The sequence below is a fragment of the Phaseolus vulgaris genome, chromosome 3 (genome assembly GCF_051622355.1).
Source record: "Phaseolus vulgaris cultivar YP4 chromosome 3, ASM5162235v1, whole genome shotgun sequence".
Taxonomy (NCBI): Eukaryota; Viridiplantae; Streptophyta; class Magnoliopsida; order Fabales; family Fabaceae; genus Phaseolus; species Phaseolus vulgaris.
This window is the reverse complement of record NC_143500.1, coordinates 26,423,302-26,495,390: the sequence shown is the minus strand read 5'-3', so window position 1 is coordinate 26,495,390 and position 72,089 is coordinate 26,423,302. Positions and strand designations below refer to the sequence as shown.

At 35.9% G+C, this 72,089-nt stretch overlaps 3 protein-coding genes, 1 long non-coding RNA gene and 1 pseudogene across 4 annotated transcripts; 2 read left to right on the top strand and 3 right to left on the bottom strand.

Annotated features, from left to right (window-relative positions):
* The first annotated feature begins 18,757 nt into the window (after positions 1-18,757).
* On the top strand, positions 18,758-19,759 carry LOC137839388 (uncharacterized). Its single transcript, XM_090300098.1, has 3 exons — positions 18,758-19,249; positions 19,593-19,642; positions 19,747-19,759. Exons 1-3 carry the CDS (start codon positions 18,758-18,760, stop codon positions 19,757-19,759), a joined length of 555 nt encoding a protein of 184 aa, XP_090156224.1.
* Positions 19,760-27,811: 8,052 nt separating this feature from the next.
* On the top strand, positions 27,812-29,410 carry LOC150028754 (uncharacterized). The gene is made up of 3 exons (XR_016519589.1): positions 27,812-27,914; positions 28,004-28,721; positions 28,804-29,410. It is a non-coding gene; the product is annotated as an uncharacterized LOC150028754 (long non-coding RNA).
* Positions 29,411-36,408: 6,998 nt separating this feature from the next.
* On the bottom strand, positions 36,409-37,923 carry LOC137806899 (uncharacterized). Its single transcript, XM_068607266.1, has one exon. It carries the CDS (start codon positions 37,784-37,786, stop codon positions 36,611-36,613), a length of 1,176 nt encoding a protein of 391 aa, XP_068463367.1. The 5' UTR covers positions 37,787-37,923; the 3' UTR covers positions 36,409-36,610.
* A 20,504-nt stretch (positions 37,924-58,427) lies between these two features.
* Positions 58,428-59,948, bottom strand: LOC137806898 (transcription termination factor MTERF8, chloroplastic). Its single transcript, XM_068607265.2, has one exon. The coding sequence runs from the start codon at positions 59,778-59,780 to the stop codon at positions 58,665-58,667; it is 1,116 nt and encodes a 371-aa protein (XP_068463366.1). The 5' UTR covers positions 59,781-59,948; the 3' UTR covers positions 58,428-58,664.
* A 7,967-nt stretch (positions 59,949-67,915) lies between these two features.
* LOC137839385 (putative inositol transporter 2 pseudogene) lies at positions 67,916-69,164 on the bottom strand (annotated as a pseudogene).
* Positions 69,165-72,089: the final 2,925 nt, after the last annotated feature.

The window sequence follows — 72,089 nt, the reverse complement described above, 5'->3', positions numbered from 1 at the left end:
GTTTTTCAGACTCTGACTTTGCAGGTTGCAAGGTTGATAGAAAAAGCACAAGTGGGACTTGTCACATGCTTGGATCAAGCCTAATCTCTTAGCATTGCAAGAAACAAGCTTGTGTTGCTCTCTCTACAGCAGAGGCAGAATACATATTGGCCCCACGTTGGGCGTCAAATGTTCCCGCGGGTTGACCTGGGTCGTCTTTATGCGTGGCTTGTCCTCACGAGCTAGGGCACCTTCGTTCTGCTCCGTCTGTGAGTACCTGAAAAGAAGTGAACAAAGGGATGCCCTCGCGGCCGTTTGCACTCCGACGATCAAGTCAGCTAGCGAGAAACATCAAAGGTGACGCACCTCCGTATCGGAACACCGTAAACGAATGCTCTGAAGGTGGTCAGAAGTAACTGAGTGACTAAAACTGATGGAGGAGGGCCAAGCTCACCACCCTATGGAAGACAAGAGCCAAGTCTAGACCGTCTAGAGCCATGTGAGGAGCGTCTATCACAAGATGAAGGGCGACTACAATAGGAGCGTCTAAGAGGAAGCCTAGACCGTCTAGGACCTATCACTAGGTCCATGGCCAAGCATCTCCACGCACATTTGGGGCAAGCAACGGATGGAAGGGAAAGGAACTTGTACATGCTCCATGAAGGCCCATTAGGGGTGGCTTAGTAGTTAGTGTAGTGTTAGAAAGCATAAACTTGTCTCCTTTTGATTTAACCTAGTTTGCTCACATTTTCTAGAAGATTCTCCACTAGGAACGGCCATGTGCTCCATGTGCCATGTGCCTCACATTTCCATTTCATTTGGCTAGCATTTCATCTTCTATTAGCTTAACATTTACGGCCTCCTTAGCCTATAAAAGGAGAAGCCCATCACTTGTATTTGCAAGATTGAATAGAGTAATGTTATGCTGCCCATTTTGTGCCATACTTGCTCCTTACTTAGTTTCTAGGTTTTAATCTTCCTTCACCATCTATCAAGGGGCTGGCCGAACCTCCCCTCTTTCCATACTCTTCATGCACCTTCAAGGTCACCACAACTCCTAGGAGGACCTTGCCCATTTCATCCATAAGCTTCCGCACCATATTACCAAACATCCAAGAAGAGCTCCTTGAGAATGCCATCATTTGGTATCATGAGCAAAGGTTCTTCAAAGATGAGTATTTCTAGGTCATTTTCTTTTTTATTTCTTCTTTAAAACGTTTTGTTCTTCACATTCCATATTTGTCTTGCAGTTTTTTTAATTTTGATTTGAATTGGTGTGCTGTTTGGAAATTCCAATCGGTGCATCTTGTTCAATTGTTCTTGAGCAATCTTTGTGCAATTTTTGGTAGGATTCCATATACTTTGTTGTGCTATTTTTTATTTTAGGTATTTGAGTCCTTATTGCAATTTTATTTGGTTCATTTTATGTTCATTTGAGTCTTTCATTTCTGAATCTATAAGTGTTTTGTCTAGTCATGTTCTTCCAAAATGTCATCAAATCATAGTAGTACTGTGTTTGGCTTATTTGTTTCTTGATTTTGGTCTAAATGTTTGATTTGAATCTGCTGTGTTTTTTATCCTTTGGTTCTTTTTATTTTTAGCTTGAGTTCATATTTGTGTTTAGATCTACACAAATTCCTTTTCACCAATTCCATTATGTTTTTCTTTTGGTATATCTTGCTGTTTTTTTTTCAAATTTACAGAATCCCCTGTTTTGCATAACTCTGTGCTAGCTGTTTTGCTTAAGAAAATTATTTTCCCACATAGGAAATTTCTGATCCTCTGGATTATGCAAGATTGAGGTGTTACAAAAAAGACAAAAAAAATAATTAGTTCAAAAAAGTCAATAGAAAAAAAATGATAAATATTATAAAAACAGTGTGCAAATCTAGCGCTACAACTGGCGTAACTGAACATTGATTTTAGAAAATTTATTAAAAAAAATGGTGCATGCGTTTGGAGTGAAACCAACGCCAGAATTTAGTTGAGATCTTGAATTATTGGCATATAAATTTTCAGAAGCAAATCTTAAAAGGACAGCTCAGCATAAATCGGGGAAAATCACGCTCTCTGGCCCACAACAATTTTTTCAGTGGTGCTGTTTTTTATTTTGAAATCAATTCTAGTGCTATTCTTAGGATCCATTTTGTGTGCCTACCTTTCTTTGAGTACCTTTATTTGCTTGTCTAATATTTCTTTGGAACTCTTTCTAGTTGTCACAATTTAATTCCATTTGTGTGGTACTGTTTTTCCAATTAATTTGTTTCTTGCTTTAATTCTTTGGCCTCTAAATTTGGTGGTGGATTGATTCTCAATTGGTGCTTATTTGAGTGGAAATTTGACTTGAGTGAGGTCTAGTTTGCTTGATAAGTGCTGGATTGGAGAATTAATTCCCTAATTCTAAGAGAAACAAATGCAAGGGCAGAAACAAATACCTACCAAAAACACCACAAACATTGGAAGGCCCAACAAAGAAAAGACAACCAAGGAAGTGCCAATAGCAAAAAAAGATCAACAAAGGGAGTTTCCTTTATTTTCTTGCAACTTAACTTTTTTTAATTACTTCTTTAATTACGTGATTAGACGGTGAGTGTGTCTTCAAGGGCTCCAAGTGTTTAAGAAGCCTCACCTAGGGCCGACTAGTGTAGAACTATCTAGTTTAGCAATTGTTAATTGTTTTAATTGCATCTCTTTGCTTTAGATAGTTACGTTTTTAATTGTCTTGTATTGCTTAAAGCTTTGTTAATTTTTGCTTGGTTAATTAGTTAGTTTGCATTGTTTTCTTGCATTAAAATTTTGATTTCTCCAACTTAGTTGTGTTTTAAGTGGTTTACCAAGAGAAAACTTTGTGTGAAGGCATTAAGGGATAGTCTTTGGCTAAGGCAAGGCTTGGTATTTAAGTAGTCCACTGTGACTCACCTCCCTTACCTGGAAGACTACCTTCTTTTACTTCCCTAAATTTTCTCAAAGTAAAATACTTCTACACACAAAGCTCTAGTCATGTCTGCTTCTTCTCATTCTGCAAAGTCTATTGAAAGTGAAGTAAAATCTTTAAAAACTCTTTTGAAAGAAGTTTCACAAGCTGTGCAAATGATTTCATTTAGACAATTGGAGAATGAGACTAAAATCAATGAGTTGACTAAAGCCAAGGAAGAGAAGTCTCAAAAATAAATAAAAAAACTCATACTCATACATCCCATTCTAAAAGTAATGAGTCTCTAGGGGAGGGAAGCCTTAGAATCAATGACTATTACCAACCACCCCCTAGAAGAAATAGACCAAGGGAGCAAGAGGCCCCAAGGGAGGTTAGGGTAGACCTACCTCATTTCCATGGTAAGGAGAATGTAGAAATCTACCTAGATTGGGAAATGAAAGTAGAGCAACTCTTTGCTTGCCATAGGGTGAGTGAAGAACGCAAGGTACCCTTAGCCACCCTTAGCTTCCAAGGGAACGCCATGTATTGGTGGACCTCTCTCGAAAGAGAAAGACGTCTTCATAGGGAACCTCCCATTACGTATTGGAATGACCTTAGGGGAGCCCTAAGACGTCGACATATACCCTCATACTACCATAGGGAGTTAATGGACAAGCTCCAAAGACTCCAACAAAAAAATACATTAGGGAAGAGGAGGACACCACCATAGCTAGATTCCTTAGTGGCCTTTCTCTTGAGATAAGAGATAGGGTAGAACTCCTTCCCTACCAAGACTTTAATGACTTGGTTCAACTTTGCATTAAAGTTGAACAACAAATTTTGCGCAAAACTTCAAGTCAAAGGGTGAGTTCATACTCTAGCTTCTATCCCAAGAAAGAATATAGAAGGGAGGGTAGCACATCTAGAGAAAAACCAAAGGAAGCTACCAAACCCTTAGCAAAAGATACCTCCACCCCACCCATCCGAGCTAGAGATGTTAAGTGCTTCAAGTGCTATGGAAGAGGGCATGTGCAAGCACAATGCCCAAACCAAAGGACTTTGTTTTTAAAGGGTGTAGATGAATACACTAGTGGCGAGGATGAGCCTAGTGAGAGAGAGGAAGGGGGAGAGGATGAGAGGGTAGCTCCATTAGAGGGAGAATTGCTAATGATTAGGAGAACCCTCAACAATCACCCTAGCACATCCATGGAAACACAAAGGGAGAACATCTTTCATACAAGATGCAATGTTTTAGAAAATATATGTTCCCTCATTGTGTATAGTGGATCTAGTTGTAATTGTTGTAGTGCTAGAATGGTTGATAAGCTTAAACTACAAGTAGTTCCTCACCCAAAACCTTACAAATTACAATGGATTAATGAAAATGGAGAACTAAGTGTAGATAAGCAAGTGGAAGTCAAGTTTTCCATAGGGAACTACAAAGACAAAGTTTTATGTGATGTAGTACCCATGGAAGCTTGCCACATCTTATTAGGGAGACCATGGCAATTTGACAAAAAAACCTTACATGATGGTCTCACTAACGAGATTTCCCTCACCCATAAGCATAGGAAGTTTGTACTTAGTCCTTTATCACATTCTCAAGTGGTAAAAGACCAAATACAAATGAAACATAAGAGGGATGAGGAAAACAAAAAAAAAAGAGTGCTAGAAAAAGAGAAAATCCTTAAGGATAGGAAGGCGTGGGAGAAGAGTGTTCCTTCCCACAAGGTTGCTCAACAAGACAAACCTTTTGAAAACGTCTTGGAAAATTTGCTTCTTGTTGAACAACCAAGCCTAGTCTTTTGTAAAGGAACACTTGCATGCACTGTCACAAGTGATGAACTCATGAGTCTACCTCCTCAAGTAGAAAAACTTTTAAGTGAATTTGAAGATATATTCTCTAATGAGGGACCTATTGGACTCCCTCCCATTAGAGGTATAAAACATCAAATTGACTTCATTCCGGGGGCAAGCCTACCAAATAGGCCCACTTATAGAACTAACCCCGAGGAAACCAAGGAGATAGAGTCACAAGTTCAAGACTTGTTGGAGAAGGGTTGGGTTCAAAAGAGCCTAAGCCCTTGTGTTGTACCTGTCTTGTTGGTGCCCAAAAAAGATGGAAAATGGCGCATGTGTTGTGATTGTAGAGCAATTAACAACATCACCATCAAGTATAGGCATCCAATCCCAAGGCTTGATGGCATGCTTGATGGCATGCTTGATGAACTACATGGGTTAACCATATTCTCTAAAATTGACCTTAAAAGTGGATATCACCAAATTAGAATCAAAGAGGGTGATGAATGGAAAACCGCTTTTAAGACCAAGTTTGGATTATATGAGTGGTTGGTGATGCCCTTTGGGCTCACTAATGCCCCTAGTACATTCATGAGGCTCATGAATCATACCTTGAGAGATTGTATAGGTAAATATGTAGTAGTTTATTTTGATGATATCTTAGATAGCAAATCCCTAAAAGACCATCTAAGTCACCTTAGGGAAGTTCTTCTAGTGCTTAGGAACAATAGTCTTTTTGCCAATAGGGATAAGTGCACCTTTTGTGTAGATAGTGTAGTTTTCTTAGGTTTCATAGTTAACCAAAGGGGGGTGCATGTTGACCCCGAGAAAATCAAAGCCATCCGAGAGTGGCCCACTCCACAAAATGTAAGTGTTGTAAGGAGTTTTCATGGGTTAGCTAGCTTATATAGAAGGTTTGTGACTAATTTTTCAAGCCTAGCTTCTCCTTTGAATGAACTTGTAAAAAAAGATGTTGCATTTTGTTGGAATGATAAGCATGAGCCAGCCTTCCAAAGGCTAAAAGCTCAACTCACCAATGCACCAATTTTATCTCTTCCAAATTTTTCCAAAACTTTTGAGATAGAATGTGATGCATCGGGAGTAGGCATAGGAGCGGTATTGTTGCAAGGTGGACACCCCATTTCCTATTTTAGTGAAAAACTCCATGGTGCCACCCTCAACTATCCCACCTATGACAAAGAGCTCTATGCTCTTGTGCGAGCCCTAAAGACTTGGGAACACTACCTTTTGTCCAAAGAATTTGTCATCCATAGTGATCACGAGTCTTTAAAATATTTAAAGGGCCAACACAAGCTCAACAAGAGACATGCTAAATGGATGGAGTTTTTTGAACAATTTCCTTATGTAATCAAATACACTCTTTTCAAAATTAGGTGCCCAAATTCTTGGATTTGATCACATAAGAGAGCTTTACCAAGAGGATCAAGAACTTTCATCCATCTATGCCCAATGTCAACATAGGGCGCAAGGAGGTTACTATGTGGCCGAGGGATATATTTTTAAAGAAGGAAAACTTTGCATTCCCCAAGGCACACATAGGAAGCTCCTTGTCAAGGAATCACATGAAGGAGGACTCATGGGCCATTTTGGAGTTGATAAGACTCTAGACATTTTGAAAGAAAAATTTTGTTGGCCACACATGAGAAAAGATGTCCAAAGACATTGTTCTAGATGCATATCATGTTTAAAAGCAAAGTCTAGAACAATGCCTCATGGACTCTACACTCCCTTGCCGATTGCAAATGCTCCTTGGGAAGACATTAGCATGGACTTCATTTTAGGACTCCCTAGGACTGCAAGAGGCCATGATTCTATCTTTGTGGTAGTGGACCGTTTTAGCAAAATGTCCCATTTTATTCCTTGCCACAAGGTAGATGATGCTCAAAATATTTCTAGACTCTTCTTTAGAGAAGTGGTGAGACTTCATGGTCTACCTAGAAGTATAGTATCCGATAGAGATCCCAAGTTCATAAGCCACTTTTGGAAAACTCTTTGGGGCAAACTTGGAACAAGACTACAATTTTCAACTTCTTGTCATCCTCAAACGGATGGCCAAACCGAAGTAGTCAATAGATCTCTTGGGACTATGCTTAGGGCTATCATGAAGGGAAACCATAAATCTTGGGATGAGTACCTTCCCCACATTGAGTTTGCTTACAATCGAGTAGTCCACAAGACTACTAATGCTTCTCCTTTTGAAGTAGTATATGGATTTAATCCTCTCACACCTATGGATTTTTTACCTCTTCCTAATCCACAAGAATTTGTGCATAAGGAAGGAGTAATCAAAGCCGATTTTGTGAAGAAAATGCATGAGAAGATTAAAATCCAAATACAACAACAAAATGAAAAGTATACCAAATATAACAATAAAGGGAAGAAAGAAATAATTTTTGAGGAAGGAGACTTAGTTTGGCTTCACCTTCGCAAAGACCGATTTCCAACTCAAAGGAAGTCCAAACTAAGTCCCCGAGGTGATGGACCCTTTCAAATCCACAAGAGAGTCAATAACAATGCATACAAATTGGACCTACCTCTTGAATATGGAGTGCATGATACTTTTAATGTAATTGATCTTTCTCCATTTGTAGGTACCAATGACGACGAGGACGAACTGGATTTTAGGACAAATCCTTTCCAAGGGGGAGGGGATGATGGAGGAGGGCCAAGCTCACCACCCTATGGAAGACAAGAGCCAAGTCTAGACCGTCTAGAGCCATGTGGGGAGCGTCTAGAGCCAAGTGGGGAGCGTCTAGCACAAGATGAAGGGCGACTACAAAAGGAGCGTCTAAGAGGAAGCCTAGACCGTTTAGGACCTATCACTAGGTCCATGGCCAAGCATCTCCACGCACATTTGGGGCAAGCAACGGATGGAAGGGAAAGGAACTTGTACATGCTCCATGAAGGCCCATTAGGGGTGGCTTAGTAGTTAGTGTAGTGTTAGAAAGCATAAACTTGTCTCCTTTTGATTTAACCTAGTTTGCTCACGTTTTCTAGAAGATTCTCCACTAGGAACGGCCATGTGCTCCATGTGCCATGTGCCTCACATTTCCATTTCATTTGGCTAGCTTTTCATCTTCTATTAGCTTAACATTTACGGCCTCCTTAGCCTATAAAAGGAGAAGCCCATCACTTGTATTTGCAAGATTAAATTGAGTAATGTTATGCTGCCCATTTTGTGTCATATTTGCTCCTTACCTAGTTTCTAGGTTTTAATCTTCCTTCACCATCTATCAAGGGGCTGGCCGAACCTCCCCTCTTTCCATACTCTTCATGCACCTTCAAGGTCACCACAACTCCTAGGAGGACCTTGCCCATTTCATCCATAAGCTTCCGCACCATATTACCAAACATCCAAGAAGAGCTCCTTGAGAATGCCATCAAAAACTGTGTTGCCCTAATCGTCTTGTGCACACAGTGGGTGCACAACGAAAAAAACTAGGGTTTGTGCTCTGTGTAAAACTGCGAGAATTAGGTCAAAACTCGGATCCCCCTTCAAACGTCCCAAGGTCCCTTTTTATACACCTCTCGCATTTAAAACGCGTTAAAGCGCATTGAAAGCGTATAAAAATATTCCTTGGAACGTTCGAAACTTAACTGAATTAACGCGTACCTTAGCGAACTTTTAGGAAAGCCTTGATGTTTTCAGTGCTTATTGCCACGTGTTCTTCTGACTTGATCGCGACTCTTTGTGGAGGGCCCTACAACGCCGTAACCCAACTTAGGGTTAATCCATCGTGCAAACCCTCCTTTCTTGAAGTGCATTTGGCGCAAAGGGGTGATTTTCTGGGTGCCAACTCATGCGCCCCAACTTCTAGTCACTCACCCTGGGAGTGTATCTACCTTCTTCTCGTACCACGCACATGGTTCGCCCCTGGGCATGGCCCTCTCATGGGTCGTATCTGTCCCAGGGGTCTCCCAGAGGTGGCGTGGGTACTTCACAAGTCAGGTTACTCCCCACTGGTTCTAGAACTTATGGCCTTGAAGCCACCTTCCTCCTTCCTTTGTTACTGTTCTGAACTGTCGAGGCCCGAAGCCTCCTTGTGATGTCTTAGCTTGGCGATGCCTTAACCTGGCGACACCTTCCTTAGGCGACGCCTCAGCGAGGTGACGCCTCCTACTGGCGATGCCTTAACTTGGTGATGCCTCAAGTGGTCAATCTGTTGACTTTCTTCCTTTGACCCCTCGAGGGGTCCCACCATACGTTGACTTTGACTTTTGGTCAACGCCTGGGGACGGGACGGTACAGTTATTTTTTTACCTTGAAACGTTTTGATGCATATATGTTTGTTTTTTTTTGTATCATTTTTCTAATTTGTAGTAATTTTTATGAGTACTATTTCATTCTATAAATATTTGTTATATTGTATTTGACTTTATTTTATATGACAAAAGGTGACTTCATAGTTCAATATGAATTTGCCTACAATTTGTTTCTAGAAGAAACACATTTTATTCATTTTACAAGAACTTTACTTGGTATAATGTAATGAATTATACTTTTAATTGCAGTAATTATTGTAGAGTATTTTTTACATGTTGAACTTAAAGAAGGAAGTTGGTGTTTAATACTTCATTTTTCATGTATATATCTTATGGAACATAGTATTAGAAAGAGTTTTATTTAATTTAAATTAGTTTAAATTATTGTAATGTATTGTAATTTACAAGTTATGGAAAAAAATTATTCTTTCATTTTTACATATAATTTGTGGGTCGTTAAGATTGTAAAATTGTTTAATTTTAATGTTGATTTTTTTGTATTATATTTAATTTAATTTAATTTCAATTCTTGAATCTCACTATTTTTATATTCCTCAACTTCACAATTTTTATATTTAGCCAGAGTTATTATAATTTTAAAGTACAATAAAAAAATAAGTTAAAATGTGGAGTAACATAAAAATAATGTTAAGAAGAATTAAAGTAGCCCAAGAAAGGACATTTGTATTATTTTCCAAGAAAAAAAGTTTGATAAAATAATATATAACACTTCGAGAACTTACAGTTCATCATTACTTTCACACTAACTACAAATTTCAAAGTTAAATTAAAAAGAAAACAAATATTAGTGCAAATTAAAAATAACTTAATAACACAATTTTCACAATAAACCATTAACAAATGATTAAGGAAGTTTCTGGGAAAGCACATAAAGTTGGGTTTGCTAATATTAGTGCAAATTCATTGTCCCTTTTATCATTTTCATCTTCTTCGACATTCATAAGCCAACTGATATATATTTGTTACAGTTTAGAAACAACCTTACTTGTAATATCCCTGCTCTATTCTTTGTCTCAGGCAACTTCTTTTTGTCCATTATACCAGATAACCAGATACCAGATCTACCAGATTGTTTACTCTATTTCGGCTTGATTCTGGGAGTGACAAGTGAAACGCTGTAGAACTTACACGTGTTACAAAACTCACCACGGGTGGTTTCTGTTTTTTCATTCTCACTTAATTCTTATTCTTATATTTCTCAATTCTTATTCTTAAGCTTTAAGACATAAAAATTGTTTCTCTTCTACTGTGAGTTGCAAATATAGAACTTGGTAACCATACGCACTGTAGAGTTGTCCATGGAACGGAAAAGGTAATTAAAGTTTGGATCTTTTTTCATTCCGACCATAAATATTAATTAAAGTTTCCATTTTTAAATTTTAGTTCATAGATTTAAGGTGCATGCATTGCATAAAAAAATGTTGTTATAATAATATTTCTCTATTCTTAAGCTTTAAGACATAAAAATTGTTTCTCTTCTACTGTGAGTTTCCAATATAGAACTTGGTAACCATACGCACTGCAGAGGTATCCATGGAATGGAAAAGGTAATTAAAGTTTGAATCTTTTTTCATTCTAGGCATAAATATTGATTAAAGTTTCCATTTTTAAATGTTTTTAGTTCACAGATTTAAGGTATATACATTTCATAAAAAAAGGTTATAATAATCATTTTATTTACCATCTTCTTCATTTATATTTTTTGTTGTTTGATTTATGTTTTAGTCAAATTAGGAACTACATAATGAGCATATATGAAAACGAAGTGTAAGTAAAAAGTCAAATTTTTTTCGCGGTATACATATATTACATGTTCTTGCAAGCTGTCTATTATTTCATATATTTCCAATGCAAGGATTATTTTTTTTTTTTTTGTTAAACAGAAAGCAAGCTGTTCTACAATTGTGTAAAAGAAAGTTAGCCAAAGTTTCCATTTTTTTGCTTATTAGGGTTGTCAGATCATGCTATCTTTTTTTAAATTGACGTACTTTATGTTTTTGTTTTTGGATAGTGCTTTGTTCTTTTGTGGTTTAAGAGATGATTGTTTCTAGATAAATGTCGGTCCAAATGTATTACTATATATTTACTCTCTATATATATATATATATATATATATTACTATATTTACTATTTACTATATATATATATATATATATATATATTATATATACAATCTGATAAGTATATTTCCTGCAGGTTTGCTCTTTCAAAAGTCAACCAACAATTCATTAATGACAATACTTAAAGTAGAACGTTGTTCTTTTGGACTGGAAGAGGAATTTGTTTTCACATCTTAAAAGTTAAGTTCCTCTTTTTCACAACAACTTCTAGACATGCATTGCATGAGCTTTCTTCATTGAACATTGATACTACCTAAATTTGTAATTGTTTTTATGGTTGTTATTATTTGATTTTTTAATTATGTTACATTTCAAAGTTTGTTTGATTATTATGCAAAATAAAGAAAAAGGGTACAAGTGCTATCCCTTTTGAAAGGTAAATTTTTTATTGAACATTTTTAAGTATTAAATATCATTATTATATAATTATATATAATGAAATATCATTATTATTATATAAAAATATTACACCTTTTTATTTGTTAAATAATTTAATATTTAATTAATAACTGCATTATGTCAAAGTAATAACATATAAGGAAGTCTCGTTCTTCACCATGTACCGTAAAAATTGGCGCCAAAACAAAGATAACGTGAACAATATATTGTACACACTTAGTCCTCAAAACAGTACATACTTTTATCGCTGAAAATATTTGTTCTTACTACAATACTCCCTGAAGTTCAGTCATTCAACTTTCAATAGTTATGGAGCAACTCAAGCAAAATATTAATAGAAGAAATAGGATTATTAGCCTTTCTCAAACAAATTCTAATGTATCAGGTACAACTACTACAACTTATATTTAGATTTTTAAGTGTCATATATACATAGACATAGATATATATATATATATATATATATATATATAAATTAGGTTTAGAAAACAAGTTAATAGTCAATTATGATGTAAGAATGAATGAACTCTCAACACAATTTATGGTAAAAATATATAAAAAAAAATAGATGGTATGTTATAGTTTTTAATAGATTTAATGTCTGTGTATAATTTAACCTATTGTTTTACATGGATTTTATTTTCCAGAGAATCAAAATCCAAACACAACATGCATATTTGAATCCAGCAATGGTAAACATAACTTTAAGTCCATTCTTTATTTCAAAGTATTGTATCTTATTTATGTATGATTTTCTTTGTAATTTCTTTTTTTTAGTTCTCACGGCTAATAATGGAAAATATGGCAGAAGAAAAAAGAAAAAATATATTGTATGAACAGCGCAGCAGAAAAGTCAAAACAATAGGTAGTGAAATATAATTAGTTTTTTTTATTTTTAATAATACTACATGTCAAAATTTATCCATGTATTTTTATTTTGAAAACATGTTAATCCAAATGGACTACACTTAACTCATATAATTCTATCAACTTAATTTTAATGGTATGTAATTCTTTTATTATATATTTAAAAATTAGGCTCATAAAAGAAGTTAATAGTCAGTTATGATATAAGAGTGAATGAACTTTACAAAAGAAGTTAATGGTCAGTTATGATGTAATTCAAAGTATTGTATCTTAATTATATATGATTTTCTTTGTAATTTTTTTTTTTTAGTTCTCGATGCTGATAATGGAAAATATGGCAAAACAAAAAGAAGAAATATATTGTATTAACTGTGCAGGAAAAAAAAGTCAAAACAACAGGTAGTGAAACCTAATTACCTTTTTTTATGTATCTTTATATTTATATTTATATTTCAAATAGAATTAAAATTATTTTTCAATTGATATTGAATGTGTAAAACAAATTCAAATTATTTTTCAATTGATATCGAATGTGTAAAACAAATACATCGTAATTTGTCATTCGTGTACCTTATCTTATCACTCATTCGTACTTTTTGTTGTAGGTGAAAGTACTCCTAACTCATGTCACGATTTTGGTTCTTCGGCATCAGGACTATGATAACAAATATCCTTGTTTATGAGAAGCTTACTCTCAGCAATCAATTAATGCATTCAACAACCAAAGTATTGTCATCAATGGGTACAGTTAGTAATGGAGAACTGCTTCAAGGTTAGTTAAGGACGTATTATTAATTATATTGATTGCAATTTACACTAATACTACATCAATAAACATTTTAATTTATATATATATATATATATATATATATTAATTTTGTGGAAACATTTTTTTTTGTTTATATTAATCAGGTGTTGTCAAATATGCAAGGTCAGAGAGGAAAAACTTCATTTATGATCAACGCAAAAAGGTTTACCAAAGAAGAGGTAGTACCAATGACATTTTATTTCATTTAACTCTCACAGCATGTCATTCAATGAAATTTCTAATTATAGTTTTAAAGTCAACTGTTGTGACTTCTTTTTTAGGTCAAACTACTGTGAACTCAAGTAAGCAATTTTGGTGTCAAACTTCTCGAAATACAGGCATAAATGATTATGTCTCTGTAAACCTGACACTTGACAATGAATTCAACACCATGCATTCAAGTACAAAAGTATTGTCATCAATGGGTACAGTTAGTAATGAAGAAATTGGACTTACAGAGCAAGTTCATGGTTAGTTCTTAATGGATCATTCACATGGTTTGATAACAATTATAGTATTATTACAAAGATACAAACATTTTAGATTTATTAATTATAGTACTAATTTATGTTTTACTAAAAATTCTACCTTAACCAGCTAAAATCATTAAGTAGTACTAATTATCATATATATATATATATATATATATGGTTCAAACACAATGAAATGTTAAAGTTCTTTAAATCATTGTTGAAAGATTAACTTTACTGTAAAAGAATTTATAAGTTCTTATATAGTCATTGTTAATTAATTTATCTTATTGTATCACTCATTTAAACTTTTTGTTGTAGGTCAAAGTACTCTTAAATCAAGTCAAGATTTTGGTTCTCATACATCTGAAATTACATGCTCAAATCTCTCTTTCTCTCATAACCTTACTCCTAACAATGACTTAAACATGATGCATTCAATTACCAAAGCATTGACATCAATGCAAACAAATACTCATTGAGACATTAGCCTCACTGAACGTCCTCATGGTTAGTTTACAATCCATTATTCGTTATAGTTGATTATAATATATAGCAATAGTACATGAATATACATCTGAATTTTATATTTGTATTATTTTTTTGGAAACTATTTTTTTTTTGTATTTGTTTACAATATATAGCAATAGCACATCTAAATTTTATTTCTGTATTATTTTTTTTGGAAATTATTTTTTGTGTTTGTATTTGTGCACATTTTGGGAAAGATGCAAAAGGTTGATCAAGCTAGAGGTAGTAGAAATATAAACTGAAACATTACTCATTTTCGTACATTTATTCCTTCAATAATTCATCATTCAAATGAAAATTCATTCAATGAAAGAGACAATTTTTTAAACAAAATCATTGGGTTTCTCAATCAGTGACCCCTAACAATCATTTGAATGTGATGGATACAACTTGGCAATCATTGTCAGGTTTACAAACAATCTGTACTGCACAAGAACTTCTTACACCTAAATTTCAAGGTTAGTTTTGGAAACCAATGTAAATTCTTTTTCCTTATTCTTTTATGACATGTAAATTTCAAAATCATATTTCTTTTTATTGCTTAACAAATGTTTTACTACTACTTAATTGCTAGTTTTGAACATATTTTGTCCAGGTAATTCAGTTGCTGGGAGTGTAGGGTATGTAGTTAGTAACACACTAAACTTACATTACAAGTCTGGTACATACAATGTTCAAATCCTTGAATCAGTGACTCAGAGATTGAATTTTGACGAAGATGTGCAAAATGAAGAAAATAATGGTACTAAAAATGGTTAATTTATAATTTAAATTTTTATTTTTTGTTTCAGATGACACCACAAAAGTTTATAGTTCTGAATTATATTCAAAAGCTGAAAATGAAGGTGCATATCTTTAACTCTAACTTCTTCACTTCTTCATGCAAACTAAATGCATTTATCTCAGCAAAGTAATATATCACCTTTCTTAATTTTTGAAAATAGATATTGTTGAATTTGGACAACCTACTATTCAATGTGAATATTGTTTGGGTGAGGTGTGGTATGAAGAAAGATCTCATAAATCTAAGACTTATGTTAACGTTGATTTTTCTATTTGTTGTCAAAAGGGAAAAGTACAACTCTCTTTCCTACAAGAACCTCCTAAATTGTTGTTATAGTTATTAAATGGGCAAGATAGTCGAAGAGAACACTATCTACAAAATATTAGAAGTTACAATAGTATGTTTTCATTTACTTCAATTGGAGGGAATGTTCAGTCTTCGATAAATGATGGATATGGACCTCCTCAATTTATTCTGCATGGACAAAACTATCATAAGATTGGAAGCTAGCTCTCTGATAGTGGATCATCTCCTAAGTTTGCACAACTTTACATATATGACACTCAAAATGAAGTGTCAAATAGATTATCTCACTTTGGGTATGTGGTATATTCAGTTACTTTATTGAGTTACTTTATATTAACTGAATTAATTCAAAGATTTTTTTAATGATATATTTTTAAAAATTGCATGTAGGTTGAAATTGAAACAGGTGAAGTTTGACAAATCCTTGATTGAAGATCTTACCAAGATGATTGATGACAACAATGTTTTGGCAAAAATTTTAGAAGGGTAAGAGATTATGTACATAAAGATGTAAATTCAGATTTTGCATTTAGGTTATTTAGACATCGATGCAAAGATCCAAGAGTGTACAATACCCCTACAACAAATGAAATAGCAGCATTAATTGTGAATGATATGAGCAACATGGATGTAGGACGAGATATCATAGTGAAAAAAAGTTCAGGACAATTGTTTAGACTCCATGAAACACATACAACCTTTATTCCATTACAATATCCATTAATATTCCCCTTTGAAGAGGATGTCTATCAAGAACAGATTCCAATACAGAATTCAGGAAGTAAGAGCAGAGAACGTAAAAGAAGTTGTATTTCATTAAGAGAATTTATTGCATTTAGAATTCAATAAAGAAATGTGGAGTTTGGGAATATAGTCCATTCACGTTGATTGTTTCAATAGTTTTTGGTTGATGCATATACAATGGTTGAAGCTCAAAGATTGTCGTTCATAAGGCTAAATCAAAAAACAATACGTTGTAATATTTTACAAGCTGTACAAGAAGTAATGAATCGAGGAGAAACAAATTCTTCTGCAATTGAAAAGCGTATAGTTTTACCTGCATCTCTTACAAGAGGAATGAGGTATATGTTCAACAATTGCCAAGATGTTATGGCCTTTACAAAACATTTGGATATCCTGATTTATTTATCACTATTACTTGCAATGTAAACTGGTCTGAAATACATGACTTTGTTACTTCAAAAGGATTAACTGCTACTGATAGGCCAAACATTGTTTGTAAAGTATTCAAGATGAAATTAGATCAAATGATGATTGACTTAAAAAAATATGACTATTTTGGCAAAGTTAATGCAGGTAATCCACATTAACCCATATTTAACACTTTCTTTGCTATATTATTATGTATTACATTTGAAGAATTTTTCATATTGTTATAGGTATGTACACTGTGGAACTTCAAAAAAGGGGTTTACCTCATGCCCACATATTATTGTGGTTGGATGGAGAGGAAAAGTTAAGAACTCCAACCGATATTGATGGAGTCATTTCTGCAGAATTATCGAATGCAAATTTATATCCTAAATTGTCAAAGGCAGTTGCAACCTACATGATACATGGCCCATGCGGGGTAACTCGAATAAGCTCACCTTGCATGATTAACAGTAGATGTTCGAAATTTTAACCCAATAAATTTAAACTGTTGACTACGACTGATGAGGATGGATATCCATATTACAAACGTCAAGATAATGGAACATTCATTCTTAAAAATGGAATTAAGTTGGACAATAGAAATGTTGTGTCATATAGCCCATTGCTACTACTGAGGTACCAAGCCCATGTTAACACATAATATTGCAACAAATCTAATTCAATCAAGTATTTTTTTTAAATATGTGAACAAAGGTCCAGATAAAGCCAATTTGAAAATTACTACTACTCATAAAGAGACTATAGAGACACTAGTTATTGATGAAATTAAACAGTATTATGATTGTAGATACATATCCCCATGTGAAGCTGTGTGGAGAATATTTGCCTTTGATATTCATCATAGATGGCCTCCAGTTCAACGATTGACTTCTCATCTATTGTAAGAGCAATCGATTCTCTTTAAGACAATGAAGACATTGATGAAATATTGAACTTCAATGAACATAAAAGAACAATGTTTTTAGCTAGGTTTGAAGCTAACAAAATTTATCCACTGGGAAAAAATTTGACTTATTGTGAATACCCTAGACATTTTGTTTGGGTGGCAGACAAAAGAGAGTGGAAGCCAAGGAAAATTGGTGTTAGTATTGGAAGGTTAACATATATTCCTCCAGGGTCAGGGGAATTATATTATCTGAGGTTATTGTTGAATTATCAAAAGGGTTATTGTAACTATGATAGCATCAAGACTGTTAATGGTTTCATTCACCAAACATATAAAGAGGCATGTTATGCAATGGGGTCATTGGCAAATGATAAAGAGTTATTGATGCCATTATAGAGTCCAGTGACCTTGCTTCAAGAATTCAGTTAAGAAGACTGTTTGTTACTCTTTTATTGGTGAATATTATGTCTAGACCAGATGAAGTGTGGAACAAAACATGGAAGTTGTTATCAGATGACATTTTATACCAAAAAAGAATAGAGTTTGCCCTACCAGGTATAAATTTTTTATTTCTTGAAAATTTATAATTTATAATTACTGTATGACATAATTTCTTTCCTAGGTCTTAGAATTGAAGATGCTCAAATACAAAACCTTTGTCTTCTACAAGTAGAAGACTTATTAATTTCAAATGGTAAGTCTTTGAAAGACTTTCTAAGTCTGCCACAACCTATTCATTCAGATTATTTTATATATCAAAATAGATTCATTATTGATGAATTGAATTATGACAAAATAGAAATGTCTGAAATGCATTGTTCTCTTTTTCAATCTCTTACTCCAGAGCAAGTGAAAGTCTATGAGAATATAATGACAGCAGTCCTATCAGAAATTGGTGGTTTTTTTTTCTTATATGGTTATGGAGGAACCAGAAAAACTTTCATGTGGAAAACTTTTTCCACTGAGATTAGATCAAAAGAGTTGATTGTGTTTAATGTAAGCGGTATAGCTTCTTTGTTACTTCCAAGAGGAAAAACAGCTCATTCTACCTTTTGCATTCCTTTGTTAATAAATGAAGAGTCAACCTACAATATACCTCAAGGAAGTCCTAGGGCCAAATTGTTGATCGAAACTAAATTAATTATATGGGATGAAGCCTCAATGATTAATATGTTATGTTTTGAAGCCCTGGATAGAACTTTAAGGATGTCATGAGAATTGAAAGTGAAAAAAATGCTTTTAAACCTTTTGGTGGTAAAGTCATTGTATTTAGAGGAGACTTTCGACAGATATTCCCTGTTGTAAAAAAATGGATCTAGATATGACATTGTGAAGGCAACATTAAATTACTTGAAGTTATAAACAAAGTCCTAAAACTTACAGAGAATATGAGATCAAAGAGTCATACACCAATGCAGAGTCAAACAGAAATAAAAGAGTTTGTTGATTGGATACTTCACATTGGAGATGAAAATATGGAGTTAAATGAGTTGGGACAAGGAAGTATTGAAATACCGGAAGACATTTTAATTTTAGATGTTGAACAACCTTTACTGCAGTTGGTTGACTTTGTTTATCCCTCCTACATAAACAATATGACATGTGATGGTTCTTTTGATGATGGTGCAATATTATGTCCTACTACAGAATGTGTGGATCAAGTGAATGAGTTCATTTTATCATTAATACCAGGATACGAAGTTACTTATTTAAGTTCAGACAGTCCTTGCGAATCTGAAGAACAAGAAAATGCTCAAGCTGAGTGGTTTACAATTGAATTTTTGAATGATATCAAATGCTCTGGAATTCCCAATCACTGTGTTAAATTAAAAGTTGGAGTTTCAATAATGCTTATAAGAAATAGTGATCAAGCCAATGGACTTTGCAATGGAACAAGATTACAGGTAACTCACTTGGGAAGAATGTTATTGGTGCCAAACTTATTACTGGGAAAAATATTGGTGATCAAATATTGATTCTGAGAATGAACTGGACTCCTTCCGAAACAGGTTTGTCATTTAAGTTACAAAGAAGACAATTTCTAATATCTTTGTGCTTTGCCATGACAATAAATAAAAGCCAAGGTTAAATGCTCAATAAAGTTGGTTTATATCTACCACGTTCAATATTTACACACGAACAGTTATATGTTGCTCTTTCCATAGTAAAATCTAGGAAAGGGTTGAAGATATTGATTTTGGATGATAATGATAATCCCACTAATTTAACTACTAATGTGGTTTACAGAGAAATATTCGAAAATGTTTGAAGTATATTCTTACAGTCTTACATATGAGGTATGAAAATTATTTAATTAATTGAAAAATATTCTTATTTCTTATTTCTTTTTTTGTAATATATGAACACAAATTTAAGAACTAATATACATTGTCTGTAACAGGTTTGACCATTGATTTTGTGTGACACAAAAGTCTGTACGAATCTTATTTTATCGGAAAATATTTTGATGGTCATCTTGAAAGTATGGTACGTATTCTTTATCAATTGTAGAATGTGGTAGATCCAATTCTGAAATACCTTTGTCATAGTTTTTTAATTTCATTTCATGTTTTAAAGGAATTTCTTATCAGAAGAAACAGTTGTGTACTATTAAAGTTCATACATGATGGTTCTCTGAAGCACTTGATGAGATATTGCTTACTTAAATTATTAATTTACATAATTTATTCTTACTATTACAAAATTCGTGTATCAAATTTTGTACTTAATATCCTAGGATTGTTAATAAATTGTCAAATCAGGCTCTTAAAAGGCAATGTGAAACTGTTGATTTATGGAGTGAAATTCTATTAAGGGCTATAGACTGGATGATCATATCTCATTGAAGATATTAAGGACAAATATCAAGATTGAAAAGAAAGTAATTTTAATGATGAATTTTAATGTATTATTAGCACTACTTGGACAATTTTAGAGTCTATTTGTTACTTTGTACATATTATTTAATTTCTATTGAGAACATATTTTGATGTATTAGTAAAATTACTCTTTAAAATTTCTTTGTGTAATGTTTTGGTTTCATCACAGGATACAATGTTTCAGGTATGCTTAATATTGGAGTTAAAACAATTTCTTAGACTTCATTAATTTATATTATATATATATATATATATATATATATATATATTATGTTATTTTAATTAGTTTTTTTTATTTATAATTGATATAATAATTTTTTTTCTGAATATTTTAGGTAAGTTGTTTGTTTTAAGAAACTTTACATGTACGCCAATTACTTTATACTTATTCTTCAAATCACATGTACTAATTTGTATAATTATTTGTCAAACAATTGTTTTAGGAATGTAAAATTATTTTGTTTCCTAAAAGTCTATTATTCATCATTTTTTCATCCAACTTTTATAAAATTATTTTCTCTTATTGTCATCGTTTTTGTGTACATTTTAACAGTTTGTTTTATTAGTAATAGCAATGTGTTTTCTTAATTTTTAGTTGTATCTAATTAAAGTTGGCTATTTTACTGTCTTATTAGCACTATTTGGATAGTTTTAGTTTCTATTCGTTACTATGTACGTATTATTTAATTTCTATTGAAAACATATTTTGATTTATTAGTAAAATTATTCTTTAGAAAAATTTTGTGTAATGTGTTGGTTTCATCAGTCGACACAATGTTTTAGGTATGCTTAATATTGAAGTTAAAACAATTTGTTACACCTTTATATATATATATATATATATATATATATATTATTATGTTACTTTAATCAGTTTTTTACTTATAACTGATATAATAATATAATAAATTATTTTTCTGAATATTTTAGGTAAGATTGTTTGTCTTAAGAAACTTTACAGGTATGTCAATTACCTTATACTTATTCTTCAAATCACATGTACTAAATTATATAACGAATTGTTATTTAAATGGTTGAAAATTGAATATAATATTGTTACGACAAAAACAACCTTAGTTGCTCACATCTCATCTTTAATTATTGTTTTGTCATGGTCATCATTTTTATCTACATATTAAGTATATTAAGTATTCTTTTGTAGTACTTATATTTTTTTATTCTTATTTAAATGGTTAGAATTTTAATTTAATATAAAATATGATATTCTTAGGCCCAAAATAAGCAATTAGAGCATAACTTGTTTTGTTTAATTATTATTATTGTTTCTTATATGTTATGTCTTACAATTATTTGTTAACTGTTTTTATACCTTATAACTCATACCTTAAATGCAATATATACGTTACTCTGCTGAGTATATATCAACATTATGCTCAACAAAACAAGATAGAAGCTAGATCATTTAATATTTTCAAGGTTTTTGTTTATTGATACATGGGTGCACTAAATAGGTGCCAGAATAATTAACTCAATAATTTGTTTTATTCTTTTTGAGATAGAGTATGGCCTTTCTGATTTCCTTATACACTTTTTTCAAAATTTACTTTACTCTTCCTATGCAGAGTTAGTGCAGCAGGTAATCATTTTATCCCAATATTAATAGTGTCAATAACTTTTAGGATTCACAAAATATTTTTTTTTACATAATAGAAATTTATTTATTTTTTAACATTATTTAAATTTTAACCTTTGGATTTAAATCCTTATTATTATTATTATTAATGTAAAATAATTATATGTTGTATGTAATGTTTTTTTTTTCTGGGGCGAGGTCTTTATCATTTTATTTGATTTGATTTTTTTTATGTTATATTTCTCATTATCAAACTTTTTAAAAATTGACAAATTCATTATTCCAAAACATTTATTAAATAAAACAAATAAATAAATATATAAAGGCCTTATTTATTGATATATGCATGCTTTCCATATATCTCAAAGCAAATCAACTCAGAAATTTACAGATATTGTGACCTACTTGATTTGTACTTTTTTAGATTCACTCTGTCGTACTTGATTTTTTTTTTTTCAGATACACGTGGCTAATGTAGTTTCTCTCACACAGTTTTCAAAATATTCATTTCTCTTCCCTATCAAATTTGATAGATTTAGATAATCATTTCATTTCAACATTAAACATTAATAATTTAAATTTAAATTTCGGATTCCTAAAATCATTATTTTATACAATTGAAATTTAATTCAATTTAAATATTATTTAAATTTAAGCTTTTTATTAAAATTAAATATTAAATATTATAAATATTATATATATATAATATAATAAATATTATATATATTATATAATTATATATTATGTATTATTATATTTAAGTAATTATATGACATGTTCCTGCCGGTTGACTCGAGGGCCTTCGTACGTCTCACGATACTCCCACACCCGATTCTCTGTGCCTTCGTTCGTGCCTTTCTTTCGATCAAACACCTGAAATCACAAAGACAAAGGGCACCCTAGAGGCCGTTTGCACTCTGACGCTCAAGTCAGTGTAGGGCTAGGAAACACCAAAGTAAGTTGTAAAAAGCTCTTGTGTAATCTGTGTGTGTGAAATGACGCAAATGAATAGCGTACCTTATTAGGTTTGTTACTTCCCTTTATATAGTCCAGGGTTTCCACTGCCCAAAATAGGCTTTCTAAGGGTGGCCCCAGCGCCGCTATTACCCACTCTTAAGGCAACCTAGCGCATAGGGCTCCCTAACTGGAGTGCGACCTTTGACAGGACGACCACCTGGGTGCTAACTCGTGCACCTGATCTCTGGGATCGCCCGTTCTGGGAGCGCCCTAGTCGTTCACGTGCAATGCATGCATCTCACCCCTAGGACGTGACCCTCACAGGTCGTATCTTTCCCAATGGCTCTTTACTTGTGTTACGCCTGAACGCATCATCCACACCACACGCATGGACTCTCGTGACCTAGGCTTCTCCCTAACTGATTATTGGTGTGTGGTATGGGATCCACCTCTCGTGGCCCAGCTCTGCTGTTCGAGTCACCGATGTCCGACCTCTCTACACTGCTTGATGACACATCAACACGTCCTGGTGATCGATATCTTACCACTATTCGGTACTCGTGGGACCTAACTTACACGACCCCATCATTACTAGTGGTCAAACGACACGAGGATTGGTCGGTACACAAGCCCCCCTGTCTCGAGCTGTAACTTGTTCAGTGAAGAGACTATGTCCTCGCCCGGGCGACCTACATTCCAACAGCGCCTCTAACGAACTCTTTGAACTTTTAGGATCTACCGCGTACTAGGTAGTGGGGTTTTGCACACTAACCTGAACTGACCTCACCCTTACTAGGAATCAGGGGAGGATTTAACTGTAACCTATGCTGCTCAACCTTGGCGTTCTCACTCGAGGGGGGAGGTGTTCTCTACGAACCTACCTTTCCCGCTCTCAAGATTTCTAACCCAAGGAAGAGTTTGTGACTGACCTCTTAAAAGAGGATTTCACCGATGAACCATTTTTCTCAACCTTAACGTTCTCACTCGAAGGGAAGGTGTCATCTGCGAACCTACCTCCTCCGCACTCAAGATCCTCTAACTCAAGGGAATGGCTCGTATCTGACCTCGTCCTTACTCAAAGGCGAGGGAGGGTTTCTCCAGTGAACCATACTTGTTCATTCTTGGTGTTCTCACTCGAGGGGCAGGTGTTCTCTATGAACCTACCTTCCCAACATCCGAGACTTCTAACCCAAGCGAACGGTTCGCAACTGACCTCATCTTCGCTCAAAGGCGAGGATGATTTAACAGGTGAACTGTTTTGCTCAACCTTGGCGTTCTCACTCGAGGGGGGAGGTGTTCTCTACGGACCTACCTTTCCCGCTCTCGAGACCTCTAACGCAAGGGAACAGTTCGAAACTAACCTCATCTTCTCTCAAAGGCGACGAGGATTTAACTGGTGAACTGTTTCGTTTGACCTTGGTGTTCTCACTCGAGGGGGGAGGTGTTCTCTACAAACCTACCCTTCCCGCTCTCGAGACTTCTAACGTAAGGTGGACAGTTCGTAATTGACCTCATCTTCGCTCAAAGCCGACGAGGATTTAACTGATGAACTATTTCGTTCGACCTTGGCGTTCTCACTCGAGGGGGAGGTGTTCTCTACGAACCTACCTCTCCGACTCACAAGACTTCTAACGGAAGGTGAACAAGTTCGTAACTACATTGTACAAAAAATTCGAGAATATACATCAATCAAAATTTACCGGGCGACCTCATTAAAAAACCCTTATAAGGGAAAAAGAGTGATGGAGATCAAGATCAAGAAGGAAAAGAAGCCGAAGATGAAGATGCTAAGGAGGATATTCGCTCATCATCCTTTCCTCAAAGGATTACAAGGAGCAAATTTAAAGAATTAGGAAGTAATGGTCAAATGTTTTCTCTTTTTGTAGTTTCTTTTGTATAAATTGAACAATGTTTAAATATATAGTTTTTAGAAGGTGCTAAGAGGGAAACCTAAAGATACCTCTTATGTAAAGCATCTTTAGATATTAGTTTTAGAACATTCTAGTAGTTTGACCCTTCATACCTCACTAATAGGCGCTAGAAGTGGGAGAAGTGTAAGGGAATTTTAGAATAGCTTCTTGTGTAAGCTTCTTGACCGATCCTTCTCCTATATAAGGAGGGCTTGGGTCCTTCTAAATACAAAATTTGATATTGAAACTACCGAAACTCTCCCAAATTGGTGATTGAGTGAGTGAGATTTGTCTTCTCCTCTTCTAGTCTTATCTTGAGTGCATCTTGGAACCTCAAGTGGTGGCATCTACACTCCTCTTGAAGCCTTCATCCTTCAAGTGGCGTGTTCACTTCCAAGAACTCCAACCACATAAGTCTTCTTCTCTTTTCCATCTTAACTCATCCATTTCAATGTCCACATAAATTCTAGAAACATGTTTTAGGCTTTTCTTGAACTTTTGTTCGGTGCTTTTGGTTCTTACCTTGTTTTGTTTGGTTCATCTCTTTCCTTTACTGTTTTAATCGGTTCAAATGTTGTCTTTCATGCTTTTGTTCGGTACAATTGATTTCTAGGTAGTTCTAATCGGTTCCTTTGCTTTCTTGAGCATTTCAATCGGTTCATTTGACAAGAAATGGGTTTCTTCATGAGTTTGGCTTGGTTACTTGAGTTTTGGTGAGTTCTTGATAGTTAAGAACGTTGATCCAACTCTTAAAAAGTGCCTAATCATATTCCAACTCAAGTTGATTCCATATAATGTCTATGAAACATTTCTATCTTGTTATTGGAATCATATCAAAGAGTGTCCCCTAAGAACTATGTACAAGGCTACTATTCAGTTGAAGTAAACTTGAGGTTGGTCGCATTCCATGCACGAGGAACTGCGCCTCCCTCCAACGTCTCAAGCCTGTATGCTCCATTCCTAAGGGCCTCTATCACTCTGAAAGGTCCAGTCCACTAGGGGGATAGCTTGTTCTCTAATCGATATGGGTGGGCCTTCCGCATCACCAAGTCGGCGACCTGGAACTGGCAAGGCTTCAGCTTCGAGTTGCACTTGTACCTCACCCTTCTCTTCAACGCTTCAGTCGTTGGTTTGGGTCGCCTCTCACGGTTGACTATCTCTGGTTGGCGACCCCTTCTTCACTTGGTGCCCTGGTGGTAACCATGAACACCCCTCTCTTCGTCTTGAGGTTGTTCTCATAACACCTCTTAGCCTCCTTCTGATCTGACTTGATGGTGATCAGTTTTCCCCCCAAGCCAGGCAGCTTCATCTTCATGTGCATTGTCAATGATACTGCCCTCAGCCTGTTCAGTGTAGGTCTACCTAGCAGTATGTTATATGCGAAGGGGGCGTTGATGACGAGGTACCTGATGTTCTCCGTACGGGACGTGGTACCGTCTATGAAGGTGGTCCTCAGCTCCAAATGCCCAAGCACCTCCACCTGGTCTCCCACAAAACCGTACAGGCAGCCAGTATAAGGTCTTAGCAGGTCGGGGGACAGCTGCAGCTTGTTGAAAGTCATCCAGAACATCACGTCTGCCGAACTTCCTTGATCCACAAGTACACGGTGTACCTTCCTCCCAACGGTTACTACTGATATCACCACTAGGTCGTTGTCGTGTGGGACGACGTCTCGGAGGTCAGCCTTGGTGAAGACGAGGTCGACATCGAGAGCGTCATCTGCCTCTTGCGCTTCTACCGACATCACTGTTCGTGCATATCTCTTCTGCTGAGAAGTGGTGCACCCTCCTCCTGAAAAACCTCCCGAAATGGTGTGGACTTCACCATGCACGGGGATTTCATGCCCCTGGTCACCCCCTATCACCGCCACGTCCGCAACACCTTGTGTTTCCTGCAAATAATCCCTCAGGAAACTATTCCTCACCAACTCATCCAGCTGGTTGGAGAGCCTGCATCGTTTCCATGATTTGTTGTAGAGTGAGGCTTTTGCCTCCATTCGGTGCGACGGATCCTTGCCTCGTGTTTCTCATCTTTCTTGATCTTGCGAGTGGGACAGTGTTTTAAATCGTGCCCCATGGTGGGCGCCAGTTAGGGAGAAGCCTAGGTCACGAGAGTCCATGCGTGTGGTGTGGATGACGCGTTCAGGCGTAACACAAGTAAAGAGCCACTAGGAAAGATACGACCTGAGAGGGTCACGTCCCAAGGGTGAGATACATGCATGGCACGTGAACGGTTAGGGCGCTCCCAGGACGGGCGATCCCAGAGATCAGGTGCACGAGTTGGCACCCAGGTGGTCGTCCCGTCAAAGGTCGCACTCTCATTAGGGAGCCCTACGCGCTAGGTTGCCCTAAGAGTGGGTAATAGCGGCGTTGGGCCCACCCTCAGAAAGCCTATTTTGGGCAGTGGAAACAGTGGAAACCCTGGACTATATAAAGGGAAGTAACAAACCTAATAAGGTACGCTATTCATTTGCGCCGTTTCACACACACAAATTACACAAGAGCTTTTTACAACTTACTTTGGTGTTTCCTAGCCCTACACTGACTTGAGCGTCGAAGTGCAAACAGTCTTTAGGGCACCCTTTGTCTTTGTGATTTCAGGTGTTTGATCGAAAGAAAGGCACGAACGAAGGCATAAAGAATCGGGCGTGGGAGTATCGTGAGACATATGAAGGCCCTCGAGTCAACCGGTAGGAACATGACATATTGTACATTGACAATATTATTCCTTTTTACGTTATTGCAAACATTGAAACTTAAAAATATTTTATATATGATTTACAACTATTTACATGTTTTACCTACATGTTAATTGTTTGGTGGGTATAATTATTGTTATTTTTTTTTAACAAATCTAATTTCAGTTTAATTGTTATTTTTAATATTATTTAATATTAATTAATGTTGTACTTGAAATGAAACAGAATGTTCTTTGTTGTAATGGACAAACCAAATGTCATAAATAAAATATGTTATAAATAAATAGTTGCACCAAAGGTCATAACATTGTGCGGTTTTTTATTATTCACAATCGTACTCTTTTCTACTTTCTTCCTCTATAAAATCTTCTCCTCTACTACTTTCTTTCTGGTGTTTTCTCTATTATTCACTTTCTCTCCTACTTACTTCTTGGTGTTTTCTCCATTATTCATTTAATGACACTCAGTGCTGAAGAAATCATTAGACTTGAAACAACAGGAGTCTTTTGGTTCATAAACAGTCATGGTGAAGTATGTATATTTATCTTTATTTCTAAAATTTGTCCTTTTAAACAGTTTCTTCATTTCCTGACTTTTTTTCTTTATTTTAAAATCAATAGCTTGGTTATGTTGATCGTGCTTTGGCAATCGAATTTCAAAAAGAACTTGAACAGGAGTGGACCCTTGCAGATTCAGAAGGGAACGTCCATATAGTGCAGTATAACGAAAATTTATTGTCACCGGAAATGTTGTGTGGATGGTTTACTTTGACTGATTTCTATGGCTTCATAGATGATCACTATATGTTATTATGTTACGTGGGTTAGAACGCTTTCCATATAACTGTTTATATGGATGACGTTCCTGAAAGTGGAGTAAATCGTTATTTGAACGAAATTGAAGGGAAGGAACCTTAAGCATTGGTCCCTTTGACCATTTTTCCATAAAGTTGTTTCGATTAAGTATCAAACTAAGTTATCTGGTTACTATAACATTCATTTCTTTAAAAATGCCCTATATTATATTGGTTTAATTACCTTTTGTGTCCCTACATTTAGAGTCAATATTCAATTTAGTATAGTGGTTTTTAAAAAAATCAATTTGATCCCTAAGTTTTTTTAAATGTATTCAAAATGGTCATTTTCGTTAAATTTTCACCAACGGCGTTAACAGTTGATGACGTGGCGCACACCAACCTTGCGCCGGTCACACCAACCATCATTCAGACAGTTTTTGGAGACATTGTGGCTATCATGCTTGGAGGAGAGGAATCTCACCAAGGAGGAGTACGCCACGAACAATCCTGTCGGCAAGATCGGAAAAAGTTTCATTTTTAAGGTCCTTTTTCTATTTATTTGTATCTGTATTTGTTTTCCCCTAATTTTTATTTGTTGTTATCTGATTCGAATTTGGATTGCAGAGGTGAAGAAGTGATTAAGCAAGCCAAAGACGTTTCGATACGCAGAGAATCTCTAAAACGTCATAAGATTATAATTTTGAGAGAAATCTTGTTAGAAGGAATTGTATAAAACAAGAAGGATTAAAAAACCCAGCAAATGTGAAGGCGAAGAGTATAAAGAAAAGTTTAGCTAGTTTGGTGAGTTGTTCCACTGTGTGGGGTAAGAGAAAGAGAGAGATAGTGAGCGGAGCCTTGGAAGAAGGAGACGGCCTCGGCGCCGCTGATACGGTGGTCACGATCCAAATGGGTGCGTCGAAAATAAGCATCGAAGAGATTGACATTAGGTGCTGCAGATGCCATTGCAGAATTCAACAGCACCGCCTGATTTGAATTGATTGCACACTTTTATAGTTTGGCTTTGTAAATCACACCATCTAACTTACAAGGAATTAACCTCTGATTCACCAAACCATCTGCACAACAGAATTCATTAATCGCTTTTCTCCTCCTCCAATCCCCACACTCACCTAACAACAAAATTACAGATCCCTCTTTCCTCATTTCTCCCTCAACCCCTCTCCATTTCATTTATATAATTCATTCATATTAAAATAATAATCTACTTCTATATCTACACTTAATAATCAGAATTATCTTATAATAATTACAAATGTTAGACAAATCCTATAACATTTCTAATCCAAAACATCATCATAATCACTAATAAATCATAAAAATTATATATGAAAGAATAAAATAATATTTCTAATATGAAATTTTAAGATAATAAGTTTATTTGTTTTGTTTTATATGTTAAATGACAAATATATTTTTATACCAATTTTATCAATTTCATAATAAAAAAATATTATTTTATTATAGTTATGGAGTGGTTATTTTTTTGTTATTACTGTGTGAAAGAAATTTTATTCTATAATTAAACCTGGAACCAAACTCCTAGTTAAAATTTAAAAGAAAATTAACAAATTTCATATTTGTTGTTTAAATTTATTTTAAAAAGATATTTATTTGAGAGAAAATAATAATGCATATTTATATTTTAACTTGAAAAAGTCAAATCTAATAACTGGAGTTATGGCATGGGCAATCTAGTAATTGTAGTTGAGTCTAGAATTCCCCAGGAATTGATCACTATGGGCTATCTGCCGGCAATGCTTTCTCTTCATCATCTTCCTCTGTCACATTGCAGGTTTTACCCTATTTTTTTATTGCTCTCAACTCCACCTTTCTCTCTCCAACATCTTCTCATCATACTCATCCACCGCACAATGGAACAACTCACCAAATTAGCTAAACTTTTCTTCAAACTCTTCCACCACGCAACCATGAATCACAAACGCCAATTACTCCTCCTCTGCCAACGAATCCAGAACACTGGACTCCGCCGCAGACGACCTTCGTTTCTGTGAAGCCAGCATCCAAAACGTTTCTCTCAATCTCATGAACCCTAAACACTTAATCTGACTTTTCTTTTAATTTTTAATTCACAGTCCACGTAATCACTTTCCTCTACCATATTAGCAATCATTAAGGTTGGTGCGACTTAACAAAAATGACCATTTTGAATACATTTAAAAAAATTTAGGAACCAAATTGATTTTTTTAAAAACCACTATACTAAATTGAATATTGATTTTAAATGTAGAGACGAAAAAGGTAATTAAACCTATTATATTCTACTTGATTTCTTTTAACTTATTATTTCGATATTGTTGTAGGATCTTCCTGCTTCATTTTCACAATATATTCGACAAGGGAGATTCAATAAGGTTACTTTGCATGGTCTACTAATGGAGGTGGAATGCAAGGTGTTAAGAGGGAAGTTTCCTTCTAAACGCATTAAACTTGGCAAAGGGTGGAAAAAAATTTGTCGTCTTCATTCTTTTCGTGAAGGAGACAGAATTATCTTTGAATGTGATACCAGAAATCCTTCTTCTCATTTCAGGGTTTTGTGGTTTTTTGACCATGATGGGTTTTTTTTTTTTTTTTTTTTACTAAAATGGGGTCGGTTTAAAAAAAATTATAAATTTAGGCAAGTCGTGCCAATTCGGCACGACTTCATATGCAGAAATCATTCCAATTAGGCACGACTTCTGCCATGCCATACTGAAGTCGTGCCAACTTGGCACGACTTCTGCCCCGTCAAGTCGTGCCAAGTTGGCACTACTTCTGTCACGTCATATTTTTATTTTTTTTATTTTATTGTTTATATATTGGATAGTAAGTTATGTAATGTTAAAAATTAATTTGATACATAATTTTCAAAGAGTGTTAGTTTTAAGGAACAAAAAATTGGATAATCATGTTTGACGGTAACTTGATTATTTGATTAATTAAAAAATGAAGAAAATTGTTACTGAATTTGGAAATAAATAGATAAATGAAAAATTATTATATTTGGAAAATAAATAGAGAATTATTGTTGTGAATTTGCAAAATAAATAGCTTGAGAAGTAATGATTTTACAGAACACGTAATAATGAGAATAAATTAATTTTTAACATTACATAACTTACTACCCAATATATAAACAATAAAATTAAAAATAAAATAAAAAATTATGACGTGGCAGACTTCAGTATGACAGGTAGAAGTCGTACCAAGTTGGCACAACTTTAGTATGACATGGCAGAAGTCGTGCCTAATTGGGACGACTTCTGCATATGAAGTCGTCTCAATTAGGCACGACTTGCCTAAATTTGTAATTTTTTTTAAACGGACCCCATTTTGGTATAAACCAAAAAAAATAACCCCATCATGGTCAAAAAAACCAATCTTTGATCATATTTTTTATTTTATATATTTTGTGTTAATATTATAGAATGTTTAGTTTTTTCTAGGAACATGATGATGCATATATGTTTATTATTGTTATATGATTTTTAAGATCTTTATTTATTTATATAAATAGTATTTCATTGTATTTATATTTCATCATGTTTTATTTGTATTATATTACATTTTAATTTAATTTATATGACAAAAGGTGACTTCATAATTTAATATGATTTTTGTCTACAATATGTTTATCAAAGAAACACACATTTACATTTAAGATAACTATACTTGGTATAATATAATGAATTATTTTTTTAATTGCAATAATTTTTCTGAGAGATTTATGCATATTAATTTACAACATGAAGATAACATGAAGTTGGTGGAGAGGACTTTAAATCTAACTATATTTGTAAAATATAGTTAGATTTAAAGTAATCCTTTAATCCTTCTTCTAATTCTTCTAATAGGACATTTGACATGATCAAATTAAATGTGTTTTTTCTCAGAGTTAAATAAATTTGTAGTGTTTGTAAATAAAATAAACTTTTTTTCTCTCTAAAATATAAATAATCATTTGGGTCTTTATAAAAGCGTGTCCCGTTTGATTTTTATTATTTACAAAAGTGAACTCGTTTTATTTATATAGATAAAAAGAACGTATTTTATTATTTATCCCTATAATGTATTAGAATAAAATTCTTCAATCAATTTGTTATCTATAGGTATAGGTATTTTTAGCTTGACATTCAACAATTATTGTATAAAGAAAGAAATGTAAACGGTAGAACAACAATATTTTATAGGGAAATGATTCATGGACATCATGTTATTTTAAAGTGATTAATATATAGATACTTTTATTATAAAGGTAAGTTATTTTGAGAAATGTTACCAGTTCAAAAATGTAAGAATTTTTTTCTGAAATTGCATTAAGTGGTACTAATTATAATTTTATAGTCCAACGTAATTTCAAACCCACACCTAATCAGAAATCAAGCTCACTTATTCAGAAAAATCATTTTATTCATCAACACTACTCTACTCAGTTTTATTGTGGGTTGTTATGAATAGTTCCAATTTAAGTTTGTTAAACCATGTTAACTGTTATTATATTATCTTAACATCATTCTAAAAAAGAATCCAATGTGAAACCAAACAGAGACAACTTCTACGAGTTAATAGAAGATTTAATCTAGGAGTAGGGGTGGGACGGACTCACTAATCTAGGACGGACTCACTAATCTAGTCCGCTGACTCACTTAGGCCCGTCACCGTTCCGCATAACTCGTAGTCCACGCAGACCAACAGTATAAATAAAAAAAGAAACAAAAGAAAAAACATAGGAGGACATCAAGAATAGCATATACTGTCTGGGAACACTCATCGCTCAACTAATCCCCAAATTCCAAGAAACATAATTTCAACTTCTTTATGCATAGTATGTATAAATTGATGCTGATGAAAAAAATGTTCAGTTCAAATATGTTTTACATCATTGCATATATGACAATCTTTGTTTTTAAAATCCCTGTAACATTTTTTTATCTCAGCAATATGTTTTGATTCCGACTAAAGACTATCATAAATTCAAAACAGGAATCTCTATTTTGCAATAATATAAAGCCAAAACTGCAATATTTGCGTAAACACACACAATAATGTTAATAACAAGAAGTTCACAACAGAAACTAAAACAAGTGACGGCAAACATGGCATTCACAAGATCACTGAATTTGCTTAGAAGGTATTCACTTTTCCGTGTGTATTGATTTTTAAGGTTAACAAGCAAATGAAAAATAATTAATTGACATACATTTAGACTAAATAATCCTTATTTAATTCCATCCTCCAACTAAAAAAATCATAAATTGCATTGCAGATTTCCATCCCTTACTCCCCAACTATCAATTTCCAACTACGTAAAGTAAATTGCAATACAACATCATTCCCTTTAATTTAAACAAATGTACAGAAGGAAAACAATAATAATTAAATCATCAGTAGATATGAAAAGGAAGGACTGTTCTTCGCAGTACTGATCAGAACTGTGTCTTCCTTAAAAGAAATAGTGTTTCAGTTAAGTAAATGAAACTATGATATTTTGACTCTAAAATTATGATCTTATAAAGAACACAAAATAATATTTATTGAGAGCCTCTAGTAATGATAAGTTTAGATAGACTATCTACCCTTTGCATTCCCATAGAGGGAGGTTTATTTTAACTATCTTAAAGGATTTATATTATTCTTAATTCTCTCTCTCTCTCTCTCTCTCTCTCTATAATATATATATATATATGGAAACATGCAAAGCTCTTGGCATTTGTGTAGAGAATCTTCTATAATACAATTTCTTTTTTTCACTCGTGTTCTTGTTTTCTTGAGATTGTTGTGCAAACCCAACAATTGACATTGACGTTGTGTGCAGGGACAAGAAAAAGAATGTCAAGAAGAGCAAGGCTAAGTCAGAGCCTGGCCACCAAGTTTGACATTAAAAGGATTTCTGGTGAGAACGACTTGAGATTATGGAGGTTCAAGATAGAAGCTATCTTGATACAACAAAGTTTTACTGATGTGATAAAGGGAGCCATGAACTTGTCAGCATCTTTGTCCATGAAGGAAAAGACTAACATGATCAACAAAGCCAAAAGTACTAAAGTCAAGTATCTGGAGTGATGGGGTATAAGTTGTGGAGTTTTGAACCTAGGGAAGCTAGATGCTTCATAAGAGGCATTACATTCGATGAGACTCGAATGACTATAATGTGCAAGAATCCAAAGATAGACAAGGAGAAAGCTCAATTGAGGTGGAGTCTTCTAGCTTTGGATTAGACCATCTAGAGAGGATAGACGATGAGACATCAAATGATGAGGATTAATCTTCTACTTCACACTTGAGAAGGCAAGGACATGCAAATTTTGACTCTAACTATCAACTTATGCATATACGGAGAAGAGAACTATCAAACTAACACAATAGTTAGGGTACATTGATAAGCGCCATGAAAGATGAGATTGAATCTTTGAAGAGGTACAACACATATATGGTATTCTTTCATTTTTCTTGAATATCCACATCCATCCAACCACCTTTTGATTTCTAGGTAGGTCAACAAGCATTTGTTGTTCCTCTTCAAAGATTTAAGGCGAGACTAATGACAAAAGATTTGACTCAAGTGGAGTGAATAGACTATAACAAATTTTTCTCACTTGCGATAAAATATTGTTCAATAAAGATATTGTTGTCAATTGTTATAATATGATGTTAGAACCTCTTGGAGGACACTATCTATAAGCAACCGTCTGGGGGTTTGTTGACGATTAAGGAAAATTGTGTTTCTTGCATAGACCATTGCAAAGTCTACATCCACAAGAGGTTTGATGATTTCCTAAGGAATGTGAGGTTTCAAAGGTGCAATTATGATAGTAACATCCACATTTTAACAAGAGAAGAAAGAAGTGTGCCTCTTGTATGTAGAAATCCTATAATCAACCAATATAAAGATGAGATAAATTAACTCAAAAGGAAGATTAAACTCCAAGTTTGAAATGAAAAATCTTGATTCCACGAGGCGAATACTTGGATGGATATGCAAAGAAATCAGACAATTGGAGTGTTGCATCTATCTCAACAAGGTTACTTAAAAGAAGGTTGTTGAGAGGTTTAGGTTGCATAAGTCTAAACATCTAGGTACAACTTTAGATCATCACATAAAGCTCTATGTTACCCAAATTCATAGTTCTGAAGAAGATAGGAGGGAGATGAAGACTATTCCATATGCTAATGGAGTAGGGAACATCATATAGAAGATGATGTATAGCATATCAAATCTGGCGAATGTTGTTATAATGGTTAACAGGTTCATGGCAAATCCTGAACATGCTCACTGAGAGGCTTTGAGGATGTTGAGATATTTGAGTGGGACAATATTGTTTGGGCTAGTGTATAAGCATTTTGTTGGAAAGTCAACTTGCAATCAGTGGTGTCTTTATCTACTACTTAGGCTGAATATATTGTACTCACAAAAGGGGTGAAAGAGGTTGGGTATATCGTGCTCACAGAAGGGGTGAAAAAGGCTCTATGATTGAGAGGGATGATAGGACACCTTAGATTTGAGCAAGATTGTGTGATTATTCATTGTGATAGTCAAAAAGTGATCAAATATACCATGAAAGAACTAAACATAGTAATGTCAAACTACACTTTAAAGACATTGTTGAGTTTAGAAAGGTTAGGCTTATGATGATAGCTTCAAAAAAGAATCCGACAAATGTGTTTACATAATTTGTACCAAGATCAAGATGCAGATTAATTTTTCATTTGAAGATAAAAAGTTACAAAAGTTTTTCCATTATTTGGAATCAAGGTAGAGAATTGTGATGTTTTGGCTCAAAAATCATGATTGTTTGATGAAGTGCACAAAAAACAATCTACTAGAGAGCATCTAGAAGTCTTGAGTTTGAATAGACTATATTCCGTCTACCCCTGGTATTCCTAGTTCTATATAGAGAGAAGCATATGAAGCCCTTGGTGCAAGATGGACATTCCTCTGTGTATAGAACCTTCTACAATACAATTTCTTCTTTTCACTCTTGTTCTTGTTTTACTGGTGGTTGTTGTATGAACACAACAGAAACAAACCAATCAGATTTGTAGGAATCCAACTACAACATGCCAGCATCCTCTCGGTCCCAGACAAAGCCTTACCATCCTAGTTATTTATTATAAATCATTCAATAAACTTTTGCTAAAATAACTACTGATAGCTAAGTGGTATAATCAAACACGTTGATAGAAGATCCCGGATAACTGAAGCCATTGCAATAAGCCAAAGACAATAAGTCTCTTTAGACAAATTTTACTTCACTGTTTCTACACATGACGAGATTCTTTCATAAAACAATTCACAAATTTCTAGGTGAGGCTAATGACAAAAATCATCTGCATATGAACCATGTTGTTTTTGAAAAACATAACAAAATTCTGCAGGGAAGATCTCTAAGAAATAACAAACCTGAAGACAAGTTCACCTACAAGTGTTGTCATTATCATTTCCAAGAATCGTATTTTCTGTGTACAGCTTTAAAAGATGAGAAGAATCCTCCTTAAAACGTTTCACATATTTGTCCAGGAACAACTTCTCAGTCAGAACAAATGGTACAGTTAAGCTTGCACCGTTCCGTACCAGACCTTTTGAGATAAGGAACTGCAAGACACAAGCCCTCGGAGCAATCCTTTTCCGGAGACTCAGTGAAATAATTCCAGGAGTTTTGACAAGGTCCACAGAATTGAAACCTGCCTGCTCCACCCAAAAACTCATCACTGCATTAATTTTATCACGGGATGCCAACATACAAAAAGGATGCCTCCTAAATGCTAGAAGAACTTGTTCTTGGGACCACCCCCACCTCTTATAAGTGTCAATCTTCTCGTCCCATTTGCTTTCGTTTACGGTCCTTTTGGCAAGCAATGCTACGGAGAAAGTTGAAAGTGAAGCATCGAAGCCCACTTGCTTCAATTCCTGAACTGCCTTTGATAAGTTGCCAGAGTAGAGTACACGAGGCCATCTCTGGAGCAATTTAACCATTTCTGAGTGGGTAACTCCACTATCAAGCAACAATTTGACGTTAGGTGCCACACGCCCGTCATAAAGTAAAAAAGGATTCTGAATGAGGAAATCAATGATTTGCTTCTCTGTAAACAAGGTTTGGAGGAAACCTCTTACAAATTCGTATGTTGGGATTATATGACTCTTCAAGCTTCGTCGGAGAAAATTAGGGCAGGCGGTCACGACGTGGATAACGTCAAGGGAGGAAGCACCTTTTGAACGCAAAAATTCAAACTTTGGCAACAGCGTCTTTTGGGTGTTGCATGAAAGTAGCCCGGGCTGTCTTTGGAGGATATGAGATATATGAGAGTTTGAGAAGGCGTGGTTTCGGAAGAAGGAGAGAACAGAATCAGGCTTTTGGGGTTTCGAAAAATGAAGCTTGCGGGAAGCTTTGAGAGCGGTTTCTTGGGAGAAGGCACAGTTGTTAATGAGGTATGAAACCACAAAGGAGCGTGAGTGGGAGGTGGAGGTGGAGGTGGCAGTGCAGAATTGGAAATTGGGAAATTGGAGTTGGAGAAGAGGACTCCATTTTAGGGTTGTGAAAGCGAAAACCTTGGCACAACCAAGAGTTGTGTGGGTGTAAACAATGAACATGGGATTCCAATTCAAAGAACAGTGATGAAGCTAGTGAATGTAGATTGGAATTATAACAACCGCATTCATATCAAATGAAATCCCACATTTGAATTTGTGACACAGTGGCGTGAGCAATGTTGGTAAGGCTACTGTACTAATCCAGTATTCAAATAAGTAATTCAAATAAGTAATCACTGTTTACGGGGTAATTTAAAATTTCTCGTATTCTTTTTTTTATCTCAAAAGAGTCCAGTGATAATTAAACACTTAAAATAATTTTATTATAACTTAAACTATTCATTAGAAATTGAAAAGATAATTGATATATTAAAATATGTATTTATGTATTATGCTATGTTTTATTTAGTTTAATGGGCACAATACTTTTTAGATGATCCATGCATGCATAAATATATTCTCTGAAAAGGCATACAAGGTTCGTGAAGTTTTTTTTGACCAAGGTCCATGGTGATAAAATATTGATTTTTATGTACCAAGTCATGCTTCATTTGGTTTCAGGGCAGAGTGCTTTTTATATAACCCATGCAAGGTCCGTGAAGTTTTTCTTTACCAAGAGCTTGGTCCATGGTGATTTACTCGGCATTGAGTGAATAACACAACTGTCATATGTGCCATATTTATATATAAAAAAAAGGTTGGATATTTTTCTGTGAACTGTTGCATGTGAAGTTTGTTTATAAGTGTTCTTCTCAACAAAATTCTTCCTTCTCAAGTTTAGGTTCTTGTGCCTCCATCCTAGTTTTTTTTAACTATCAAACTTTCAGTCATCAATCAAATAAAAATAAAACAAGTGATACATTTTGCAAACTACGAAAACCCGTCATCCACACGCCCCTCACTTCTCTGACGAGAATCCCACCATGGCGGTGACGAATCGGCTATTGTATTGCATTCACTTGTGAGCGCGTCCTCGTGGCTTCTTCTTCTTGTCTTGCTTGGCCACCTTAGGAGTTTGTCCTCTCACTTTGCCCGCACGCACGAGAGATCTGTGAACCTTACCCATTTTGATGAATTGATGCTTCTCTCTCTGATACATTCAGCTGCAGCAGCTACTAGTAAAATCCCCCTCCATCCTAGTTCATATATACTTGTTTCCAGTCTAAGTTTAGGCACACTCTTTTGTGTTTTATGTTGTTTTGGCACTAGAGTTGTTTTGCTTTGTTCTTTTTATTTGTTTGTTCTATTCAATTCATAAAAAAAATGCTTGTTGTGCTTGTGCATTGATGGTTTTAATATGCATTGGTGCTTTCTTTGTAGGTTGTGTGTTTTACTATTGCAATGTTATTAATAGCAGGTGGGGTTTAGAGACTCTTGTTGGGTGCAGAGAATCAAACTATAACATCTAATAATATTAGAGGTTTTCTAATCTTCTTCTTTCATGTTAGTCCTTAATTTTTTTTAGCTTTCAAGTTTGTTGGATTTGTTTAAGCGTGTACAAGTAAAAGTTAAAACATGTATGGATGTAAAATGATCAAATGTTTAATTTAATTGTAATATTAAGGATCTGCTTATGTTATATTCAGTTTTTTGTTAGTTAATATATGTCTTTAATATTATATTCACTTTTATGTTATATTTAGTTTTGTGTTAATAAAAAAAGGCCATGATTGTGTATTTAAATCATTTGTGGTGTGATTTTTTTTAATAAATATATTGTTCATTTGAATTGATTTTTTTTCAAAATTTTTTCAACTTTAAAATCTAAATTTCCAGAAAATCAGCAATTTTTGTTCCATCAGTATTTTTCCCTTTTCTAAGATTTTAATTAATTAAATTATTTCTTAATGGTGCCTTAAATAACTTTGTTAGGTTTAAAGTTGAACTAGATCAAAATAAAAGATAAAATGTTTAAAATTGGAGACTTTTGAAGTGTAAGTTATTTATTTTAAATAAATTATACGTACTTAAAAAGTTACCTCCTTAAAAAATTAGTTTTAATAAAGAAATAGTTGTGGTCTAAAATAAATTGTCCACTATTTTGTCCATTATAAAACTAATAAAGAAATTATTAATTTATATAAAATTTTATTATACATTAACAAAGACTATATGTTTAATTATTTCTTATTTCAATTAATATTCAGTTGATATAATTTACATGAGAATATGATTATAAATTTTACACTTACAATAAAAACAATCAAATAATGGAAAATGTTTAAAAAATTATAATTTAAAAATAGAGAGATATTTTTGTCTTTAAGAATGTGTTTATAAGAACTATTATTCTTTTAAAGGGACGATAATTTTTTCAATAAATTAGTTAGCTCTTCGAAAATGTGATACTCTTAATTAACAAAAACAAAGGAAAAAAGTCTCTATCCACTTGAAATATTTATGTAAACAATGTTTATATGAATTTGATATACTAAATAAATCAACAATAAATGTATTTTAATATATAAAAATTAAACAATTATATATTTTCTTTACTTGTGTAAAAATTCTACACAAGATATTTTTCAATGATTTTAATTAAATTTTAATTTAAATAATGTACAATATTTTATTTTTATTTATGATCTATTTTGAAAAATAATTAAAACAATTTTAAGGTATTTATTATGAGAAAAATAATTAATTATATTAATTTTTTTTGTTGTAGAAAATACAATTTTATTGTAATTAGTAAAAAAAATGTTATTTATTTTAATAAAAAAATTAAGTTACATTTTTTATATTTATTGTGTAATCTTTTATATAAATAGTAACCCTAACCATAATACTAACATTATCTCTTAACCTAATAGTAGAAACCTAACCCTAACTCTAAAATTGTGACTAGTATGGTAACTCAATAATGACTAATGTGTAAGATTTGTAATCTTACATACAACCATTTGAATAAATTTTTCTTACATGGTTGTGTATTATGGAGGTCAACATTATTGGGATTAATAACAACAACAATTCACAGCCACATTTTGAGGACGACGAGAATGAAAATTTTGATGAAACAATTGCAATATATAATGATATTGCGAGTGCGAACATGAAATTAATTTCACAACTACAAGAACAAATACAAAAGAACACAAAAGTTGCATCAGTTATGATCCTTTGCATCGTTGCTTTTGGATTACATTTGTTGCGTGTGTTAAGTGATACAACAGACTCTATTACCGAGTTTGAACCCCGAAAAGAGCAACGCAGACAAGAGTTGATAGAGTACTTGGGGCACACTGAACGTTCTCATGACATTATTCGCATGGGACCACAAGCATTCATTCAATTATGTCAACGAATTAAGCAAACTGGACTTGTTAAGGATGCATATCGATCAACCGTGGAAGAACAACTTGCTAAATTTCTCCACATTATTGGACATAATGTCAAGAATCAGAGTGTTTCATTCTTCTTTCATCGGTCCGGAGAAACATTTCCTGTCACTTTCATAACATATTGAATGCGATTTTGGTGTTGGAGAGAGAATTCATAAATCAACCAGATGGCCAGTGTTGTGCAACCCTAGATCTTACACAACAACCGATTCTATCCGTATTTTAAGGTTCATTTATGACAAATTTTATTTATATTTATCATAATATTTTTCTTAATTGTTTTCTTAAATATCATTTTTTTTTTCATTAGGATTGTTTAGGTGCCATAGATGACACTCATGTACGCGTGAAGGTCCCACGTGGTGATGCACCGCGCTTTCGAGGAAGAAAAGATTGACCAACTAAAAACGTTTTCGCAGCGTGTGATTTTGACATGAAATTCACATACGTTCTGGCCAAGTGGGAAGGAACAACCTCGGGTTCAAGAATACTTATTGTTCTGAAGGTTAGTTGAAGGTATTTGGGTCTGCATAACAATTTTTATTAAAGACGTTTCATAACTAATTATGGTTTGCACAATGTTTGTAGGGAAATACTATCTTGGCGATGCAGATTTTATGTTAAAAGGACAAATATTAACACCTTATCGGGGGGTTAGATACCATTTGAAAGAGTACTCTCAAAGATGTCCACAAAATGCTCGAGAGTTGTTTAATCATCGGCATTCGTCACTGCGAAATGTAATTGAAAGAACTTTCGGTGTTTTGAAAAAGCGTTTCCCAATTATAGCTAGTGGGACCGAGCCACATTACTCTTTGGACATTATGACAAATATAGTTTGTGCTTGTTGTATTATCCATAACTTTCTTCGCATGGTGGACAATGATGATTCTTTCATTGAATAAGTTGATCGTGAATTGCTAGAACAAGATTTACAAGTTTCAGTTGCTCAACCTCATGAGGATGATTATAGGATAGGTTCACATATTAGAGACAATATAGCAAATGAAATGTGGCAACATTATGTAAACAATTAATTTTATGCAATAAATTGTATTTTGAATTTTTCTTACTCTATTTGGCCCTAACTTTGATTACAATTTTTAGATGAATCGCGGTAAAAATGTTGTTGCAGTTTCATCAGGCAATTTGAGAGAGTTTACTAAGTGGACCGTACGTGGATATGGACTTAACACTTTTAAGTGCAATGGTGGAAGAGGCACGACGAGGTTCAATAGTTGATGGTAGTTAGACCACACAGGGCTATAACAACATTGTTATGGCATTACACGAGGTTGGAATGCATACCATAACAAAAAATCATGTCAAAAAAGTTTGAAGGACAAGTGGAGGGAGGTGCACGATTTATTTTCTAGTCTTAGTGGTTTTGCATGGAACCAGAGCAATAAAAAATTTGAGGCAGAGGACGAAGTCTGAGATAGCTTGATCCATGTACCATAATTAATAATGTTGACAACATTTCTTTAAACCCTAAACAAAGGACTATTACTAATATTTTTATTGAAATTTTATTGGTTACAGACAAAGCCTTTTGCCGGTAAATGGCGTGTCAATTCCATCCGCAATTATGACCTTGTGAAGGAGTTGTGGTCGAATGATAGAGCCACCAGAAATGGGGGGGAGGACACCTTAACAGGCAACCAGACATGGCCCAACGAAAAATATACCTGTCAATCTAAGTGATAATAACATGGATTACATACCAGAACCGTCGGAGTTTGATGCTCCCGATGCTCTTGATGAGGATCTTCCCCGCTCACCTGGATCACATGTCGAATCAACTAATAGTCTAAGCAATACTCAATTTGCGCCCTCTCAGGCAACGGGTGAGACCTTCTCATCAAAGGGATCAAAGAGAAAAGCACCCATGGTGGATGTCATTGAAAATCAATTTTCCATGTTAAACAATAACCTTGCGGTTTTTGGGTCCTACATGAAGCATGGTAATGAAGTGGCCACTGATTTGGTTGAGATTGCTCGTATACAGGCAACCGCAACACAAGATGTAGCTGCAGACATCAGACGACGCACCAACTATTATGGCGAGCATGTACACCATCAACGCCGCATAGTGTCCTACCAGTACTCCGAGTCTGATATCTGGTCTTTGTTGGTTGACAAGAACATTAGTGATGAAAATCTCCTGGACCAATGCTACGACTTCTTGTGTGAAAACCCAACTAAGGTCAAGCAACTATTTGGATTACCTGCCCAACGAAGAATGACAAAGTTGTTTAATATGATGACTCAACATAATTGAATGATGCTTAAGTTGTATTTTAAGGTTGCATTTTGTTCTTGTCGGTTGACTCGCTTCATCAGTTGCTTCTAACGGAAACCTTCGACCCTTCTATCTTTGCCAGAGAATTGTACTTTCTTTATCAAGCAATCTCTCACCTGCAAAGACAAAGGGGCGTTTGCACTCCGACGCTCAAGTCAGTATAGGGCAAAGAAACACCAAGTGTATATAGTAGCTTCAGTCTTAGAAACTGTGTACCTTGCTAGGGTTCTTGGCACCCTTTATATAGGTTGAAACTAGGGTTTACCTTTGTGCTGTTACCTTTGTCTAGGGTTCCTTGGGGAACGTTCTTGAGCGCTATTTACATAATCTTAGCGTATCTGGCACATAGAACTTCCCTTAACTGGAGTGCAACGAATAACAAAGTGGCCGCCTGGGTACCAACTTGTGCACCTATTCTCTGGCGTCATTTGTTTCTACGGGTGCCTAAGTATCCAAGTGCCATGCATGCAGCTTCCCTTGGAAACCCTAACCCTAATGGTTCTTAGCGCCTCCAAGGATTATTCTCACGTGTCGCTCCTGTATGCGCTACACACACCACGTGCATGGATCCCTCGTGACTTAGGTTTCCCTCACATCTGATCTTTTACCTGATGATTTGGGATAATTTTGGGACCCACCTCGCGTGGCTCATCATACGTTTAGACCATCGATGTCCGATCTCTCCCTCTGTCGGCGAGGTCTGATGTCGATCTCCAACGTCGGGGTCTATGGCACCGATGTCCGAAGACTGACCAATCTCCTAATAGGTGCGTCCGGGGCCCCCCTTACGTGGCCCACTTCCACTATCAGGCACCGGTGTGCGATGTTTGAGGTCAGTCTCTAGAATCGATGACCGAGGACTGGTCAGGACATAAGCCCCCCAGTCTCAAGCTGTAACTTGTTTCAGTGAAGAGACTAGTTGATCGCGTTGGGCAACTTACGTGGCACTAGGTAACGGGTGTGAACAGTACACCGAAGTGACATCTCACCACACCCTTTATATCAGCGTACATGTGGCAAGATCAACGGCTGGGACTTGTTGGTGCTCAAACTTCTTCGTGCACTGTTCAAACCCTTAAACTTTTACGCTCTCTTCACTGTTTCATCACTTTTACTTAAGCAAATATTTCTCTCGAGCATTTCTGTGAAAACGCTCTCTCTTCTCTCTTCTGAAACCTCAAACCTTTGAATCCTCAACATTCAAAGGTATGATTTTTCTTCGACGAATGTTCTTGCTTTATGATTTTGTTGTCCATAACATGCTATAATTGTTTGGGACTGTTTATGTTTTCTGCATTTTAGGTTTTCTACACATTCATTTCCTCTGTTTTACGCTTTGAGTCTCTATTCTCTGACTTTTTCTAGTTTTGTCGCGTCACACCATCTTCCTTCTCTAAAGTTACGTTTTTTCTTCTCTTTTTTTTTCTTCCTTATTTAAGATGACCCAACAAGAACCTCCTCCAGCTCTTCCTTCAGATTCTAGCTCAGTGTCGTCTTCATCCCCTGTTCCATCTACAACACCAAACCTCCTCATTCTGCCTCCGTCTATAAGTCCTTATACCACTGGGCACCCACTGCTCTTCTAAATGAGACATCCAACTTTACCTCTCTTGATAGTATAGCTACTTATAAGAAGAAGCATACCTGCCACAAATCACGCATTTTCAGCAAAGACCACGACAAGTTCGTGAGGATGGTGGCTTGCAGAGTAGGGGAGCCAGTGTGTGCTAATGAGTCTTCAGACCATGAAAGCCCTTTCTGTTTTATCTTCTCCACCGTTTTTCGGAGGCTTGGGCTTCGATTACCCTTCACTCCCTTCGTGTGTGCACTCCTAACTGAGGTGAACGCCGCCCCCGCTCAACTGCACCCCAACAACTGGGTGTTCGTGAGGGCCTTTGCAATCCTTTGCCACTGTCTTGGCCATACGTCATCAGTGGATGTATTTCTCTTCTTCTTTGAAGTGAAAAGCCCAGGCAAGAAGCTGTGGGTCAGTTTTAATAGTGTTGCTGGGAAGGTGTTTCTAACGCTCTTCCAGCAATCCTATAAGGGGTTCAAGAAGCACTTCTTCAAGGTGTGGGGTGCAATCGGAGGGACCCCAGCCTTTTAGATGGGTTCCCTCTCTACTAGGTGGAGAAGCCAAACCTCTAGAAGCCCAAGTGCCTCGAGGACTTTCTCCCTCAGGAGCTAGAAGTATGTGAGTTCCTCTTTGGACTCCATACCCCATTTAGCACATTGGAGCTGCTCAAACTTGAGTTTAGCCCCAAGCCCTTAAGAAATACATCGGTACCCTTCTCATTCATGTCTTATCTTTGTCTGCATTTTACTTGCTTTATTATCGACGTGTCCTGACTTGTTGTCTTCATGCAGATATGGGCTTTAAAAAAGATAAGAAGAAAAAGCTGGTCGAACTGCTTGCCAAGCGCAGAGCAGCCGCCGCTGGCGTGGGTACTTCAACGCCCAGATCTCCTCCAAACTCTGCCACTTCCGCCCTTAACACCACTGAGCCAGCCCCTGTCGATAGGCAGAAAGGGGTGGTGGTGGTGGTTGTTGATTCCAAGGACGAGGCTACCTGTACAAACCTTGTCTTCAAGAGGCCAAGCGTGGACGAAGCCGCGGCGCCCTCCCACTTTGCATCTGGTGAACTCACCCCTGCCTTCAGGGATAATCCCCCGAGTGCTTCCCCACGCGATCTCGTGGTACACGAAGGTGGGGGTGAGACTACCCCTGAAGAGTGCCCAATAAGTCTTGCTCCCGAGCTCCCTGTGCTCCTCTAACAGGCCCTCAAGCACTTCCAAGACAAGGAGATGTTGGAGAGCTTGAGTGGCAACCTCCTCCAAGACCGCGTGGCATACGGTCTTGGAGACTTTCTCGTCACATCCATTCTTGCGCTAAGTAAAGCTCAAGAAACACAAGAACTCCAAGCTAGGATGGCAAAACTGGAGGAGGAACTGGCCCTCAAGACCAAGGTCTTCTCCAACCGTGAAACCGCCATGTACCAGGAGTTGGCAAGTCTTCGCCAATCCGAGAAGGACGCCAAGAAGCTTCTTTTTGACAAGACCCAAGAAGTCGTCAATCTGGAGGCGAAGATCTTGCCCTTCGCAGCAAGGTGGTTGACCTGGAGGAGAAGGTCGAGGGGATGCAGACCCAAATGGCCAAGTTGGACGAGAGGGCCACCCAGCACGAGGTCCAGCTGGGGCAGGTAGAAGTGGAGCTGGGCGAGAAAGTTGAATTCTTCAAGAAGACAGAAGAGGAGCTCAACAATGATGTTGTCGATGCTTACAGCGAGGGGTTCCAAGATGCCATGGCTCAGTTTGCCTGTGTGCATCCTGAGGTGGATCTTTCCCCTTTCAGTGAGTCCAAATGCGTTGTTGATGGGCAACTCGTGCTCAGAGAGTAATCGCCCTGTAATTCTGTCTTCTTGATGAACAATATGCTCCTTGTATATACATACATATATATATATATACATATATATATATACATACATACATATATATATATACATACATACATATATATATATATATATATACATACATACATATATATATACATACATACATATATATATACATACATACATATATATATATACATACATACATATATATATATATATCTTTATGACCATTTGTCTTTCCTTTAATTGTTTGTCTTAGGCTTTAGCTTGCATTTTTCTGCCTTTACTTGCATTGACTTCAACTAACGACGCCCTCGACATAGGTTCGCCCTTTAGGTAGCACGCTTTAACTTCATACCTTGTGTGCGCGATCCCTTAACTGGCTCAACCTTTGTCTGATGATAAACTCTTGTTGTTGTTTTTGCTCTTCTTCTTGCAAAGTAAGGTTACCTGCTGATCTCGTCCCTACCCCTCTAAGATCGAAGGGAATATCTTGTTGGGATCATTGGCGAATCACATCGTTCTCAGCCTTGGCTTACTAGCAAAGGGAGAGGTGTGTCCTCTCGATCTCGACCCTGCATTACAAAGGTAAGGGTGAACTTAACCGATGAGCCACGTTGTTCGACCCTAGAGTTTATACACAAGAGGGGGGGCTCCCTAAGGAACTATACTGCCTTCATCTTGGTGTTTCTAACTCGGGTGAACGACTCTTACCGACCTCATCCTTGTTGTACAAAGTCAAGGGACAGGTCTGACCGCGACCTTGCTATAAAAAGTCAAGGGGCAAGCCATTAACGTTTGAACCATACTGTTCTCAGCCTTGGTAAACTTGCGTAAAAGGGAGGTTCATCATGGAACCATACTATTCCCGATCCTAGCGCATTACTTCAAGGGAGAGGTTCATTAACTGGCGAACCATACTATTCTTCGCCTTGGTGAACTTACACAAGAGGGCTCATTGGGGAACCAAACTACCTCCGCTCTTGGTGTATCACTTCAAGGGAGAGGTTCATTAACTGCACTGCACACATATTTCTTATCTGAATAACTGAATATTTTATTTGGGTGACCTCGTTAAAAATCCTTATGGGGGAAAAAGAGTGTCCCCTTAAAATGTGTATAATGCCAACATCTTTAACTAAAATAAAACTTAAGATTGATCGCGTTCCAAGTTCGAGGGATCGCGCCACCCTCTAGTGTTTCGAGCCTTTATGCTCCATTCCCAAGGGCCTCCGTTATTCTGAAAGGATCGATCCACTTAGGAGATACCTTATTTTATAACTGGTACGGGTGGGCCTTTCGCATCACCGGGTCGGCGACCTGGAACTGGCGAGGTCTCAGCTTGGAGCTGTACTTGTACTCCACCCTCCTCTTCAAGGCTTCAGCCTTGATTCTTTCTTCCTCCCTTACTTTATCTAGTAGGTCCAGGTTCACCTTTCTCTCTTCGTTGGACTCCTCGACCACGAAGTTCTGGAAACGCGACGAGTTCTCCTGAATTTCTACTGGAATCATTGCGTTCGAACCGTACACCAAGCTAAAGGGTGTTTCCCTAGTTGTGGATTGGGGAGTAGTGTGGTAAGCCCACACAATTCTAGGAACTTCTTCCGCCTAGGTCCCCTTGGCTTTATCTAGCCTTCTCTTCAAACCTCTGAGCAGAACTCGGTTGGCAGAATCGACCTGTCCGTTTGTCTGAGGGTGTTCAACTGACGCGAACACCTGTTTTACTCCCAACTCTATACATAACTTGCCCAATTGTTGGCTTGCAAATTGGGTACCATAGACAGACACCAATCTCTTCAAAATTCCAAAGCGGCATACTATATTTTTCCACACAAAGTGTTGGACCTTATGGGCTGTGATTTGCACCACTAGCTCATCCTCGATCCACTTTGTGAAATACTCTATGGCAACCACAAGGTACTTCATCTGCCGTATTGCCAAAGGGAAAGGCCCCAGAATGTCGATCCCTCAAGTATGAAATGGCCATGGGCTGTAGATCGATCTCAGCTCCTTTGGAGGCGCTTTGTGCCAGTCAGCATGTTGTTGGCATTGTTAGCATCGCTGGGCATACCTCGTGCAGTCTTCCCTCATGGTTGGCTAGTAATATCCTGCGCGAATGGCCTTTGACGAGAGGGATCGGCCGCCGACGTGGCTACCGCATATTCCATCATGCAGTTCTGCCATAATGCGTGTGCACTGCTCACCACTTACGCATACTAGGATAGGATGGGTGAATCCATGCCTGAACAACTTTTCGTCGATCAAGGTGTACTTGCTCGAATTTTTCTTGATTTTTCTACCCGCTGTGGGTTCTAGTGGGAGTATTCCATCAGCCAAATAATGTTGGTAGGGTGTCATCCAAGTTTCTTTTGTTTCGACTTGATGAACTTGGGACGACATTTTCCTAGCAACCGGGTACACGTTTATCCTAGGCGTTTTCAACCTCTCCCGCGTTAACGACCGATGACTCCTCCTCACTTCTTCCGTTGTGTTGACCTACTGGACCTCGACCATGTTGTCTGTGGTAGTTCGAGGTGTCTTCAGGGTCTCCTGAATTACTGTCCTCTATCTGCCCCCCTTGCCCGAACTGGCGAGCTTTGCAAGCAAGTCTGCTTGGGCATTCTGCTCTTTGGGCACATAAACTAACTCGAACACCTCGAAAACCTTGAACGTCCCCTTCATAACTTGGACGTATTCTAGGTAGACGGCCATCTGGGGGTCTTTAGCTTGGTACTCCCCCGTAATCTGACTTGTGACTAACAAAGAGTCACTCTTTTCTAGTAAACCTTTCTCTCTCATTTCCTTGGCTAGCAACATTCCAGCGATCAGGATCTCATACTCTGCTTGGTTGTTACTGGCCTTCAAAGCGAACCGTAGGGCCTGCTCAATCAGCAACCCATCTGGTCCTTCTAAGATGACACCAACTCCACTACCTTGTTGGTTTGAGGAACCATCTACAGAGAGCACCCATTTAAAACCTGCTCCTTCTTGGCGCGTGGCTGTTGAGGAGCTCTACTACGAAGTCAACGTAAACCTGACCTTTGATGGGGCCTCTAGGCTCATACTGTACGTCAAACTCAGATAGCTCTACTGCCCATCGCACCATTCTTCCTACCACATCTGGCTTTTGTAAGACCTTGCGAATTAGAAGGTTTGTCATTACGATTACGGTGAAGCTTTGAAAGTAATGGCGAAGTCTTCGCGCTGAGTACACTACTGCCAGAGCCGCTTTCTCTAGGGCCTGGTACCTCACCTCTGGCCCTTGCAACACCTTGCTGACGAAGTAGATCAGTTTCTGCACCTGGTCTTATTCTTGCAGCAGAACCGAACTAATCATCTTCTTTGTAACTGCGAAGTATAGGCGAAGGGGAGTACCTAGCTCTGGTTTGCACAGTACTGGTAGACTAGCCAGGTACTCCTTCAGCTTCACAAATACCTCTTCGCACACCCGGGTCCATACGAACCTATTGTTTCTCTTCAGGCACTGGAAGTAAGGATGCCCCTTGTCTCCTCCTGCCGATATGAATCTGGACAGAGCGGTCATGCGCCATGTTAACTACTACACCTCTTTGACTGAGATTGGGCTCCTCATTTCTATTATCGCAGTGCACTTCTCGAGATTCGCCTCTATCCCACGTTCAGTGAGTAGGAACCCCAAGAACTTGTCTGCCTTGACCCCGAACACACACTTCTCTCGGTTCAGCTTCAGTCTGTACTTCGCTATCGTGGTGAACAACTCTTCCAGGTTTGCCACATGTTGCTCCTTCTGCTGGGAGATGACCACCATGTCATCTACATATGCTTGGACATTTCACCCTAACATGGCAGCTAATACTCTGTCCATCAACCTCTGGTAGGTGGCACCTGCGTTCTTCACTCCAAAGGGCATCACCTTATAGCAATAACAAGACAACTCTGTCATAAACGTTGTCTTGCACTCGTCCCTGAGGTGCATCATGATCTGGTTGTAACTAGAGAAAGCATCTAGGAAACTGAGTAGTCTGCATCCAGTCGTACTGTCTACCAAGGCGTTTATACTAGGCAGTGGGTAGGAGTCTTTCAGACAGACCTTGTTGAGGTCTGTGAAATCAACACACATCTTCCACTTCCCGCTGGCCTTTTTCACCAGCATCACATTGGCCAGCCATTCGAGGTACTGGATCTCCCTAATGTGGTCAGCCTTCAATAGCTTCTCCGTCTCTTCGCGTACGACCTGACGCCTCTCCTCGTTGAACTTCCGTCTTCTCTGGCAAACAGGTCGAACCCGGGGGTCCATGGTGAGACGGTGACACGAGAAATCAGGGTCTATGTCAGGCATGTCAGAGGCAGACCACGCGAATGCGTCGAGGTGCCTTGCTATGACTTCGGCAATCTGATCCTGCGACTCTTGACTCAAAGTCCTGCCAAGCTTGAACATCTTCCCACCGATCTCTCTCTCCAGTACGTCTCCAGCAGGTTCGGGTCGTCTCTCCCGGGCAATCTCTGCGCGGGTGACCCCTTCTTATCTTGGAGGCTGGGTAGTGACAGCGAACACCCCTCTCTTCGTCTTGAGGCTATTTTCGTAACACTTCTTAGCCTCTTTCTAGTCAGACTTGATGGTGATCACTGTACCTTCGAGGGAAGGTAGCTTCATCTTCATATGTCTCGTGGAGGCAATCGCTCAAATCCTGTTCAAAGCAGGTCTACCTAACAGTATATTGTAGGCTGATGGGGCGTTAACAACAAGATGTTGGCAGTACGCGAAGTTGTGCCGTCCGTGAAGGTCGTCCTTAGCTCTATATGTCTGCGCACCTCCACTTGGTCTCCAGCGAAACCATACAAGCACCCAGTATAGGGCCTCAATTGGTCTGGAGACAACTGCAACTTGTTGAAGGTCGACCAGAACATCATGTCGGTCGAGCTTCCTTGGTTTGTGACGACGCGATGCACCCTTCTTCCTGTTGTGACTAACGAAATTACCACCGGGTCATTGTCGTGGGGTATGACATCTTGGCGGTTGGCCTTGGTGAAGACGAGGTCGACATTGGGGGTCTGATATACCTCTTGTACCTCTACTGCCATCACTTCTCGCGCGTACTTCTTTCGCTGGGAGGCGGTGCATCCTCCCCCTGAAAACCTTCTAGAGATTATGTTGATCTCCCCATGAATGGGCACCTCGTGCCCCTGATCTGCCCTTGCGGTCACCAAATGTTTAATCGTTCTGCTGCTCTTGAAGGTAATCCTTCAAGAAGTTGCTCTTCACTAGCTCATCTAGTTGGTGTGCCAGGGCAAGCAATTGCGTATGTAGTGCCCATGTGCTTGGTGAACCTTCCTATCAGTCTTTGCGAGCACCTTCAGTCTTGCCGCTATGTTTGGGATAGCGATTAGCTCCTTGAACTCCACTTGGAAATTATGTTTCGGGGGTGGGTCCCTTCGTGCGCGTGTCTTTGCCTAGGACTGTTCGTAGGGTTTTCTTGTTCCCTTCTTCTCTGTGGTCGCCTCGTGCACCCTCATTGGCTGAGGTCGTCTTGCTGCTCGAGGTTAGATAGGACCGACAAGACCACGTTTCCCCGTGACTTGATCATCTGCGACGATGTGTGCCAACGCCCAACGTCTGATCTCGGTGAATGTCTTCGGGTAGAACCTTAACAGTGATTCGCTGAAAAGTCCTAGCAGCATTCCCTTGACAAAGGCATGCACTGTCATGGCCTCATCCGTGGGTTTCAACCTTACCACCTGGACCCCAAACCTGTTCAAGTAGTTCTTCATGGACTCCCCCTGGTACTGTTTAATGTCAAAGACATCATAAGAAAGTCGGGTGGGGGCCTTGTTAACAAGGTATTGTTCCCTGAACAACGTCGCAAATTGGTCGAAGGTGGTGGGTGATGTGTCCATCGGGGAGACTGACGAACCATTCTAACGTCGTGCCTGCCAACGTGCTCATGAGCAGCTTGTGGTACACAGCGTCAGATCCTCTTGTGAGGATCTGAGTGTGGAACGCCATGAGATGGGCCTTTGGGTCCTCCACACCCGTAAAGGTGACCTTCGAGCCCAGAGACGTGGTGGGCAACGCCGTATCCATGATTGCCTGCGAGAACGGCATGGGACATGCCCTAAGGGGTACAGGTGGGGCACGTTCATTCACTTCACGTTCCCCTACCTGTTGCAAATCCCTGCGTAGTTCCTCATTGACCCTACGCAGTTCTTCGTTGTCCGCGCGTGATGCAGCAATTTCAACCCTAGATGCTGCCACCTCTTCTTGGAGGGCCCGCATAGTTTTCAGTATTTGTTACGTGGTAATGTTGTCCCCTCCAGGGGGCACTACACCTGTGGCTACAACAGATTCTTGTCTCGTACTCCTCATATTGCTGGTAGAAACTTTCAACACGATTGTGAGTGGGACCTTGCTTTAATGGCTCCCATGGTGGGCGCCAAATGTTCCTGCCAGTTGACTCGCTTCGTCAGTTGCTTCTAACGGCAACCTTCGACCCTTCTATCTCCACTTGAGAATCGTACTTCCTTGATCAAACAATCTCTCACCTGTAAAGACAAAGGGGCGCCTTGACGGTCGTTTGCACTCCGATGCTCAAGTCAGTGTAAGGGCAAAGAAACATCAAGTGTATATAGTAGCTTCGGTCTTAGAAACTGTGTACCTTACTAGGGTTCTTGGCACTCTTTATATAGGTTGAAACTAGGGTTTACCTTTGTGTTGTTACCCTTGTCTAGGGTTTCTTGGGGAACGTCCTTGTGCCACTATTTACATAATCTTAACGTATTTGGCACATAGAATTTCCCTTAACTAGAGTGCAACTAATAACAGAGTGGCCGCCTGGGTACCAACTTGTGCACCTATTCTCTGGCGTCATCTGTTTCTATGGGTGCCCTAAGTATCCACATGCCATGCATGCATCTTCCCTTGGAAACCCTAACCCTAAATGTTCTTAGCGCCTCTTAGGATTATTCTCACGTGTCGTGCCTGTATGCGCTACACACACCACGTGCATGGATCCCTCGTGACTTAGGTTTCCCTCACATCTGATGTTTTACCTGATGATTTGGGATAATTTTGGGACCCACCTCGCGTGGCTCATCATACGTTTAGACCGTCGATGTCCGATCTCTCCCTCTGTCGGTGAGGTCTGATGTCGATCTTCAACGTCGGGGTCTATGGCACCGATGTCCGAAGACTGACCAATCTCCTAATAGGTGCGTTTGGGCCCCCCCTTACGTGGCCCACTTCCACTATTAGGCACTGGTGTGCAATGTCTGAGGTCAGTCTTTGGAATAGATGACCGAGAACTGGTCGAGACACATTTCATTTTAGTTTGGTTGTGTTGTTTATTTGAGTCTTTAAATCATTGCGTTGTTGATCGAACTCTGTTGTTTTGATTGTGTTGTTTATCGAACTCGGTTGTTTATCATTGTGTTGTTTTTCGAAGTTTATTGTTTAATTGTGTTGTTTATCAAAGTCTTTAAGTCATTGTGTTATTTATCGAATTTTTTAAATGATTCATAATTTTCTTCTATTTACTCGTATTTAAATTTTATTAATTTGGTCTCTATGCTATAAAATTGTTCATAATAGATTATAAATTTATAATCTATGACATCCTCATCCACCAAGAGGCTGAAAACCCACAAGGATAAAGCTCTAACACATGATTTTCATTTTTCTTTTAATATATTTTTCATGTATTTTTACATAATTTAATAATAAAAACTACACTTCATTATAAATATTAATTATTAAATAAATTTAACTAACATAAATATTTAATAAAATGAAATAATAATAATTAATTATTAAAATATATCAGATTATACTACTAATATATTTTTATCCTTATTTTTTATTATATTTTTTATGAAATTTTTTTATGGTTAATTAAGTTATATTTTTGTTGTGGTAGTATTTTATAGATTGCTTTATTATTAGGTTTTTTAATATTAAAAAATAGTTATTTTTTATTTATGTAAGATATGATTTATTTTCTAATTTTATAGTATATATTTAATATTTAAAAATATTATTTCAAGTTCTCTTTTTATTTAATTTGTTGTTGTGATTATATTAATATATTTCTATATATAGTTATTATGTTTATGAGTTATAATTTATTTGATTATATTTTTTTATGAAATTTTTTTCTATTGTTATTTACGTTGTATTTTTGTTGTTGTAGTATTTTTTTATTTTTATTACTAGAGGATTTTTAATATTAAAAAATAATATATTTTTATCTGATTTATTTTTCAATTTTATAGCACATGTTTAATATTTTAAAGAAATTACTTGAAGTTTTGTTTTTATTTAATTTGTTGAATACATATTTTTTTCTAATTATAATTTTTATATTATACATATTTATATTTAACATATTTTTTTTTAATTATAATTTTTAAATCTACGAAATATGTGAAAGTTGTTCATTTTTAAACAAAAACAACTCATTTTATTATTAGTTTTTTAATAGACAAGGGTAAATTTGTAAAGTAACATTTCACACTTTTAAACAAAAATTAAAATTCTCTCACAACCATCACATCACTCACAAACTCCCATAAATTTTTCTCACACATTCATCCTAACATACTCCAATCCAAGCACTCTAACTTTTCTCGCACATCCACTCTCTCAAATCTCCACACATCCCTCCCTAATCCAAACAGAGTCTAAGGGTTAGAAAACAAAATAATAATACTTTAATATATTATATAAAAACTTTATTTTCACAAGAAAAATTGGCTACAGTATTAAAAATACTTTGATATATTTTTCCAATTGTGTTGATTTCTGAGTAAATTACAAAAAAATGCCACTGACCATTTTTATTTGCATCAGTTTGGTTTTCACTTAGAATATTCTTTTTAATTATTAAGATTATTTTTTATGTTTAAATGCAAAATATGTTTCATAAATAACATTTTCACAAAATTATATTAAATACTAATTATATTAAAGTTAAAAATATTGATAATCTGACTGTATAAATTCAATCAATATCTTTTAATACCAAAATTATTTAATTATTTTTAGATTTTATAATTTATTCTCTACAAATATTGTAATAATAAAAACAGTTTCAGACTGAAAACTAAAATATCACAGTTAAACTAGTACACGTCCAGAATTAATCAGGAATAGTTGATGAGAATAAGTTAGGGGCAATTCTTCCTGCACAAGTTGCCGTACCCTATACTTCGAAAAGTATCCCAATTACTTTTGACATTTTCCATTGAACATTTTTTATTTTAGAATATTTCAGAATCTAAAATTTAGAGATTTCTTGAATTATAAAATTTAGACTTTCAAGATTATAATATTTAGATTCAGAGACTTTCAGTATTATAAAAGAATTATAAAATCTGAGAATCTGAAAGTTGAAATTTGTAATTTTGTATTTTAAATTGTATATTATAAAATACAAAATTTGTATTTTAAATTGACAAATCCAAATGAATATTTGTAATTTTGTATTTTAAATTTTATATTATAAAATACAAAATTTGTATTTTAAATTGACAAATCCAAATGAATATTTTAGATTGTATAATTCAAGATATAATGTATTTTAGATTGCAAAATACACTCGATTTCTCGGTCCAGTTCAAATTTTGTATTACAAAAATTACAAAATTACTAGAAGAAAACTGAAAACTCCTTAAGTTAGTCAAAATATCATTGAGTATTAATTTTTTATTGCGGATTTTCTTATTTTTCGGATTTTTATGTCCGGACACAAAAAACTCTTCCAAATCTACAGTTATTTTCAATTCAGGATTTTCATATCCAGAATAAAGGGTATTTTTGAAATTTTAAAAACGTGTTGAGTGTAGGTTGTAAAATATTGGGTTTAGGAAGAATTTGCCAAATATCATTATCAATTCTTGTAGATCAGGTCACATGAATTGGTTTTATAATGAGAATCTTAGGCCCATTTTTTATTCATTCAAAGCCCAATTACTTCCATGTAACCCCCACGTATCCCTTGGCTGCTTCTTCCTGCACCTCCATACCTTCTTCTCTCACCTCCATAGATTTTCATATTTCCAAAAATGCCCCTCTGTAATATTCCGGATTACATAATCCGGAAGTCATTTTTCAAATTTGTAATTAGCTTCCGGATTATATAATCCAGAAGTCTTTTTTCAGATGCATGATTACTTTCCGGATTACATAATCCGGAAGTCTTTTTTAACTTCTGGATTCTGGAAGTCTTTTTTCAAATGCATATCCGGATTACATAATCCGGAAGCTATTCTATGGGGGTGGCACAAGAAGGATAAAAATGTATTTTCATGTTGTGTATGGAGGTGCCAGAAGAAGATATGGAGGTGCAGGAAGAAACAGTCGTATCCCTTTTGTCTAAAAATTGTCACAATTGTCTCTCTTCCTTGCCAAAAAAAGTTGTCTCTATTGCAAGCCTTTTGCAAAACACGCAGACTTCTGCTATCGTTTTCGCTACTTAAAATCACTTCCACTCACTCTAATTTCATTCCTTCTCCTTTATTTATTATCAATTGACTTTCAAATCCAATTCCAAACTCCTTTGCACTTATGGCTCCCAATATCGCTCCAAGAATTATGAGTGATATAGCTTGGAAAGTTGGTGGGATACTAAAAAACTTCAATACAAATATTGGCAGAATACCAGAAGGAATAAAATGTGGGAAATTGTTCTTGGTTTGCAATAAAATCTGATAAAAAATTATAAGGAGGAGGAAAGTGAGAAGTTGGTCATAAAGAAGAAGAAAAACAATGAAACATTTAACATTGACGGTCGTGGAAATATCTTTAAGAAAAGAGTACTTAACACACAAGCTACCATCCACACCAACACACAAGCTACCATCAATATCGTGTTTAAGAGAGGTGCAAGAGAGGAAGCATGTCACAATCAATTGCTTAATTTTTCTATGACAAAATGATACCTTTTGATGTGGCAAAAAGAGAGGAATTTAATACTATGTTTGATTTGGTTTAAAGTATATAGCCTTGGTTTTAAACCTTCTTCCTATCATGAGATTAGAGGCAAATATCTGAAGAAGGAAGTAAAAAATTTAGCACTTACTTTACAAGCACAGAGGAATGAAGGGAAGAAAAAGACTTTTTTTAGTGAACAGCCCGAAAGGAACCATGTTTTTGAAGTCCATAGATGAATCTGCAATATTCAAAACAACTGAAAAAGTTTTAGATAATAGATATCATGGTTAAAGAAGTGGGGGAAGACAACATCGTGCAAGTTGTTATAGATAGTAAACAACAAAGTTGAAGGTCAAATGTTATGGTAAAGAGGAAAGGGCTATTTTGAACACCTTGCGATGCACATTGCTATGACTTAATGTTAGAGGATTATGATAAGAAGATCCCAATTAATGGGGAGACAATTCCACAAGATAAAAGAATTCCTACAAAATTTGCATAAAAAATCTTAGACAAACCATTCAATCACCCAGATTTGGCTGGGCCATACAAGCATTTCTGATATTTCAAGAGTTCTACTCTAGCTGAAATTGAATTGCCACCATAGTAGGAGAGATGTTTGATTTGTATGGCCTCTTGCTCTCGTGCACAACAGGTAAATAAATTCAAGCAGCATCACAATCCCACAACTCATGAAGATACGCACCATTGAAAGAGAGTACATTTAGAATGAAACAAACTAACAAGAAGGGTTAATGAGAATCAATATCAATATTACTTGCAAAGGCTTTCTACAAGGACAAAACTTTTTGCTCTCCTGGATTAATCACCTATAAAATATCAAACTACCGCCATAAATCACAAGTGTGACTTATTTGAAAATGTTCGTACTAAAAAGACAAAAAACATCACAATAGTCGAAGGAGAATACTGGTTAGAGATGAATTACACAAAATTCTGTATATATCCATGAATTACACAACCAGAAGCTAGCACGTTCCCTGTCCCTCCTGATATAGCTCTAGTAACCTTGGCGTTTCCTCCTTGTAGCGTTTCACATACTTTCGCAGAAACATTTCGTCAGACATACCAAACGGTGTGACCAAGCTAGCACCCTTCTTCACCAACCCTTTGGAAAGAAGATACTGCACAACCAAAGCCCTCGGAACAACCCTTTTCTCCAAACTGTATGAAAACAACGTTGGGGACGCAATAAGCGCGGAATGATCCCAACCAAGCCGATCAACCCAAAACTCCAACACTGCATTAAGTTTCTCCCTGGAGCGCAGCATCATGTTAGGCTGGTTCCTAAATGCAACAAAAATTTCATCCTCGGACCAACCCCATTTCTTCAAGGCCTCGACTTTGGCATCCCAAAGGGGTTTGGAAATAGCCCTTTTAGCCAGAAGCGCCAAAGCGAAGCTCAGCTTCAAAGGGTCAAACCCCAATAGCTTCACTTCCTCCACAACGTTTCTCAGGTCGGAGCAGAGAACCGAAGGCCGAGAGCAGAGCAAGTAGCGAATGGCGGAGTGCGTGAGTCCGGCGTCGAGCAACATCTGAACGTTGGAGGCAACGCGAGAGTCTCCAATGAAATTGGGACAGGCGATGAGAACAGCGAGGGCTCTGAGGTCGGAGGGCAAGAACGTTCGGATCAGTTCGAAGATGGGAATGATGTGGTTGTTGAGACTGTAACGGAGGAAACGGGGGCTCTTGGAGATGGTGAGAATGGTGTCGGAGGGCGTAGCGCCTTTAGAGGCTAAGAATTGGAATTTGGGGAGAAGCCTTTTGGTGGGATCGCATAGCATGAGATCGGGGGCTTGGGAGAAGATGCGGTAGATCTGGGAGACGGAGAAACCGTGGGTTTGGAAGAAAGAGATGATGGAATCGGGTTTTTGAGCGGTTTCGAAACGAAGTCGTTTGGATAGTTTAAGTGCGACCTCGTGCGAGAAGCCGCAGGTGTTGATGAGATAGGATAAGGTGAAGGTGCGAGGATCAGAAGTGGTTGTTGAGAAAAGAAGAGAGGTTTGGGGAAAAAGGGATTTGGGGAAAGAATAGAGAATAGGTGTCGGACTTAGCCTAAGGCGGTGGCGCAGAATGGAGTTCATGGGATGAGAATGGAGATAGATCCGCCGCACCCGTTTGGACTTGTTGTTTTTCAGCGCCGTCAATCCTCCGAGCCGGAACCAGCACCAGAATAAGCACTTCAGCCAATGGGCTTCACTCTAAAAACAATTTAAAAAAAGTATTTGTATCATTTGATTTTTGTTTAGCCGAACCCAATGTTTCATCTTTTAAAATATTCATCTTAATACTTTGATCTCCTAAAGGTTGTCAAATTAGTAATTTTGTGACAGATAACAATGGGTGAATTATATTTTTTAGGTCATTTAAAATAGAAAAAATAAATATTCTGAAAAATTATGTATTACTTTAGTCTTTATAAAATATAAATATACTTGTTTAATTTTCCTCATTAATGATAATGGACGATAGTATAAGGTAATTATATAGTACTGTTTATAAATTCTTTGTTATTGAATATTTTATTAATTTGAATTATTCTCATGTTATTCACAATATCCGTGATACCTTGTCTCTCGCAATGGGTGTTTTCTACGACCGTTGATGCGAAGAGAGGATCAACGATACTCCTTATTAATGTTATTAATTGCAGAGGGGCAGTGATTTAGAAATGGGGTTGTAGGATTTGACTGCGACTAGATGGAGTTAATGTGACGAAGGGAACCATGCATTTTATACATCCCAAAGCATACCTCCACATGTTGGCTTCGAACGGTGGATATGGTGTACTATTTTACTCATCATTTCTTGAGGGGATGTCCTTCTAAGGGTGTCTTTGAATTAAGGATGAAATTTGTGTTTGAATTAAGGATCAAATTTTGTGAAGATTTTAAGAAGTAAATGTCTGAATATTTAAGAACATGTGATGTGAAGATACATAAGATTGTTTGGATTAAAAAATGTTATAATAAATTTGTGATGATAATTTTATTGAAAGTTGTGAGTAATATAATAGTTGAAAGAGAATTATAATTATTATAATATAAGTACAAATTTATCTTGTGTTTTCAAATATTTGAAAAATGAAATATGAGATTTTTTTTTAGATTTCAGTTTCAATTAAAAAATAAAATGATAATATTTATAATTGTAATAATTTTTAGATAAAAAATAATGAATATATTTAAAATTTGAAAATGGTTACATAGAAATAAATTATTGAAATATTCATAATTTTTAAAAATAAAATATAAAATAATTTTGCATTAAATTTAAATAATAGTAAAAACTTTATAATAATTTATGAAAATAATAATAATTATTGTATTATTTTTAATTATATATAATATTTTTTTATTATAATTTTATTTTATTATTATGTAATGTTTAATAATTTTATTTATATTCTTTTTAATATTTATAAAATTATTTTATTTTTGTTATATAATATTATATTATATAAGGGAATATATTGTGTATATATAATAATATTAATAATAATAATAATAATAATAATAATAATAATAATTAAAATTAATGATTATTTATTAAAATTAATTATTATTAATTATGCTTCTACATAGTGTACATGAAATTGATTCCACCACTGTGGAGAATCGATTCTGACTTCATAATAACTTTCTTATTGAGAATAGATTTTGCAAATCAACAATTAAACGTTAATAAAAGACAAATTGTATGTAACCGTAAAAGAAAAAAATAATACAACGCCCCTACCCCACACCTTCATTTTATTCATTTTTTTTCTAAACCCACAGCTTCTTTTACTATTTTTTTTCTCCCTCTCTTTTTACTCTTCAATTTCTCTCTCATACCTCATCTTTTCCAAAATTTGATCACGTCATGCTATAGCTGAGGAGTCAGGGTTCATTTCTAGTCGATCAGATTTTTAAATAGAGTAAGTTAATTTTTACTCTAAAGATCTCTTATTATCTGTTTTTCTCTATGATTTAGTCATCAATCTTAGTGGGACCGGTTGAGAAAAGTATTTCTATCAACTTGATTAAGCTCATACTAAAATTTGGTAATATTTGAATAACTTGCTATAGGTTCCTAAATTTTGGACTGGTTCCCTATTTGAGGTCGAATTTTCATAAGTAGAATTTCAGGTAAGAGAATCTAATTTAAATTTTTGTATAGTACCCTACTCTAGAAGATCTGGATGTGGAGGGGACGTGGTCCCAAGTTTCAATTTCTTTTGCAAGGACTTTATTTGATAAATGTTTGATTTTATGTTGTGTGAACATATATAAATATTATATTTTGATAGTTTGAAAGTTAAATATTATTTTTGATGTTGGAAAAGTTCTTGGAATGGTATGCATTTTTAAATGTTATGTGATTGAATGATATGTATTATATATGAATGATGAAAATTGTATGAAATTGATGTCATGCATTTGGGATAATGTGAGTTGTTGTTCGATGGCATTAAGTATGAAAAACCTATGTTTAACATAGATTCTCTAGCTTCACTTATGATTTGAGTCATATAGACTAAGATATCAGGTGGTGAGAAACTGAGAGGGAGTTCATACACACAAGCTTTGAGGGAGTTCATACACACAAGCTAAGAGGGAGTTCATACACACAAGCTGAAAGGGAGTTCATACACATCGGGTCCTGTTGTAGACACTCAATATTGAATGTTTGAACTTACCATGATCTTTTCTCTTGGATTTGCTCCTAATCTTTGGATCAGGTGTTAGTCTCTAGTAGAAGCATACTTAATGAGTCTTCCAGAAGGCATACTTAACGAGTCTTCTGGAAGACAATAGATTCATGTGTAGTCAGAACTACGATGACTGGACTACATGCACAAACAGATGATCATACAGGTGTCGGAGGGTCTAAAGAGTTTTAGGATGTAGTTTTGAACTTTATATTGCAAATATTTGTATTTTTATAAGTCCTAATCATATATTAGAAATAGAAAAACTCTAAGCTTGTATATAAACATATAAGATTTGTATTGTAGTATTTAAATGTATTTCTAGGATATTACTACGGTCCTGATTGATTAAGGAAGTTCGATTGACGTCATGTTCTGGAATACCTACTTGGGGCTACAGATTCCCCTCGATCAACTCAAGCTCTTCGATGGCTGCCTCGTAGGCTTCATAGGCGACCAGGTAGAGGTCCGAGGGTACATCGAGTTGCGAATGACCTTCTCTAATGAGAATGTTGTTAGAATTATAGGCCTTAAACAAGAGGAGGTGAATTGTTTTTGAAAGTTTTTCGCAAGTATTGAAGGTAAAGTGAAAGACAATGAAGAATCAATCAATTAGAAAATTGTTTTTAGTTTGATTTGCAAAAAATCAACCAATTGTTTTTGCGAAACAATCGTTTTTTTATACTAGCAGTTTATAAAATCAAAGCTAAAGCGGATTAAAGAGTGTTAGGATAGAGTGATTCACACAAAATATTTATATTGGTTCACTCTTAACCAAAAGCTACATCCAGTTCTCAGCTAACCACTGAGAATTCACTAAGTAATCAAACCTTGATTACAAAACACACACCAAAGTGATGATCTGAACCCTTCAAGAACACACCACCTTTGGCAACAACACACAATTTTCAGAACAACCCTCTGAAATTGCACAACACCAAGTCACCCAGAAATACAATGATTAAGGAAGAAAGGAATAAAATACACCTGGATACAATCAAAGATTAAAGTACAGAGAATACAAAGAATCTTATCCCACACTTGAGAATGATCCGAAAGTTCTTTGAAATCTTGAAAACTGATTTTGATTAAACTCTCTTTCTTAGTTCATGACTAGGAGCGTAAAACAACCATTTTATACTCTAATCAAATGGTCAAAACATTTAATTCAAGAACCAAAAGCAGTTTGAATAATTTAAAACAGATTGGAACAGCTTAACAAAAGTATGTTAAGGTTTCCAGAAAAAACAACCAGTTGAATTCTCGAAACAACCGGTTGAGTTGGCTTGACAACAAAGTTTAGCTTTTCAAATCCTTTTCAAAATCCACTAAGTGTAAAACAACCGGTTGAATTGAAATTTCAACAGGTTAAATTTTCACTTTCTTTAGAAAACATATCTTTTTTAAAAGGATTAAGATTCAATCAATCTTTGATCATCACAAAGAGTGGATAACCTCGAAACCGACCACCCGAGTCAAATAATAATGAATATAATAAATAGCAGTTTCAACGTTGAATGGGTCAAAAATACATTCCGAAATATCTAGGAAATATCCCCAATATAACAAATAAAACTGATTGAACCAAAAGATGCACTTCCCTAACATTAAGGAACCACTATGCTTGTCAGTTACCAACTGATGTCCAACCCATAGGGGCAACACTATAAATAGAGTTATTGAGAAAGGAGTAAGGTACATTTTCAATTTTTATTAGAATACACCAGAAATAGTAGCACTGACTTGAGCGTCAGAGTACAATCGCAGGTACCCCCGACCGGCGGAGCATCAATAGCGAAGGAAGGCGACTCGAAGAAACTCAAGGACTACCGGCATGTCAGCAATTGTGTTACATGTCAAAGTACTACGTAGGCTCCCCATTCTTCATACAGGTACAATTGGCGCCCATCGTGGGACCGAAATAGTAATTCAATCTCCAACAATAAATCAATAAGCTATGGTGTCAACAAGAAACAACGCCGCTGACCATATGCCGGACAAACAAACAACCATGATTCATGCCCTTAAAGCACAAATGGAGGAGCTACGTCAAAAGGGTATTGCGGACCAGCTGCACAATGAAGAAAACCAACGCCGATATGAAGAAGAAATGTCCCTTTTAAAATAACAAAATAAATGCTTGCAACAATGACTTGAAAATCACGAACAAGAAGGGCAGTCTCAAGCACCACCAAATAGTCAGACCAATCCGACTCCCCACACTCTACAACCTCCACCTACTCTCCAGACTCCTCAAACCCTCCAAAGCACTAGAGTGCATACTGCTCTAGATAATGAAGAAGACCTAGAGGTCACCCCTTCACAGATGAAATAATTGATACACCACTTCCAACTAAGTGAAAAGGTTTAATTATCAAACTTTATGATGGTTCAACTGATCCTGATGAGAATCTAAATGTCTTCAAAACTCAGATGACTCTGTATACTACACACAAGGAGGTATGGTGCAAAGTCTTCCCAACCACCCTCCAAGAAGGACCACTCGGTTGGTTCTCGAGGCTACCCCCTAACTCAGTACGAAACTTTAAAGTCTTAACCTCAAAGTTTATCACACAATACGCAACTAGCCGACCCCATCACACATCCTCTTTGTCCCTCCTGAATGTAAAGCAAGAAAGAGGAGAATCCCTGCGAGCATTCATGGACAGGTTCAATAAAGTATGTAGGGGCATTAGGAACTTTGAATGTGGAAATAACTATGCACCATTTGGTCAGGGCGATTCGGCCAGGCTGATTCACTGAAAGTATGATCAAAAGACCGGCCAAACATATGGACGAATTGCGGAATCGAGCAACCAAATTCATGCATATCGAAGAACATATTGATTATCACAGAAGTCATCAAGCTAAAAGCATGGATAAAGGAAAAGAAAATGAAAAAAGCTACCGACCCATGCCCGGCTGGACGAACCGTTTTAGAGAAAATCGAGAACCTCGATTCAATAGTTACACTCCCCTAACTATCCTAAAGGGAAAGATTTTAGACGAAGTCCTACAGGCCGAACTAATCCCAACATTAAAGTCGTCGCAAACTCCACAAAACGCTGACACTTCCAAATGTTGTCAATACCATCGCAATTACGGCCACACAACCGAAGAATGTCAAGCATTAGAGGATAAAGTAGAAGAACGCATCCAAGATGGACACCTCTGTCAGTTCATTAAGATTGATACCTCTGCACATTGCTGATCTCCCTAGAGGGAACTACAAACCCCAAAGGAACATTATGACCAACTTGGACGAGGGGTCTCACGTCGTCATATCGGCAATCAATGTCCCACTAGACACAGACGAAGTGAAAGTCCAGTCAGAAGGACCCGACCTCGGAGTGAAAACCTTGAAATGAGTAATTGGACTAGACGTAGAGTTCGAGAAGTCGTCAATACCATAGCCGGTCCAATGTCACTAGGCATTCCCAAAGAAGAAATCAATTACATAGCCGGAGGTTTTGTAGGGGGTGAATGTTCAAATTCGACCAGAAAGAAACATCTTAGAGCTATCCAATCAATCCACTCCACGTCAGCTCAGAAATGACCCTGAATGCCTCCAATAACATTCATTGATAACGACTTTACTGCAATAGATCCAACACAAGATGACCCCAAGGTATTGTTAAATACTATTAATATTTTTAATTATTATTAATATATTTAAATATTATTAATATTTTAGTAAATATTATTAATATTATGAAATATTATTAATATTGTGAAATATTATTAATATTATGAAATATTATTAATTTTATTAAATATTATTATTAAATATTATTAAAATTATTAAATATAATTAATATTATTAAATATTATAAATAGTGTTAATATTATTAATATTATAAATAATATTAATATTATAAGTGATATTAATATTATAAGTGATACTAATATTATAAGTAATATTAATATTATAAATAATATTAATTTTATTAATATTTTTATTAATAGTATTTATATTATTAATGTTATTATTACTTGTATTATTAATTTTATTATATTATTAATATCATTAATACTATTAATATTACTAATTTTATTATTATTATTATTAATTTTATAATATTAATAATATTTTATACTTATTAGTTATGATTATTATTTTTTATTATTATAATTTTTTTTTATTATTTATGAATTTATAATTAATTATATTATAATAATATTTTTAACATTATGAATATAATTATTATGATAATAGTTGGTAGGTAATAGATTTCCGTGGGTAAAAGTTCGTAGGTAATATGACCCGTGGGTAAAAGTTCGTAGATAATAAGATTCGTGGGTATTAGTTGGTAGGTAATGCTGAATTTACCTACGGATTCAAATCTGTAGGTAATATATCCATAGGTAATGTTGTTCGTAGGTAATATTTGTACGTAATGCTGAATTTACTTACAGATTAAAATTCGTAGATAATATGAAAACTTCTTTCACCCTTGCCCATCTCTGAAATATTTTAAACATATCAATTTCTCTACGGCTCCCTGGAAAGTTCGAGAAAAAGAAAGTAGAGTAACGACGAGATGGTTGTTGTTTACGTCCCTCATGACTCTTCCACCGATCCTCCCTCACTCTCACGTTCCTCACATCCCTCACTCTCATGTCCCTCATGTTATTATGTAAACAATGTAATTACATGTTATGTGACTTATATAATTGTGCTATGCATCTCTTTTTCTAGCAACAATCCAAACTTTATAATTTTAAGAGATAAGTGAAGTTACGAATTTACTTCAAATTATGACCTATGGATGTATGTCCACAAACTATGATCCTTTAAATTTGACCCACACACTAAATATGCTAATATAATATAGGGTATCTTTTTGGTCTATATGTATTTTTAAAGAAAATTGATTTTTGTCGTTAGTATAAAATTTTAGACTTTGTAGATATTTGTAATAAGAAAATTATTTGAATTTGTTATATTTCATGCTAACTCATCGGTGGCATAAATGTTAAATACATATATTTAATTTTATAATATACATTATTTTTTAATATTAACTTTTTGAGAAATTAATTTTTATTATGTGAATTCCATTTGGATTCCACCAAGACGCGAATCTCGTATTCATCTTAATAAAAAAGTGAATTGGAGAAAGAGTGATTTTATTGTTCAGAATTGAATGCACTGAGTAGCTATTTCAACTATTTTTTGCCATAAATAAATTATCATGACATGAAATCAGAGCAGTGTAAAATTTAAAGGGGATGCAAGAAGATATAGAAAAACACTTTCTCAACGAGTTCTTACCATTAGTTAGTGTAAAGGAGAAAAAAGAAGCCAAATAGAAAATGGTTATGTTAGAAGATCAAATTCTAGATATTGAAGTTTCATAATATTGACAAAAAAAAGAATGTAAAACAATCGATAATAATTTATATTTTTTATTAATGAAAAAAGAATAGCTTAATATCAATCCTCTAGGGATCTCATAAGGATTTTCAGCAACTCAATTAATCAACTACATACACATTAAAGGTTTTTTTTTTGTCTTGTTTGAGTCACTGTTTCTCAGAACCAGAATATCTCTTCTGCCAAAACTTGAATTGCAATGATCTTTGTTCTAGCATCTTCTCTACTTCTTCCATTGGAACCCCTTTGGTCTCAGGTACATAAACAATGACAAAGAAAATGGCCACAATGGCTACAATTCCAAACAACATGAATGTCCATGCTGTCCCAATAGCTTCTGTCAAGGACAAAAAGGATTCTGAAACAATGAGATTGGAAATCCAAACAGCTGTGGATGCTATTCCTCCACAAACTCCTCTATACCTCAAGGGATAGATCTCAGAGTTCACAACCCATGGAACAGTTCCCATCCCTGGTGAGAAGAATATTATGTAAAGAGCAAGTCCTATTAAAGCAGCCCAACCATATTTGCTAGGACACCCTCTAGTGTACCATGCCCTATGATCACTGCCACACAACTTCTTTGTGACATCATTGGATATCAAACATGCCCCGGGTAAAAGCTGCAGATGTAATTGAAATTAGTGTCAATAAATATAAAATTATATGCCTAGAGGTGTCAACATTTGGAATTGAAATAACTTGTTTCATTCCTTTCCCTCCCAATAACTAATAGTAACCTGACATGCAAATTCCTGCTATATGCATTATGTGGTCACAATTGGAATTGAAGTAACTTGTTTTCTAGCCCTTCTCTCCCAATAATGGTAAGAGTGTTGTGTGCCACAAAATTGAAACATGGTGTTGGTAAGATGAAGAAGGGTGGAATGGATTTAGCTTGTCATCAGCAGCACAAAAACCACAAGATGGTGAAGCCTTTAGGCATGTCATGCAACTCCATTTACCAGGGTTCACAGCTGCATTGTAATCAGGACATGTGTTGTTGAACTGAGAGGTTTCAATGGAACTAACCATTGGAGAATGCATTTCACTTTCTCGAAAAGCAACAGTTAGCATAGCCAGGGAGAACACAACTCCAAACAAACTGATCAGAGCAAGCTTTTTCCTCCCAGTCTTGTCAATGAAGTATATGCTCAGAATTGAACCAAATGCATTTAGGCCAGATGTGATGAGTGACAGAAGAAGTGCTGTTCTGTTAGATGCAAAACCAGCCAACTGAACAATGGTGGGGCTGTAGTACATCACAGTGTTGATCCCCACAAACTGCTGGAAGATTAGAAGGCCTGTGCCTGCATATAAACCTCTTCTCACAGCTTTGGTTCTCAAAAGTTTGATCATGCCCACCTTCTCTGATGATTCTGTTTCCTTAATTTCCATATCAATTGATTCCTTCAAAGCCTGAATTTCACCTTCAACTTCCTCAGGCGGGTAAATCTTTTTCAGAATTTCTTGTGCCTCCTCTTCCCTACCTTGTGGGAACAACAATGTAACAACAATTAAGATTTACAGTTTCACATATGAATGACAATCCATCAATGATGATAATCTAACCTTGCGGTACAACCAACGAGGCGATTCTGGGAGTGTAAACATTAACAGAACTTGAATCAAAGCTGGTACTGCTGCTACCCCTAACATCCACCTCCATGTCCCTGGTGTCTGAACAAAAAATTATGCACAAATTCATTTACCATACTACATGAACAAAAGAACACACAAAAAAAGTTCAAGCATGTATGTTAGAGATCCCAGATCGACTAGAGATAAGAACATTTTATGTATATAAGTGGATGCAAACCTCACCTTATAAGCTGGTTTTATAAGGTTGAGCTAGACTTAAAGTCCACTTCTTAATAATGTATGCACGTGGAAATGGATTCTCTCATGTATGTTCAATTTCTTTCTTGGTAAACATTAAATAGCTAAGGCCTATCTAACACTATCAATAAGGAGAGATACATGACAGAAATTTAGATGCATGTCCTTATATGTTTTTATTACTATTTTTCAATCAGTATTAAGAAAGTTTCACCTTAGTTACCTTCTTCAGTCCATGGATTACAGAGGTTAAACTCCACATTTTTATAAGAGAATACCTTTAAAGACACTTAAGGAAATTGCATATATAAAAACAAAACATTTCATGAATACCAACATAGGTCAGGCATGTATCATATTCATGTATCAGAAATTTGTGAGAAAGTGAAAAGTGACAACACAGTTCCCCACCTTGGTGAAGGCCAAGTTGATGAGGTATGAGAGAAACTGTCCTCCAGTGACGAGAAAACTGTTAAGACTGACAAGGGCTCCTCTTACTCTGGTTGGTGAAGCCTCTGATATGTAGAGGGGTGATGCCATGGAAGCCATACCAACACCAATGCCAACAAATACACGACCCACAATGAGAACAACTGGGCTACTGGCAGCAGCCATAATAACAGACCCAATAAAAAAGAGGGCATCTGCTACAACAATTCCTTTCTTTCTTCCAAATCGATCGTTGATCCATCCTCCAACTGAAGCCCCTATGATTGCTCCAGCAATTGCAGTACTCACTATGGCTTCCTGAGATTTTTTTCCCAAAGTTCACAAAAAATGAGTATACCAAAAGTCATATATCACCATAAATTTGTTTTATAACAAAGAACCACAGTTTCACATCAGCATAAGTCACCAATAGTAGTTTACTCACAATTCCAATTCAACAACACAAATACTATAGCACAACATGAAATTGAAGTCAAACAGTGAGATGAAAAAGAAAAGAAAAAGAATCTGACCTTTATGACATAGATTTGAGGCCATATAAGTGTTAAACTATGAAACTAAATTAGAATTAAAGTGTTCCACAAGTTACTTCCATTTCTTAATGAAGTGTTTGATGATTGATTATGCAGGTTAAGAATATAAATAGGATTTGGTGGATTTTCAGTGGTTGCTGTAGCTGGTGCTCAAATTTACTTTGTTGGCCAACACCCCAATGGGACCAACGAAACATTTCTTGTGCTAACAAATGAAAAATATTATCTTAAAAAAATTCTTATGATTTCTCATGCGTAAAAATATGAAAATAAGAGACTAATTAAATAAAATTGTGTATAAAAAGATATATTTATGATTTCTCGTGTGTAAAAATCATAAATAGGTTGATTATAATTGTATGAGGTTATTTGTGTGAGTGTTTGAGACATAGAAAAAGATGAGTTTGTTTTTTCCGCAAGTTGCAAACAGAGAGCATGTAAGAAAGGGCATTAAAGTCCATTATAGGTTTCAATTCACATGAACTTTGAATTCATTGAAAGACTGGAACTGCATCAATGGTCTGAGAGAAGATTAATATTACCTGGAGCCAAGTTTTTCTGTCAACTGCTTTGAACTCATCTCTGATATACAAAAGAGCCCCAGATATAACTCCTGCACTTACACAAACACACCCCAGTTCATTATCAACCCAATAATTACAAACAAAATTATAATTACAACACTAATCATAATACTGTTATGTGCTTATATATATATTAATCATATGATAAAAATAAACCTCATGTACCCTTATGTAATATACTAATCTATCCTAATTGAAAATGATTCAGAAGAAATATACAACAGTTTCCAACATATAATCCTAAATAAATGAGTGATTTTGAGGTTAGAACTTAGAAAAGCATGGAGATGTAAGTGGGAATGGTTAGAAACAGAGGAAAGGGTTGTTTCATCTGGAAAAAAGAAAACAAGTTTTTTGATGTTGTTTTCTTGAGAGATAAGAAAATGGTTAAAATGGAGTATGATAACTTAGATTTTTGTTTTGTTTTGTTATTTACCAGTGTCATAGCCAAAGAGAAGACCACCAATTCCAGCAGAGAAAGCAAGGCGAAGAACATAAGGGTTTTTCCATGAAAGAGATAAACATTCTCTGAAAGCTGAGATATCAGCCCCAGGCACACCATCTTCCATGGCTGAAGGGTGTTAAGAGGAGAAAATCAGAAGAGAAAGAGAGAAAAAAACAACGTTGGTGGTTTTTGTTTGAGCAAAGGTAGTGTGTTGAGTTTGAGATACGGGGAGAAGAGGCTTCAATGGGTGGTGTATTTATAATGCCACAAAAATGTTGTGATGAGGAGTTTGGACACTAATAATGGAGTCAAAATGGTTTTCTTTTTCACTTCTTTGTTGTCCGATGTTAAGGATGAATCGTTTTCTTACAGAAATTTTTTTTGAAGGATAAAGACAATGGAAGCCAAAATGATAAAAGTTCAAATAAACTCTTCTCTTAAATACCTTTAATCATAATAATTGTGTCTTTTA

What these genes read in the sequence shown, in the direction of transcription:
- LOC137839388 (XM_090300098.1), top strand. Translation starts at nt 18,758, where the DNA reads ATGCAGAGTCAAACAGAAATAAAAGAGTTTGTTGATTGGATACTTCAC. An exon ending in GCAATGGAACAAGATTACAG is followed by an intron (nt 19,250 to 19,592) that starts GTAACTCACTTG and finishes TGTGGTTTACAG; the next exon opens with AGAAATATTCGAAAATGTTT.
- LOC137806899 (XM_068607266.1), bottom strand. Translation starts at nt 37,786, where the DNA reads ATGTTCATTGTTTACACCCACACAACTCTTGGTTGTGCCAAGGTTTTC.
- LOC137806898 (XM_068607265.2), bottom strand. Translation starts at nt 59,780, where the DNA reads ATGAACTCCATTCTGCGCCACCGCCTTAGGCTAAGTCCGACACCTATT.